The sequence below is a fragment of the Musa acuminata genome, chromosome BXJ1-7 (genome assembly GCF_036884655.1).
Source record: "Musa acuminata AAA Group cultivar baxijiao chromosome BXJ1-7, Cavendish_Baxijiao_AAA, whole genome shotgun sequence".
NCBI classification, from domain to species: Eukaryota; Viridiplantae; Streptophyta; class Magnoliopsida; order Zingiberales; family Musaceae; genus Musa; species Musa acuminata.
The window spans coordinates 34,098,615-34,170,703 of NC_088333.1; the positions used below are offsets into that span (position 1 = coordinate 34,098,615).

Here is a 72,089-nt window from a genome sequence, read left to right on the forward strand (position 1 = left end):
ATTTTTCTGAAATTCTTACATTTATGCTAATTAAATATGGTTTGAAACAGACACATATTTTTAGAAGCAACCCTGAAAAGAATAGGGAAAAAAATTATTGTCAATCGCTATTACGGGAAATGGGTAACAATATAAAGTGCATTGTAACTCTTTTCAAAATTGATACAATATACAGTCATTAGCAGTTCCTCTAAAATGCAGATGCTAATGAGGGCATGCGAGCAAAAATGCTGTTGAGATCATTACAGGCTTAGGATGTTAAGAAGAGAGACTCTATTTTTTATTAGTCTTCTAAATAAGCATTCTAATCCTGTTTCAATATCTTCGATGCTGTTTTGTAATGTCCGCAGCTGATTTTGTGCCCTCTGCATCTTCCCTTCATTATCTTCAATTTCCTCTTGGTCGCCCTCACAGGCCACTTTCCTCTTTTGCAATGCCTTTGAGATAAGAGACCATCTGCTAGCTTTGCCTTGCGGCGTCGGCATGGACAAGAATTTGAAGATGGACAGGAGAAGGGAAATGGTGATTGCTCTTGCTTCCCTCAGAATCTCGGTCACCATCCATGAGTCCTTGCCGTTGCTACAACATGAGACATCCTTGTCATACATCTGCTTCAGTAATTTGAAGATACTCTTGATACTCTTCTCTGCCTTCTTGTCAAAACGAATGTGAGTATACATCTTGCTCTCTGCAACTGTTACTCCTTGTCTTCTGAGGGCTATTTCAAGCGTTCTGATCTGGTCCTTTGTTGTCATCATGCTGTCTCTCATGATGCCCAGCAAGTCCAGCAGCCTGACAGATCCGTCCAACGCCACTTCCACACTTTCTTTTTCTTGTATGTTGGAATATTTGCTCAAAGGCAAATGGAGAAGCTCCTCGATGCACTCGTACAAACCTCCGAGCGCTCTCAATCCCTCGCATATAGTTTGGGCTGATAAACAGGATTGAGCCACCAAAGACTTGAGCTTCTGCATCTCTTCCTCTACTCTGAGCTTGAGAGGGTGATCTCTAGATGGCATGCTGATGGATCTGACATGGTAAGGCTGATTAGGTGTTGCAGGACAACCAGCCATATCCACCAGCATGTTGTTGGAAGGCCTTTGGAATGGATTGCCAAATTAAGAGTAGAGCAAAAACGATGGGAAGATGTGAACAAGCCTGGAACTTCCCCTACTTATAGTCCCTATTTCATAAAGCAGATGGGAGGCCAGTGAAATCTAACCAGCCGAGCTCAATATGATATGCCAATCTTGCAATTTTGATCTTGTAGCCCCATCTCTGATCAGGTCATATTCACATCTCAATTTTTAATTGCCACTGTGTTCCACATGCTTGTGTCAAGCTTGTGATGGTACACCTCACCTTCTTTATTTTTATACATTGGTGTCATCTGGATCTTGAACACTTTCGTTAAGCAGGTTGATTTCAATGTTTGTTAATGTCCTAGTTCTGAATTTGATGATTTGCACAAATCCAAGATGCACGAGTGTTATGTGTCTACTTGTTAGGTGACACCTTGATGCGAAGGTCAATGATCGAGCAATATCTAATTATTAATACAGGTCACAGACAAATTGGCAAACAATGCAATAACCAACAACCAGAGGAAAGATGATTAATATGTATATTAGTGGTGAGACAATAGCTACGTAATGACAGAACCCACGTGAGTGTTTTCTGAGTTCGTGTGTGTGATCATATTAGTTTCTAAAGTTACTAATACCGTCAGATCTCATTCATAATTCTCAGGCACGATATAAGAAAGGGCACAACTACAAAGAAACATGAAATGAAGTTATAAGGTTATTTTGACTGGTCTGTCATATCTTTGTTATTATGTCAAATTGTTGGCATTACAATGGTGCACAATGATTAGTTATAATGAAAATAGAGAAATAACGGTTTGCATTTGGCCAAAATCTGTTCATGCAATCATAAATCTTTTCGAAGTCAAATATTGATACTTTAGTTTTTCCAATACCATTTTGTAGTTGGTTATATAAATGAAGTCAATGGCCTTTCGTAGTTTATTCAGAAATTTTTCCTTATGTATTTAAACACAGGTCTTCTTTTTGGTCTGTTCGCACCTAAGACTCCTCTCACACTCCATATTGCATTATCTTTATTGATTTATTTATTTCTTTTTGCAAGCAATGATGCCTGTCTATAGTGATATAGTGATATCTCTCCTAACGGATATCAATTTGGTAGCTGCACAACTAATTTGACTCCTCCGTCATCTAATTCACTTGGTAAATCACTGATCATTCAAGCTCTATCTACATTCCACTGCACAACTTTTCAATTTGAAAAATATTTCAGAAGATATCTATGATTGACGGACCAATTCTTGCTTGTGTCATCCATTTTGAGTTGTTGAACAAGAAATCTTAGTTAACTGTGAAGTTAATAAAAAGATTTGAAGTATTGGAATTATTGTATCAGATATTTATATGAATATGGATTGCTATACAAAATGTTGGAGTATGGCTGATATGGTAATCTACTAAAATTGTCATGCTGATCATAGGGTGCATCGTCATGCCTTTCTGAAACCAGGTTCTTAAGCAGATGAACAATGCTCTGAATGATCTACGTGAACACTCGCAAACTTCAGTGCTATGCTCTAGCATTTGCATTCTATTATGGAACTCACTACCCTGTAATAATAATCATGATACTCTTTGCAGGATACATACTTGAAAGAAGCATGATATGTCCCTTTTCCATCCCTCTACTTCCTGTCGCGTGCCACATAACCTCTTTTTCCGTGCATTGAAGAGAAACGACCACCTGCAAGTCTTCATTCTCCCTGTCTGCATTGTCAAGAAAGATGACAGCAGATGAAGCAGAGGTAGTTGTGATTGGATTGAGATCCCCAGAGATTCTACCCACCATAGTTATGTCACAATCCTTATCAACACATTTGCCCTTAATCTGCTTCAGTGATCTAGAGAATAACATCACATTGTTGTCTGCCTTCTTAGCAAAGCGAATGTGAGCATTCACTTCTTCGAGCGCAGCATCATCTCATCTTGGATGTGTTTTTTTACTGTGGCCAGGCTGTCTTTCGAATTACCACATAAATCCGGCATCGACTCATCTTCCAGCCATTTCCACTGCATGTAAAAGTGAAGGCTTGGTTGCATGGCGACTGAACAAGCCCCTCATTGATTCGTGTGCAACTGCAAACTCTCTGAACCACTTGAATATATTGAAAGGCATATCAGCATAACAACTGAAGAAGCGGAAAGGAAATGAGCGTGGGGTTTCATTCTTTTGCTCGTCTGCTTTGAAGACATCAACATCCACATCTTTAGGTTGGTCTGATGGGAAACTACAAGAATAGCGGTATTTCTTTTCTTTACTCTCCCACTCTTTCGTGAGTTGCAAGGTGCTGCTATACCATGTGATGTCAAGCTGGTTCTTGGCTTGCAATGTATTTCTTTTACTAACATATTCCAAATAGGTCAGCGGTCATTTCTGTTTCTGTAATTCTTGAATAAATGGATGCCTGGCACTTTGTTCATCGCCCAACATGTCATGTCCCATCAATTAGCAGCAAGATGCAAGACCAGAGACTAACAACTATTACATGGTTCAACGTAGTCAGAAACACAAAGAATCTGATCAAGACATATGTTACGGCATTAGAATATATTAACTCCTCAACTAAAGTATTTGTTTATGATGCACAGGTGCAGTATGGCTGCTTGTCTGCCCAACAATCTACCACTCTCTATGGTGGTTTGCTGGATGTGCACATATATGTTTTAGGTGAAGTAGGAGTGTGCACATGTTTATAACGGCCCTTGAGTACATATGGTCAGCAACGCACATCTTGGAGTGATCTCAATGGCAAGATGTTCTGCAGAACAGAAAGATTCCAAAGTATTATATAGTTGGGTTTCCTTCAAGAAACACAAAGAAGTTGTGTATATGGTCAAGCTGTGGCCAACCTGGTATGTCTAATTCTTAGCTCTACTAACCTAGGATTCACCATGATGCGCAGGTCCTGCATGTGGTTGTCACTCTAATATCCGATTTGTCACATTTTAAATCAAAATACCATTTGATCAAACTGCCACAAATATGTTTCTTAGAATTTACTATTTGGGAGAACATAATGTGTCATGTCCTCTTTTTATTATGCTTATTTATGTCCTTGCGAGAGCTTATTCATGAGCTTATATCGCGGCTGCTCGCAAGTCTAAGTGAATTGAGGTTAGCCATATTCCAACATGGCTCTTTAAAAATTGAATTATGTAACAAATATCACGTTTAACCCCCAAAAAAAGTATGAGCTCAGGTGAGCCATAATGAATCAAAATATTGAGCTCAGGTTGTAGAAGTATTTTTTGCAAGTTATTAGAAGCATTTTTCCGAAATTCTTACATTTATGCTTATTAAAAATGGTTTGAAACCGATACATATTTTTAGAAGCAACAACGAAAAGAATAGGGAAATGAAATTATTGTCAATCACTATTACGGGAAACGGGAAACAGTATAGAGTGCATTGTATGTCTTTTCCAAAATTGATACAATATACAGTCATTAGCAGTTCCTCTAAAATGCAGATGCTAATGAGGGCATGCGAGCAAAAATGCTGTTGAGATCATTACAGGCTTAGGATGTTAAGAAGAGAGACTCTATTTTCGATTAGTCTTCTAAATAAGCATTCTAATCCTGTTTCAATATCTTCGATGCTGATTTGTAATGTCCGCAACTGATTTTGTGCCCTCTGTATCTTCCCATCATTATCTTCAATTTCCTCTTGGTCGCCCTCACTGGCCACTTTCCTCTTTTGCAATGCCTTTGAGATAAGAGACCATTTGCTAGCTTTGCCTTGCGGCGTCGGCATGGACAAGAATTTGAAGATGGACTGGAGAAGGGAAATGGTGATTGCTCTTGCTTCCCTCAGAATCTCGGTCACCATCCATGAGTCCTTGCCGTTGGTACAACATGAGCCATACTTGTCATCCATCTGCTTCAGTAATTTGAAGATACTCTTGATACCCTTCTCTGCCTTCTTGTCAAAACGAATGTGAGTATACATCTTGCTCTCTGCAACTGTTACTCCTTGCCTTCTGAGGGCTATTTCAAGCGTTCTGATCTGGTCCTTTGTTGTCATCATGCTGTCTCTCATGATGCCCAGCAAGTCAAGCAGCCTGACAGATCCGTCCAACTCCACTTCCACACTTTCTTTTTCTTGTATGTTGGAATATTTGCTCATAGGCAAGGGGAGAAGCTCCTCGATGCACTCGTAGAAACCTCCGAGCGCTCTCAATCCCTCGCATATAGTTTGGGCTGATAAACAGGATTGAGCCACCAAAGACTTGAGCTTCTGCTTCTCTTCCTCTATTCTGAGCTTGAGAGGGTGATCTCTAGATGGCATGCTGATGGATCTGACATGGTAAGGCTGATTAGGTGTTGCAGGACAACCAGCCATATCCACCAGTATGTTGTTGGAAGGCCTTTGGAATGGATTGCCAAATGAAGAGTAGAGCCAAAACGATGGGAAGATGTGAACAAGCCTGGAACTTCCCCTACTTATAGTCCCTATTTCATAAAGCAAATGGGAGGCAAGTGGATTATAACCAGCCGAGCTCAATATGATATGCCAATCTTGCAATTTGGATCTTGTAGCCTCATCTCTGATCAGGTCTTATTCACATCTCAATTTTTAAATGTCACTGTGTTCCACATGCTTGTGTCAAGCTTGTGATGGTACACCTCACCATCTTTATTTTTATACATTGGTGTCATCTGGATCTTTAACACTTTCTTTCAGCAGGTTGATTTCAATATTTGTTAATGTCCTAGTTCTGAATTTGATGATTGCACAAATCCAAGATGCACGAGTGTTATGTGTCTGCTTGTTAGGTGACACCTTGATGCGAAGGTCAATGATCGAGCAATATCTAATATTTAATACAGGTCACAGACAAATTGGCAAACAATGCAATAACCAACAACCATAGGAAAGATGATTAATATGTATACTAGTGGTGAGACAATAGCTAATTAATGACATAACCCACGTAAGCGTTTTCTGAGTTCGTGTGTGTGATCATTTTAGTTTCTGAAGTCAGATCTCATTCATAATTCTCAGGCACGATATAAGAAAGGGCACAACTACAAAGAAACATGAAATGCAGTTATAAGGTTATTATGACAGGTCTGTCATATCTTTGTTATTATGTCAAATTGTTGGCATTACAATGGTGCACAATGATTAGTTATAATGGAAAATAGAGAAATAACGGTTTGCATTTGGCCAAAATCTGTTCATGCAATCATAAATCTTTTCGAAGACAAATATTGATACTTTAGTTTTTCCAAAACCATTTTGTAGTTGGTTATCTAAATGAAGTCAATGGCCTTTCATAGTTTATTCAGAAATTTTTCCTTATGTATTTAAACACTGGTCATCTTTTTGGTCTGTCCGCAACTAAGACTCCTCTCACACTCCATATTGCATTATCTTTATTGATTTATTTATTTCTTTTTGCAAGCAATGATGCCTGTCTATAGTGATATAGTGATATCTCTCCTAACAGATATCAATTTGGTAGCTGCACAACTAATTCGACTCCTCCGTCATCTAATTCACATGGTAAATCACTGATCATTCAAGCTCTATCTACATTCCACTGCACAACTTTTCAATTTGAAAAATATTTCAGAAGATATCTATGATTGATGGACCAATTCTTGCTTGTGTCATCCATTTTGAGTTGTTGCACAAGAAATCTTAGTTAACTGTGAAGTTAATAAAAAGATTTGAAGTATTGGAATTATTGTATCAGATATTTATATGAATATGGATTGCTATACAAAATGTTGGAGTAAGGCTGATATGGTAATCTACTAAAATTGTCATGCTGATCATAGGGTGCATCGTCATGCCTTTCTGAAACCAGGTTCTTAAGCAGATGAACAATGCTCTGAATGATCTACGTGAACACTCACAAACTTCAGTGCTATGCTCTAGCATTTGCATTCTATTATGGAACTCACTACCCTGTAATAATAGTCATGATACTCTTTGCAGGATACGTACCTGAAAGAAGCATGATATGTCCCTTTTCCATCCCTCTACTTCCTGTCGCGTGCCACATAACCTCTTTTTCCGTGCATTGAAGAGAAACGACCACCTGCAAGTCTTCATTCTACCTGTCTGCATTGTCAAGAAAGATGACACCAAATGAAGCAGAGGCAGTTGTGATTGGAATCAGATCCCCAGAGATTCTACCCACCATAGGTATGTCACAATCCTTATCAACACATTTTCCCTTAATCTGCTTCAGTGATCTAGAGAATAACATCACATTGTTGTCTGCCTTCTTAGCAAAGCGAATGTGAGCATTCACTTCTTCTAGCGCAGCATCATCTCATCTTTGATGTGTTTTTTTACTGTGGCCAGGCTGTCTTTCGAATTACCACATAAATCCGGCATCGACTCATCTTCCAGCCATTTCCACTGCATGTAAAAGTGAAGGCTTGGTTGCATGGCGACTGAACAAGCCCCTCGTTGATTCGTGTGCAGCTGCAATCTCTCTCAACCACTTGAATATATTGAAAGGAATATCAGCATAACAACTGAAGAAGCGGAAAGGAAATGAGCGTGGGGTTTCATTCTTTTGCTCGTCTGCTTTTAAGACATCAACATCCACATCTTTAGGTTGGTCAGATGGGAAACGACAAGAATAGCGGTATTTCTTTTCTTTAGTCTCCCACTCTTTCGTGAGTTGCTAGGTGCTGCTATCCCATGTGATGTCAAGGTGGTTCTTGGCTTGCAATGTATTTCTTTTACTGACATCTTCCAAATAGGTCAGCGGTCATTTCTGTTTCTGTAATTCTTGAAGAAATGGATGCCTGGCACTTTGTTCATCGCCCAACATGTCATGTCCCATCAATTACCAGCAAGATGCAAGACCTGAGACTAACAACTTTTATATGGTTCAATGCAGTCAGAACCACACAATGAATCTGATCAAGACATATGTTACGGCATTAGAATATATTAACTCCTCAACTAAAGTATTTGTTTATGATGCACAGGTGCTGTATAGCAGCTTGTCTGCCCAACAATCTACCACTCTCTATGGTGGTTTGCTGGATCTGCACATATATGTTTTAGGTGAAGTAGGAGTGTGCAGATGTTGATTATGGCCCTTGAGTACATATAGTCAGCAACACACATCTTGGAGTGATCTCAATGGCAAGATGTTCTGCAGAACAGGAAGATTCCAAAGTATTATATAGTTGGGGTTCCTTCAAGGAACACAAAGAAGTTGTGTATATGGTCAAGCTGTGGCCAACCTGGTATGTCTCTGTCTTAGCTCTACTAACCTAAGATTCACCATTATGCGCAGGTCCTGCATGTGGTTGTCACTCGAATATCATATTTGTGACATTTTAAATCTAAATACCATTTGATCAAACCTCCACAAATATGTTTCTTAGAATTTAATATTTGGGAGAGCATAATGTGTCATGTTCTCTTTTTATTAAGCTTATTTATGTCCTTGAGTGAGGTTATTCGTGAGCTTACATCGCGGCTGCTCGCAAGTCTAAAAGAATTGAGGTTAGCCATATTCCAACATGTCTCTTAAAAAATTGAATTATGTAAGAAAGATCATGTTTAACACCCAAAAAAAGTATGAGCTCTGGTCAGCCATAAAGAACAAAAATTTTGAGCTCAGGTTGTAGAAGTATTTTTTGCAAGTTATTAGAAGCATTTTTTTGAAATTCTTACATTTATGCTTATTAAATATTGTTTGAAATAGACACATATTTTTAGAAGCAACAATGAAAAGAATAGGGAAAAGAAATTATTGTCAATCACAATTACGGGAAACGGGAAACAGTATAGAGTGCATTGTATTTCTTTTACAAAATTGATACAATATACAGTCATTAGCAGTTCCTCTAAAATGCAGATGCTAATGAGGGCATGCGAGCAAAAAGGCTGTTGAGATCATTACAGGCTTCGGATATTAAGAAGAGAGACTCTATTTTTTATTAGTCTTCTAAATAAGCATTCTAATCCTGTTTCAATATCTTCGATGCTGTTTTGTAATGTCCGCAACTGATTTTGTGCCCTCTGTATCTTCCCATCATTATCTTCAATTTCCTCTTGCTCGCCCTCACAGGCCACTTTCCTCTTTTGCAATGCCTTTGAGATCAGAGACCATCTGCTAGCTTTGCCTTGCGGCCTCGGCATGGACAAGAATTTGAAGATGGACTGGAGAAGGGAAATGGTGATTGCTCTTGCTTCCCTCAGAATCTCGGTCACCATCCATGAGTCCTTGCCGTTGGTACAACATGAGACATACTTGTCATCCATCTGCTTCAGTAATTTGAAGATACTCTTGATACCCTTCTCTGCCTTCTTGTCAAAACGAATGTGAGTATACATCTTGCTCTCTGCAACTGTTACTCCTTGTCTTCTGAGGGCTATTACAAGCGTTCTGATTTGGTCCTTTGTTGTCATCATGCTGTCTCTCATGATGCCCAGCAAGTCCAGTAGCCTGACAGATCCGTCCAACTCCACTTCCACACTTTCTTTTTCTTGTATGTTGGAATATTTGCTCATAGGCAAGTGGAGAAGCTCCTCGATGCACTCGTACAAACCTCCGAGCGCTCTCAATCCCTCGCATATAGTTTGGGCTGATAAACAGGATTGAGCCACCAAAGACTTGAGCTTCTGCATCTCGTCCTCTACTCCGAGCTTGAGAGGGTGATCTCTAGATGGCATGCTGATGGATCTGACATGGTAAGGCTGATTAGGTGTTGCAGGATAACCAGCCATATCCACCCGTATGTTGTTGGAAGGCCTTTGGAATGGATTGCCAAATGAAGAGTAGAGCAAAAACGATGGGAAGATGTGAACAAGCCTGGAACTTCCCCTACTTATAGTCCCTATTTCATAAAGCAGATGGGAGGCAAGTGGAATCTAACCAGCTGAGCTCAATATGATCTGCCAATCTTGCAATTTGGATCTTGTAGCCTCATCTCTGATCAGGTCATACTCACATCTCAATTTTTAAATGCCACTGTGTTCCACATGCTTGTGTCAAGCTTGTGATGGTACACATCACCATCTTTATTTTTATACATTGGTGTCATCTGGATCTTGAACACTTTCTTTAAGCAGCTTGATTTCAATATTTGTTAATGTCCTAGTTCTGAATTTGTTGATTTGCACAAATCCAAGATGCACGAGTGTTATGTGTTGGCTTGTTAGGTGACACCTTGATGCAAAGGTCAATGATCGAGCAATATCTAATCATTAATACAGGTCACAGACAAATTGGCATACAATGCAATAACCAACAACCAGAGGAAAGATGATTAATATGTATACTAGTAGCTAATTAATGACAGAACCCACGTGAGTGTTTTCTGAGTTCGTGTGTGTGATCATATTGGCTTCTGAAGTTACTAATACCGTCAGATCTCAGTCTTAATTCTCAGGCAAGATATAAGAAATGGCACAACTACAAAGAAACATGAAATGCAGTTATAAGGTTATTATGACAGGTCTGTCATATCTTTGTTATTATGACAAATTGTTGGCATTACAATGGTGCACAATGATTAGTTATAATGGAAAATAGAGAAATAACGGTTAGCATTTGGCCAAAATCTGTTCACGCTATCATAAATCTTTTCGAGGACAAATATTGATACTTTAGTTTGTCCAAAACCATTTTGTAGTTGGTTATCTAAATGAAGTCAATGGCCTTTCGTAGTTTATTCAGAAAGTTTTCCTCATGTATTTCAACACAGGTCATCTTTTTGGTCTGTCCACACCTAAGACTCCTCTCACACTCCATATTGCCTTATCTTTATTGATTTATTTATTTCTTTTTGCAAGCAATTATGCCTGCCTATAGTGATATAGTGATGTCTCTACTAACAGATTTCAATTTTCTAGCTGCACATATACTTTGACTCCTGCGTCATCTAATTCACATGGTAAATCACTGATCATTCAAAGCTCCACCTACATTCCACTACACAAACTTTTCAATTTGAAAAATATATCAGAAGATTTCTCTGATTGATGGACCAATTCTTGCTTGTGTCATCCATTTTGAGTTGTTCAACAAGAAATCTGAGTTAACTGTGAAGACAACAACATGATTTGAAGTATTGGAATTATTGTATCAGATATTTAATATGAAAACGGATTGCTATACAAAATGTTGAAGTGAGGCTGATATGGTAATCTACTAAAATTGTTATGCTGATCATAGTGTACATCGTCATGCCTTTCTGAACCCAGGTAGTTAAGCAGATGAACAATGCTCTGAATGATCTGCGTGAACACTCGCAAACTTCAGTTCTATGCTCTAGCAATTGCATTCTATTATGGAACTCACTACCCTGTAATATTAATCATGACACTCTTTGCCGGATACGTACTTTAAAGAAGCATGATATGTCCCATTTCCATCCCTCTTCTTCCTGTCGCGTGCCACGTAAAATCTTTTTCAGTGCACTGGAGAGAAACGACCACCAGCAAGTCTTCAATCTCCCTGTCTGCATTGTCAAGAAAGATGACACCAGATGAGCAGATGCAGTTGTGATTGGATTCATTTCCCCGGAGAATCTACCCACCATAGGTATGTCACAATCCTTATCAACACATTTTCCCTTAAACTGCTTCAGTGATCTCGAGAATTACATCACATTGTTGTCTGCCTTCTTAGCAAAGCGAAAGTGAGCATTCACTTCTTCTTCGAGCGCAGCATCATCTCATCTTGGATGTGTTTTTTGACTGTGGCCAGGCTGTCTTTCGAATTACCGCATAAATCCAGCATCAACTCATCTTCCAGCCATTTCCGCTGCATATAAAATTGAAGGCTTGGTTGCATGGTGACTGAACAAGCCCCTCATTGATTCTTGTGCAGCTGCAATCTCTCTCAACCACTTGAATATATTGAAAGGCATATCAGCATAATAACTGATGAAGAGGAAAGGAAATGTGTGTGGGGTTTCATTCTTTTACTCCCCTGCATATAAGCCAACAACATCCGCATCTTTAGGTTGGTCAGATGGGAAACGACAAGAATAGCGGTATTTCTTTTCTTTACTCTCCCACTCTTTTGTGAGTTGCAATGTAATTCTTTTACTGACATTTTCCAAATAGGTTAGCGATCATTTCTGTTTCTGTAATTCTTGAAGAAATGGATGCCTGGCACTTTGTTCATCACACAACATGTCATGTCCCATCAAGTAGCAGCAAGATGCAAGACCAGAGACTAACAACTATTACATGGTTCATCGTAGTCAGAAACACAAAGAATCTGATCAAGACATATGTTACGGCATTAGAATATATTAACTCCTCAACTAAAGTATTTGTTTATGATGCACAGGTGCAGTATGGCTGCTTGTCTGCCCAACAATCTACCACTCTCTATGGTGGTTTGCTGGATCTGCACATATATGTTTTAGGTGAAGTAGGAGTGTGCACATGTTGATAATGGCCCTTGAGTACATATGGTCAGCAACGCACATCTTGCAGTGATCTAAATGGCAAGATGTTCTGCAGAACAGAAAGATTCCAAAGTATTATATAGTTGGGTTTCCTTCAAGAAACACAAAGAAGTTGTGTATATGGTCAAGCTGTGGCCAACCTGGTATGTTTCATTCTTAGCTCTACTAACCTAGGATTCACCATGATGCGCCGGTCCTGCATGTGGTTGTCACTCTAATATCCGATTTGTCACATTTTAAATAAAAATACCATTTGATCAAACCGCCACAAATATGTTTCTTAGAATTTACTATTTGGGAGAACATAATGTGTCATGTGCTCTTTTTATTAAGCTTATTTATGTCCTTGCGAGAGCTTATTCATGAGCTTACATCGCGGCTGCTCGCAAGTTTAAGTGAATTGAGGTTAGCCATATTCCAACATGGCTCTTTAAAAATTGAATTATGTAACAAAGATCACGTTTAACACCCAAAAAAAGTATGAGCTCTGGCGAGCCATAATGAATCAAAATATTGAGCTCAGGTTGTAGAAGTATTTTTTGCAAGTTATTAGAAGCATTTTTCTGAAATTCTTACATTTGTGCTTATTAAAAATGGTTTGAAACAGATACATATTTTTAGAAGCAACACTGAAAACAATAGGGAAAAGAAATTATTGTCAATCACTATTACGGGAAACGGGAAACGGTATAGAGTGCATTGTATGTCTTTTCCAAAATTGATACAATATACAGTCATTAGCAGTTCCTCTAAAATGCAGATCCTAATGAGGGCATGCGAGCAAAAATGCTGTTGAGATCATTACAGGCTTAGGATGTTAAGAAGAGAGACTCTATTTTTTATTAGTCTTCTAAATAAGCATTCTAATCCTGTTTCAATATCTTCGATGCTGTTTTGTAATGTCCGCAACTGATTTTGTGCCCTCTGTATCTTCCCATCATTATCTTCAATTTCCTCTTGGTCGCCCTCACAGGCCACTTTCCTCTTTTGCAATGCCTTTGAGATAAGAGACCATCTGCTAGCTTTGCCTTGCGGCGTCGGCATGGACAAGAATTTGAAGATGGACTGGAGAAGGGAAATGGTGATTGCTCTTGCTTCCCTCAGAATCTCGGTCACCATCCATGAGTCCTTGCCGTTGGTACAACATGAGACATACTTGTCATCCATCTGCTTCAGTAATTTGAAGATACTCTTGATACCCTTCTCTGCCTTCTTGTCAAAACGAATGTGAGTATACATCTTGCTCTCTGCAACTGTTACTCCTTGTCTTCTGAGGGCTATTTCAAGCGTTCTGATCTGGTCCTTTGTTGTCATCATGCAGTCTCTCATGATGCCAAGCAAGTCCAGCAGCCTGACAGATCCGTCCAACTCCACTTCCACACTTTCTTTTTCTTGTATGTTGGAATATTTGCTCATAGGCAAGTGGAGAAGCTCCTCGATGCACTCGTACAAACCTCCGAGCGCTCTCAATCCCTCGCATATAGTTTGGGCTGATAAACAGGATTGAGCCACCAAAGACTTGAGCTTCTGCATCTCTTCCTCTACTCTGAGCTTGAGAGGGTGATCTCTAGATGGCATGCTGATGGATCTGACATGGTAAGGCTGATTAGGTGTTGCAGGACAACCAGCCATATCCACCAGTATGTTGTTGGAAGGCCTTTGGAATGGAATGCCAAATGAAGAGTAGATAAAAAACGATGGGAAGATGTGAACAAGCCTGGAACTTCCCCTACTTATAGTCCCTATTTCATAAAGCAGATGGGAGGCAAGTGGAATCTAACCAGCCGAGCTCAATATGATATGCCAATCTTGCAATTTGGATCTTGTAGCCTCATCTCTGATCAGGTCATACTCACATCTCAATTTTTAAATGCCACTGTGTTCCACATGCTTGTGTCAAGCTTGTGATGGTACACCTCACCTTCTTTATTTTTATACATTGGTGTCATCTGGATCTTGAACACTTTCTTTAATCAGGTTGATTTCAATATTTGTTAATGTCCTAGTTCTGAATTTGATGATTTGCACAAATCAAAGATGCACGAGTGTTATGTGTCTACTTGTTAGGTGACACCTTGATGCGAAGGTCAATGATCGAGCAATATCTAATCATTAATACATGTCACAGACAAATTGGCATACAATGCAATAACCAACAGCCAGAGGAAAGATGATTAATATGTATACTAGTGGTGAGACAATAGCTAATTAATGACAGAACCCACGTGAGTGTTTTCTGAGTTCGTGTGTGTGATCATATTAGTTTCTGAAGTTACTAATACTGTCAGATCTCATTCATAATTCTCAGGCAAGATGTAAGAAATGGCACAACTACAAATAAACATGAAATGCAGTTATAAGGTTATTATGACTGGTCTGTCATATCTTTGTTATTATGTCAAATTGTTGGCATTACAATGGTGCACAATGATTAGTTATAGTGGACAATAGAGAAATAACGGTTAGCATTTGGCCAAAATCTGTTCACGCAATCCTAAATCTTTTTGAAGACAAATATTGATACTTTAGTTTTTCCAATACCATTTTGTAGTTGGTTATCTAAATGAAGGCAATGACCTTTCGTAGTTTATTCGGAAATTTTTCCACATGTATTTCAACACAGGTCTTCTTTTTGGTCTGTCCACACCTAAGACTCTTCTCACACTCCATATTGCCTTATCTTTATTGATTTTTTATTTGTTTTTGCAAGCAATGATGCCTGCCTATATAGATATAGTGATGTCTCTACTAACAGATATCAATTTGGTAGCTGCACATATACTTCGACTCCTCCGTCATCTAAATCACATGGTAAATCACTGATCATTCAAAGCTCCATCTACATTCCACTACACAACTTTTCAATTTGAAAAATATTTCAGAAGATATCTATGATTGATGGACCAATTCTTGCTTTTGTCATCCATTTTGAGTTGTTCAACAAGAAACCTGAGTTAACTGTGAAGACAACAACAAGATTTGAAGTATTGAAATTATTGTATCAGATATTTATATGAATACGGATTGCTATACAAAATGTTGGAGTGAGGCTGATATGGTAATCTACTAAAATTGTCATGCTGATCATAGTGTACATCGTCATGCCTTTCTGAACCCAGGTAGTTAAGCAGATGAACAATGCTCTGAATGATCTGTGTGAACACGCAAACTTCAGTGCTATGCTCTAGCATTTGCATTCTATTATGGAACTCACTACCCTGTAATAATAATCATGATACTCTTTGCAGGATACGTACTTTAAAGAAGCATGATATGTCCCATTTCCATCCCTCTACTTCCTGTCGCGTGGCACGTAACATCTTTTTCAGTGCATTGAAGAGAAACGACCACTTGCAAGTCTTCAATCTCCCTGTCTGCATTGTCAAGAAAGATGACACCAGATGAAGCAGATGCAGTTGTGATTGGATTCAGTTCCCCAGAGAATCTACCCACCATAGGTGTGTCACAATCCTTATAAACACATTTGCCCTTAATCTGCTTCAGTGATCTCGAGAATTACATCACATTGTTGTCTGCCATCTTACCAAAGCGAATGTGAGCATTCACTTCTTCTTAGAGCGCAGCATCATCTCTTCTTGGATGTGTTTTTTGACTGTAGCCAGGCTGTCTTTCGAATTACCACATAAATCCAGCATCAACTCATCTTCCAGCCATTTCCACTGCATGTGAAAGTGAAGGCTTGGTTGCATGGCAACTGAACAAACCCCTCATTGATTCTTGTGCAGCTGCAATCTCTCTCAAAGGCATATCAGCATAATAACTGAAGAAGAGGAAAGGAAATGTGTGTGGGGTTTCATTCTTTTGCTCCCCTGCATATAAGCCAACAACATCCCCATCTTTAGGTTGGTAAGATGGGAAATGACAAGAATAGCTGTATTTCTTTTCTTTACTCTCCCACTCTTTCGTGAGTTGCTAGGTGCTGCTATCCCACGTGATGTCAAGGTGGTTCTTGGCTTGCAATGTAATTCTTTTACTGACATCTTCCAAATAGGTTAGTGATCATTTCTGTTTCCGTAATTCTTGAAGAAATGGATTCCTGGCACTTTGTTTATCACCCAACATGTCATGTCCGATCAATTACAAGCAAGGTGCAAGAGCAGAGACTAACAAGTATTACATGGTTCAACGCTGTCAGAAACACACAAAGAATCTGATCAAGACATATGTTACGGCATTAGAATATATTAACTCCTCAACTAAAGTATTTGTTTATGATGCACAGGTGCAGTATGGCTGCTTGTCTGCCCAACAATCTACCACTCTCTATGGTGGTTTGCTGGATCTGCACATATATGTTTTAGGTGAAGTAAGAGTGTGCACATGTTGATAATGGCCCTTGAGTACATATGGTCAGCAACGCACATCCAGGAGTGATCTCAATGGCAAGATGTTCTGCAGAACAGAAAGATTCCAAAGTATTATATAGTTGGGGTTCCATCAAGAAACACAAAGAAGTTGTGTATATGGTCATGCTGTGGCCAACCTGGTATGTCTCATTCTTAGCTCTACTAACCTAAGATTCACCATGATGTGCAGGTCCTGCATGTGGTTGTTACTCTAATATCATATTTGTCACATTTTAAATCTAAATACCATTTGATGAAACCTCCACAAATATGTTTCTTAGAATTTACTATTTGAGAGAACATAATGTGTCATGTCCTCTTTTTATTAAGCTTATTTATGTCCTTGAGAGAGCTTATTCATGAATTTACATCGCGGCTGCTCGCAGGTCTAAGTGAATTGAGGTTAGCCATATTCCAACATGGCTCTTTAAAAATTGAATTATGTAACAAAGATCACGTTTAACACCCAAAAAAAGTATGAGCTCTGGTGAGCCATGATGAATCCAAATTTGAGCTCAGGTTGTAGAAGTATTTTTTGCAAGTTATTAGAAGCGTTTTTCTGAAATTCTTACATTTATGCTTATTAAAAATGGTTTGAATCAGACACATATTTTTAGAAGCTACCCTGAAAAGAATAGGGAAAAAAATTATTGTCAATCACTACTACGGGAAATGGGAAACAATATAGAGTGCATTGTAACTCTTTTACAAAATTGATACAATATACAGTCATTAGCAGTTCCTCTAAAATGCAGATGCTAATGAGGGCATGCGAGCAAAAAGGCTGTTGAGATCATTACAGGCTTAGGATGTTAAGAAGAGAGACTCTATTTTTGATTAGTCTTCTAAATAAGCATTCTAATCCTGTTTCAATATCTTCGATGCTGTTTTGTAATGTCTGCAACTGATTTTGTGCCCTCTGTATCTTCCCATCATTATCTTCAATTTCCTCTTGCTCGCCCTCACAGGCCACTTTCCTCTTTTGCAATGCCTTTGAGATAAGAGACCATCTGCTAGCTTTGCCTTGCGGCCTCGGCAAGGACAAGAATTTGAAGATGGACTGGAGAAGGGAAATGGTGATTGTTCTTGCTTCCCTCAGAATCTCGGTCACCATCCATGAGTCCTTGCCGTTGGTACAACATGAGACATACTTGTCATCCATCTGCTTCAGTAATTTGAAGATACTCTTGATACCCTTCTCTGCCTTCTTGTCAAAACGAATGTGAGTATACATCTTGCTCTCTGCAACTGTTACTCCTTGTCTTCTGAGGGCTATTTCAAGCGTTCTGATCTGGTCCTTTGTTGTCATCATGCAGTCTCTCATGATGCCAAGCAAGTCCAGCAGCCTGACAGATCCGTCCAACTCCACTTCCACACTTTCTTTTTCTTGTATGTTGGAATATTTGCTCATAGGCAAGTGGAGAAGCTCCTCGATGCACTCGTACAAACCTCCGAGCGCTCTCAATCCCTCGCATATAGTTTGGGCTGATAAACAGGATTGAGCCACCATAGACTTGAGCTTCTGCATCTCTTCCTCTACTCCGAGCTTGAGAGGGTGATCTCTAGATGGCATGCTGATGGATCTGACATGGTAAGACTGATCAGGTGTTGCAGGACAACCAGCCATATCCACCAGTATGTTTTTGGAAGGCCTTTGGAATGGATTGCCAAATGAAGAGTAGAGCAAAAACGATGGGAAGATGTGAACAAGCCTGGAACTTCCCCTACTTATAGTCCCTATTTCATAAAGCAGATGGGAGGCAAGTGGAATCTAACCAGCCGAGCTCAATATGATATGCCAATCTTGCAATTTGGATTTTGTAGCATCATCTCTGATCAGGTCATACTCACATCTCAATTTTTAAATGCCACTGTGTTCCACATGCTTGTGTCAAGCTTGTGATGGTACACCTCACTATCTTTATTTTTATACATTGGTGTCATCTGGATCTTGAACACTTTCTTTAAGCTGGTTGATTTCAATATTTGTTAATGTCCTAGTTCTGAATTTGATGATTTGCACAAATCCAAGATGCACGAGTGTTATGTGTCTGCTTGTTAGGTGACACCTTGATGCGAAGGTCAATGATCGAGCAATATCTAATCATTAATACAGGTCACAGACAAATTGGCATACAATGCAATAACCAACAACCAGAAGAAAGATGATTAATATGTATACTAGTGGTGAGACTAGCTAATTAATGACAGAACCCACGTGAGTGTTTTCTGAGTTCTTGTGTGTGATCATATTAGTTTCTGAAGTTACTAATACCATCAGATCTCAGTCATAATTCTCAGGCAAGATATAAGAAATGGCACAACTACAAAGAAACATGAAATGCAGTTATAAGTTATGGAACTCACTACCCTGTAATAATAGTCATGATACTCTTTGCAGGATACGTACTTTAAAGAAGCATGATATGTCCCATTTCCATCCCTCTACTTCCTGTCGCGTGGCACGTAACATCTTTTTCAGTGCATTGAAGAGAAACGACCACTTGCAAGTCTTCAATCTCCCTGTCTGCATTGTCAAGAAAGATGACACCAGATGAAGCAGATGCAGTTGTGATTGGATTCAGTTCCCCAGAGAATCTACCCACCATAGGTGTGTCACAATCCTTATAAACACATTTGCCCTTAATCTGCTTCAGTGATCTCGAGAATTACATCACATTGTTGTCTGCCATCTTACCAAAGCGAATGTGAGCATTCACTTCTTCTCAGAGCGCAGCATCATCTCATCTTGGATGTGTTTTTTGACTGTGGCCACGCTGTCTTTCGAATTACCACATAAATCCGGCATCAACTCATCTTCCAGCCATTTCCACTGCATGTGAAAGTGAAGGCTTGGTTGCATGGCGACTGAACAAGCCCCTCATTGATTCTTGTGCAGCTGCAATCTCTCTCAACCGCTTGAATATATTGAAACGCATATCAGCATAACAACTGAAGAAGAGGAAAGGAAATGTGTGTGGGGTTTCAATCTTTTGCTCCCCTGCATATAAGCCAACAACATCCGCATCTTTAGGTTGGTCAGATGGGAAACGACAAGAATAGCGGTATTTCTTTTCTTTACTCTCCCACTCTTTCGTGAGTTGCAAGGTGCTGCTATCCCATGTGATGTGAAGGTGGTTCTTGGCTTGCACTGTAATTCTTTTGCTGACATCTTCCAAACAGGTCAGCGATCATTTCTGTTTCTGTAATTCTTATAGAAATGGATGCCCGGCACTTTGTTCATCACCCAACATGTCATGTCCCACCAATCAGCTGCAAGATGCAATCACATGGATCAATGCAGCCAAAAACACACACACACAATCTGTTCTAGACGTGTGACGGCATTAGAATATATTAACTCCTCAACTGAAGTATTTTTTTTATGATGCACGGGTTCAGTATGCCTGTTTGTCTGCCCAATAATCTACCCCTCTCTATGGCGGTCTTCTGGTTCTGCTGATATATGTTTTAGGTGAAGTAGGAGTGTGCACCTGTTGAGAATGGCCCTGCAGTACATCTAGTCTGCAGTGCACATCTTTGAGTGATCTCAACGCAAGATGGTCTCCAGATTCCAAAGTATTTTATGGTTGGGGTTTCTTCAAGGAACACAAAGTTGTGGATATGGTCAACCTGTGGCCAACCTGTCAAGTCTCATTCTTATCTCTACTAAACCTAAGATTCAAAAGTCCTTCATGTGGTTGTCACTAATATCATATCTATCACGAATTAAATCCAAGTAGCATTTGATCAAACCTCCATAAAATGGGTACTTAGAATTTACCATTTGGTGGTGCATAACTTCTCATTTCCTCTTTGCATTAAGCTTTTATTTATGTCCTTGAGAGAGCTTATTCACAAACTTACCTCGAGTGTGCTTGCAAGTTAAGTCTAAATTAACCGAGTTTGACTACATTCGGTGTCGGCTCTTTGAAGATTGAGTTAAGGAACTAAGCTCCCGTTTAACTCCCATAAGAAGTATGGTCTCTAGTGAGCCTTAACGAACCAAACATTGAGCCATCCTAACCAAATACATTATGAAATATTGGCAATCAATACAATGATAAGTTCCATGATATTTTTCAATTTTGGTAATCAAAGGGGGTTAAAAATTAAATAGAATCTTGCCTCCCAAAAATATAAAGTCAATTTATTCCCAGCAATAACTTCTATCCTAGTATCTTCACCTTGTGGAACATGATTTGACTTTGAAACTATGTAGAAAAAACATACATTATTAATTTCAGATTTGATTGTTTTGTCGAAATGTTGCAGAACCACCATGTTCGTTATAAGATTGGTGTCGGAAACAAATGAGAGTTGACTGTATGACTTGCAAGACTTTGATAATAGTATGCCCGATGTGATGCCTACAACACTCAAAGTTGGATATTTCGAACATATAAAGATAAAAGCGTTTGCTTAGAGATTATTTGCTCGAGAGATATAATGGATGTACTTGGGGAATCTTTTATAGTTGAGATTTATAATTGATATTTAGAAAGCAGTAATTTCACCATTTTGTTGACGTTATTTGAATATGAAGAGTAATCTGAATAGTCGATAATAACATTGTATAATGATTAAGCACCCTATTGAGGATTGCTGTCTAAGGCTGATTAGGTGTCCAACTTTGTACCCGACTAATACTAATCTTAATGTCCACATGCTATTTTTTTTCAATCATTTCCCTTGACATGTATATCTATTCTAACACACAAGCTACCCCTATGGACATGAACACCGCAAGGTATGTCTTCCTTTGCAACATGAATCTCCACTAGATTTTTCTATTCTTGTTTGTAAAGAGGTCAAGCCTCTTCGAACCCAGTTATTGAAATCTAGATGGTCTAGAAAATGGTCAGAACACTTTAACCAAATCTATCTCCTCCTTTCAAAGTTTGACATCAGTGAGAAGACTAATAGGTCGGCAGCTCATCAATTGCAGTGGGGGAGGGTGACAGACACATGACACCAGGGAGGAAGGAGGCACCACTGCTAGGTTTATGTAAAAGGAGAATGGGACAAGAAAACAATAGTCTCATGCATTGACAGACGGTGGATGGTGGATGGTGTGGATGGTGGATGGTGGATGGCGGACAATGGACGAAATATATATTAGATTATGTGATCTAAGATATATTATAATTAGATTATAATTATTGATTAATAAAAAATATTTAATTATAATAGATTTCTTAGGAGATAATTATGCTCTCCTCTTTAAACAGGGATAATCTCTAAGACCTTTTGTGTAGATACTTGACAAAGATTATAGATATTCTCTCGTCTGCCCTTAATCATAAATTTTCTCTCATCTCCCTCTTGTTGTTAATCCATTACTCATAGTGATTTTATGAAGGATAGAAAAAGAGGATAAATGAGTCTAGCTTTTCTTGCATATCAACATCATTGTGACTTTCGAATATGTTGATGACGATGTATATAAAATGAAAGCTTTCTAAGTAACATCAAAAGATAGCATTATATATTTAATATATCATTATTTAATTTAGTTTCTGACATTAAAGTTCTTTGCAAAACAATAGCATCTTATGATTTTTATACTTATAATTAATATTAGAGCTATGTTTTGAAATTAAATACTTTAGACCATAAAAGTATTTTAGATTTATTTTATATTTACATATATTTATTAGCACCTTTTGTTTATGAAAAGGTATTCTTCGATTTTTGATTTACGATGCTTAAACGATCTATTTGTATTATCGATTTACTTTTTTATCTCATCCGTCCTATTATTTGCTTGCACGTAATGCGAGGTTCTATATGTCTGATCGATGGACCATCGTCGATAGCTTATTGTTGGTGATATTATTGTTAAGGATGGTAACCTCCAATAGTCACGGGTAGCGACTATACGTAGTAGAAACACCATAAGGTGTGATAGTCGATGGCGACTACATGCATGACTGCCTATGTATAGTAACCTTATAGTGGTCAGCCTAACTTAGTCGCATTCGATTATAGCAATGGCACTACCTATGGCGGCTGCAACATTGTCATTGCCTACAATGACTGCAGCATGTGATAGTTGCAGTAATGCCATTGCCTATGGCATTTACTAGCTGCAATCGACATAAATTAGATACCGAAGGCTAGTGACTACTATGCCCCTGACGACTCTCACCATAGTTGTCAAACGACTCATATGCATAGCCGCACATGGGCATAACTGTAGAGTACCGCACGATAATCGGATAGGTTGTTGGTCAGTAGTGTAAAGATAGTCATTACCTAAAGCGATGGTTGTAGGTTGTGCGTAAGCAACGACCGTGCACCGTGGCAATCGCATGCATCGCACAACAATCGCGAAAAAAGAAGAAAGAATTATAGTTTTTCTTTTAAAATTATAGTTTTACACTTATAAATCCTTTTAATTCAAATTTACATCCTTTTTGATGGTTTTACTATTTAGAAATTATATAATTTTACTATATATCCTAAGAAAAAATATAGTTTTGCCCTAAAAAAATTAGAAATATCTGACTTACATCCTCAATTATAAAATTGACTAATTTAATTTATTTTAATTAAATATTTTGATAGGACTTGATCAAGATTATTTTTTTATTACTTGATTGGATTTAGATTCGATCAATCAAGTTTTGATTGAATTCAGAGAAAGTTAAAATTTAATCAATTTTTGTCTTAGATCAACTTTAATTTTAATAGGCTTAATTGGACAAATAGTTGGTCTAAATTAGGAGCCCAATTTGAGGCTAATTCTACGCCTACCCAATTACATATGATAAATAATCTAATTTCAAGTTCCAAGCGAAATTAAAAAATTATATATTATGATTTTCTTTTATAGTTTTATAAACTAATCACATGCATATAAATTATAAATTATTCACATGCATATAAATTATAATTTTTAAAAAATTAAAAAAATCTATAAATATAATTTCTTTTATAAATTATGATTTTATTTGATAAAATTTTTGCATGTGATAATTAAATCTTAAATATTATTCTCCGATATTTATTTGGTTATGTAGATGCATATGGTTGAAATTATAAAATAATATTTATTTTTACATAAGAACATAATTTATGATTATAATTATCATAATAAATTTTTTTTATGTTGATTAAGATTGATAATAATAATAATTGTTATTATTATATTATTATTAATTAAAGAATTGATTGAAATTTAATACAACAATATTTGAGAAATTTAAGATTATACCCCTAATATGCCTTACAAATTTGTAACCTTCCTTCTTATACAATTTATTCTTAATTATATTTCTTTCTAGTATGACTCATTTGAAATTTATATAATAAAATTAAGAACAAGTGAAAATTAAATGAGCTAACTAGTATATGTGTAAAGAAAGAATTAAATTTAGAGTAAGAATGACTCATAATATTTTTTGTACTGAATAAGAAACAATATAAGAAAGTTGAAATGTATATCATTTGAGTTTATAAATACTAGATAAAGTCATAAAAGAAAAGTCTTTATAATAAAGTGTAACTTTTATGGTAAAAAAGATCGACAAACTATAAGACGGTTCGAAAAGGAAAAAGTGTAAGTATAATCTTCATATATTTTGAATCAAATATTATAGAAGTCATTTTCTAATACTTGGTAAATTAATACTAATACTTCAACTTATCTTGCCAATAATAGATATTTATTTTAATATGAAAACTAAAAGCATATCAATTAATCATCCTTACAGGGGAATCATTTTAAAAGGAAAGTGATATTAGTTGGTACTTATTATCTATGCCTAGAGATGATTTATCAGATGTTATGTTTCTATAATTCTAGAAATTTAAGATTTTATCTGAAATTGTTAAGATATTATTTCTCTTTTGGTGGAAGTAAACTAATCATAATTTAATAAAAGTTAACTTTTAAATTATGTATAATAGTTTGTATAGAATTAACGTGAATCTTGAGTTTACAATAATCCTGTAACCAAATATTGGAATAAAACATAGTTTTATAAACTCATTGAGATTATATATACTTATACTTATGGGTTACTCCATGTTCTTTATTTTAGTGGAGAGAGCTATATTTATCAACTTTATAGATTACATATTGATAAATAACTATTTAAGATCTTAGGCTATTGATAGCTTTATGTGTATATAAATAAAGTCGAGAGATAATTAGATAAACAAGTTAAAAATTATCAGATCTAATAAGGGTGATAAATTTTATGATAGTTATGATGAACCCGATCATAATTCTATTTTTTTACTAGATTCCTAAAAGGTCAGGTATTTATGCTTAATATATTTTACTAGATGTGTACAGTAGCACACAATTGCTAAAAGACATTGTACTATTGTAGATATTATTAGGAGCATTATTGGTTATTCTTTGGCACCTAAATTAATGTGAGGAGAAACTTTACGGACAATTATATATATCTTGAATAGGAATCCTAGTAAGTTAATTTCATCATCTTATTTTGAGTTATAGATTTATAGGAAATTCAACTTGAAATATTTATATATTTATGATTATCCCACAAACATAAGGGTCTTCAATTCACATAAAAAGAAAATAAATTCAAAGACTATTTTTAAATATTTTATTATTGATTTAGAAAAAATTCAAAGGGATATAAATTTTATTACCCTAATCAGATAGTTGAATATGGTAATACATGATTCCTAAAAAATAATGAATAAGTGAGAGTAAAAATCTTAAAATTTAATCTGAGGAGATATAGGTTGATATTCCTTTATCATTTTCAAGGGATTGTTCCTCAAATCACTGAAAGAATTAATGAGGGTAACTAATACAATAACATTTATGAACTTCATATAATATTAATGTCATCACTAATAATTTTGTAGAACAACCATAATTGATAGTTTTGAGAATATTTCAAAGAAAAAGGAGATCTATCATTTATTATTATTATATAATATATCAAAAAGAATTATATTATAACATAGGAATAAAAAAGATCCCTCATTATTTTTATAAGTTATAAAAAATAGTGATTCTAAAAAATGATATGTTGCAATATATCACATCCCAGATTTATAAAATATAATAAATCATCATTTTATTATTCATAATTTATAAAATATACTCCTTTTCTTTTTTTTTCTTCATATTTGAATTCAAATCATTGTCTTTACAATAATAAATATTTTATTAACTAAAAAAGATCATATCTTCTTGGTAGGGTCATAAGTCTCTTCCGCCCAAGCTTCAGATTTATTACAAAATAGTAGATTATTCTAAAAATAAATATAAGATAAAACATATTAGCAACCATATGAAACATCATAAAATTAATATTCAATATTCATAAAACATATACAAATGTCAATAATTAATAGAAAATGATAATATATCAATTCATTATAAAACTTATGCATTAGAAAAATGATGATAATTTTTTACATAATAAACAAAATCATGTATCAACCACATGTAACATATACATAATAACTAGATAACAAAGATATATATTACACCCGATGATGCACTCTCCCAATAGTAGATGGAGAGGCATACTCCACGAGATGGATTCCTTCCAATAATTGATGGAGATAATCCATATTGCACTTTCAATACCGGATTGAGTGATATCTCTCACCCGCCCAAGTGGGGACATGTTCCTCTCAATAATAGATGGAGGAACTATCTAACCGTCATGTCTAATGACCCATTAATCCTTGAAGGGAATCTCTATAACTACCCTCGATAGGGATACATAAATATCCATGACCATTTATTTATATTCATCCATTCACTCACATATCCATTAAGAAATCAATATGATCAAATATGATGAGAAACCATAGTTGATGTATGATTTGCTAGACTATGTTCATTGGTGGCTCCGCATTGTGATGTCACAACTCCTTTCATAAGTTGCACTTCCAATGTGAACCTCTAGCCTAGTCACATCTACTATATGTTACCAATCATATATCATAAACTGTTGGGAAAAATCTGTTAAAGCGGAATATTCTTTTCCCTCTTTGTGTATCAAAATGGGTTCCTCATCAAAATACCAACTTGATATCCAAATGAAAATATCAACCAGCACAGCATAAATAATAGATCAAAAAATCAATCACACAGTGAGACCAAATCTTTTAACGTGGAAAACCCAATATGGGAAAAACCACGGACCGTAGTCCACCTCAAACTTCCACTATCAATAATAATGATAACATGTTTACAATAGGTCTTCTCTAGAATAACTAGAGGATCAGAATAACATCAAGAACATAGATCTTGGCTCAACAATAGCATATCTTCATCACGTAGGATGAATCTCCTCAAAAGAGAATTCTAGGTCTCACAGAGTGGATATCGTAGGAAAGTACATTAGAGAGGGTAAACTACATATCAACACTGTTAGGATTGTAGAATTTGCTGCAAGGATTCTCCACATAAAATTTGGACCGAAACTGACAATGTTTGGCCACCGATCGTCAAGCAGAAAACTCAGAAACCTAATCTTTCTCTCTCTATTTCTCTCTCCTCTTTTCTCTGCACGCCGCACGCTGCACGCTGCAATTTGATCTCTTTTTCTCACCTTCTCTCTCCTCTTTTTAATTTCTTTCATTTGTTGATTTGGGCTCAATATGCCCAATTGTCCAAGCCCACATATGGGCTGGACCCAACAATTCTCCCCCTCCAGCTCATATGGTGGGCTGTACCAAGCCCGCTCTTCGTCTACATGCTTCAAGCTTCTCCTTAGGCAAAGACTTTGTCAACATGTCTGAACCATTCTCATTGGTATGCACTTTTTCCAACTGTAATTCTTTCATCTTAAGCACATCACGAATCCAGTGATATCTCACATCAATATGCTTGGATCTAGAATAGTATGTTGAATTCTTGGAGAGGTGAATGGAGCTCTGACTATCACAGTAAACAGTATATCCTTCCTGTTTCAAGCCCAATTCCTGTAGAAACTTTTTCATCCATAAAGCTTCCTTGCAGGCTTCAGTAATTGCTATGTATTCTGCTTCTGTGGTTGATAGAGCAATACACTTCTATAACTTAGACTGCCAAGAGATTGCTCCTCCTGCAAATGTCATCAAGAATCCCGAAGTGGACTTCTTAGAATCAGTATCACCTGCCATGTCTGCATCTGTGTAACCTTCTAACACAGGTTCATCACTGCCAAAACATAAACATAACCTGGAAGTACCTCTTAGATATCTTAATATCCATTTCACTGCTGCCCAATGTTCCTTTCTAGGATCAGAGAGAAATCGGCTGACAACTCCAACTGCATGAGCTATATCTGGCCTAGTACAAACCATAGCATACATTAAACTACCTACTGCAGATGAGTAAGACACATTGGACATTTCTTCTTTTTCTTTCTCACTTGCAGGACATTGTTTCGAACTCAGCTTGAAATGACCTGCAAGTGGGGAACAAACTGATTTGGCTTTACTCATGTTGAATCTTTCAAGAACATTTTCAATATAAGTCTCATGAGATAACCAAATCTTCCTTTTCTTCCTATCACGAAGAATCTTCATGCCAAGTATTTGTTTCACCGATCCCAAGTCTTTCATGGCAAAAGACTTACTTAGCTCTCTTTTAAGCTTTCTAATTTTTTCAATATCATGGCCAACAATTAGCATATCATCAACATATAGCAGTAAAATAATAAAATCATAATCTAAATTTTTTTTAATAAACACACAATGATCAGATGTGGTTCTATCATACCCTTAGCTTATCATAAAGGAATCAAACTTCTTGTACCACTGTCTAGGTGCTTTGTTTGAGTCCATATAAGCTTTTCTTAAGCTTACATACCATATTTTCTTTTCCCTCGACTTTGAAACCTTCTGGTTGCTCCACGTAAATTTCTTCTTCTAAATCACCATGAAGAAATGCTGTTTTCACATCAAGTTGCTCAACTTCTAAATTCAAGCGGGCAGCCAAACCAAGAACAACTCGGATAGAGGACATTTTTACAACCGGAGAAAATATTTCTTCAAAGTCAATACCTTTCTTTTGACTGAATCCTTTCACAACTAGTCGTGCCTTGTATCTCTATTGTGAGCTATTGCTTTCAGTCTTCAATTTGTAAACCCACTTATTCTTGAGAGCTTTCTTCTCTTTAGGCAACTTTACCAAGTCATAGGTATGGTTCTCAAGCAAGGATCTCATCTCTTCTTGCATGGCTTTAACCCACTCACTTTTATTCTCATGTAGAATAGCTTCTTAGTAAGTTTCTGGCTCTCCCCCATCAGTAAGCATAACATACTCATGTGGAGGATATTTGGTAGAGGGTTGTCGCTCTCTAGTGGATCTTCTCAATAGAATCTCAACTGGTGATGGAGGTGCTTGTTCAATTGGTTCAGCATCATCAACTGCAGGTGTATCATCACTGGTATTCTCACCACAATCTTCTTGTTCATCTCCCCCATGATCATCATGAACTATAGGTGAAGGAACTGGACCCAAAATCCAAGGAATATAAACAGAGGTTTCTGGCTTCTCAATATTATCACCATCATCAAACAATTGGTCTTCAAGAAATACAACATCTCTGCTTCTAATAATCTTCTTGTTCACTGGATCCCATAATCTGTACCCAAACTCTTCATGACCATATCCCAAGAAGATACATGCTTCTGCTTTACTATCAAGCTTGGACCTATCATCTTTGGGAATATGAACAAATGCTTTACACCCAAAGACTCTCAAATGATTATAAGATATATCTTTTCCTCTCCATACTCTCTTTGGAACATCACCTTCTAGAGGAACTGATGGAGAAAGATTTATAAGGTCAATTGTAGTTCTCATAGCCTCCTCCCAAAATGACTTCGGTAACTTGGCGTGAGACAACATATACCTAATCCTTTCTTCAATGGTTCCGTTCATCCTTTCTGCCACACCGTTTTGCTGAGGAGTTTTAGGAACTATTTTCTCAAGCCTGATACCATGGAACCTGCAATAATTCTCAAAAGGACCCTTGTACTCGCCACCATTGTCTAATCGAATACACTTTAGTTTTTTGCCAGTTTCTCTTTCAACACTGACATGAAACTCCTTGAAAGCATCGAGTACCTGGTCTTTAGATTTCAAAGCAAAAGCCTACACTTTTCTAGAATGGTCATCAATAAAAGTAACAAAATAAAGAGCACATCTAGGAGTTCTAGTTTGCATAGTACAAACATCAGTATGAACTAAATCAATAACATCTAATCTTCTAGATGATGGATATGTCTGAAATAAACTCTATGTGTTTTTCCAACTAAGCAATGATCACAAGATTTAAGAGATGTACCTTGTAACTCTGGTAAGAACTGCTTTCTAGCAAGAGTTTGAAGTCCCTTCTCGCTGATATGTCCAAGCCTCTTATGCCAAAGATCCATACTTTCACCTTTTTGAATTGCATTAATCTCTCCTTTATGTAGCTTAGCTTCCATGACATAAAAAGAGTTAATCTTCTTTCCTTTCGCCACAATTAGAGAACCTTTAGTGAGTTTCCATTTACTTTCACCAAAATAGTGTGCAAAACCCTCGTCATCAAGTCTACTTGTAGATATCAAGTTAACACGAATATCTGGAACATGCCTTACATCTTTGAGTATCAATTTACTCCCAATACTGGTCTCTAAGCAAATATCTCCAATACTCACAATCTTAGATGTACCATTGTTTCCCATTCTGACATTACCAAAATCACCAATAGTGTAAGATCTAAAGAAATCACCATGAGAAGTAACATGAAATGAAGCACCAGAGTCAATTACCCAATTACTGTCCTGAGCTATAAGGCTAACACAACCTTCATCACAGACAATAGTGATATTACCTTCATCAGTAATTGTATTGGTCTCTTTCTCATTTTTCTTCATTGCATTCTGTTCTCGCTTCCAAAACCTACACTCTTTCTTCATGTGACCTAGCCTGTTACAGTGAAAACATTTGATATCTCTTCTAGACTTGGATCTTCCTCTATATCCATGTGGATTTCTGCTATGACTTCTTCCATGTCTTTCTTGTTTTTTAGTAACAAATGCACTAGAAGAAGATTCACCCTGTTCTTTCCTTCTAGCATCTTCATTTAGCAAACTATCTTTAACCATATCTATAGTTAGAGTTCCCTCTGGCGTGGAGTTACAAATAGTCACCACATACGTTTCCCAACTTTCTAGTAAAGAGCTGAGAAGTAATAATCCCTGCATCTCATCATCTATATTCATTTTCATAGCAACCAACTTGTTTGCAAGACTATGAAATAGGCTTATGTGTTCAACAATGTTACCACCATCTTTATACTTCAAATTTACAAGCCTTCTGAGGAGAGAAATTCTATTTCCCACTGTCTTTTTCGCAAAGAGGTTTTCTAACCTTTGACAAACAACATCAGCTCTGGTTTCATCAGAAATATGCTCATGCAAGTTTATATCCATCCATCTTCTAATATAGGCAATAGCTTTTATATGTTGAATTTCCCATTCTTCATCGTCCATAGTAGAAGGTTTATCTTTAACCTTGATAGGCTTATACAAATCTTTGCAATAGAGCAAATCTTCCATCAGACGCCTCCAAGTGGAATAATTTGATGAGTTCAATTTAATCATACCATCTGACTGCTCCATTTCAATCACACAAGAAAACTAGCACCAAACAACCTGATGCTCTGATACCACTTGTTGGGAAAAATATGTTAAAGCGGAATATTCTTTTCCCTCTTTGTGTATCAAAATGGGTTTCTCATCAAAATACTAACTTGATATCCAAATGAAAATATCAACCAGCACAGCATAAATAATAGAGCAAAAAATCAATCACACAGTGAGACCAAATCTTTTAACGTGGAAAACCCAATGTGGGAAAAACCACGAACCGTAGTCCACCTCAAACTTCCACTATCAATAATAATGATAATAGGTTTACAGTAGGTCTTCTCTAGAATAACTAGATGATCAGAATAACATCAAGAACATAGATCTTGGCTCAACAATAGCATATCTTCATCACGTAGGACGGATCTCCTCAAAAGAGAATTCTAGGTCTCATAGAGTGGATATCATAGGAAAGTACCTTAGAGAGGGTAAACTGTAGATCAACACCGTTAGGATTGTAGAATTTGCTGCAAGGATTCTCCACATAAAATTTGGACCGAAATTGACAATGTTTGGCCACCGATCGTCAAGTAGAAAACTCAAAAACTTAATATTTCTCTCTCTATTTCTCTGCACGCCGCACGCTGCAATCTGATCTCTTTTTCTCACCTTCTCTCTCCTCTTTTTAATTTCTTTCATTTGCTGATTTGGGCTCAATAGGCCCAATTGTCCAAGCCCACATATGGACTGCACCCAACATAAACTTAAGAAAAGTAAAAAAATTAATAATTATATTTAAATGACATCTTCATATAAAGCCTTTATATTCATTAAATTATAAAGACATGAAACATTAATCTCTCAATAGTCCTCAAGCAACCAAATCCCTAATTAGAATAGCTTAACTTAAACCAAACTTAATTCGATTACAATGTAATAGAATCAATCTTAAATCCTTATAGAACTGGTCAAGAATTACTCTAGACTGTTCTAATTTAGATTTGATTGATCTTGATTGGGTCAAATAGGTTTAAACTAGTCAAGTTGGTATAGAATCATCCTAAACCAGTTTTAACTGATCAAACCTATTTGATTTAGTCAATTAACGAGCTTAAACCAATAAAGAGAGAGGAAATTAGACTATGTCGTATAGTATTAGCCTAAACCGAGCCAACCCACTAGAGTCTTGGATGGGTCACATATTGAATCCCAGATTTTGATAATGAAATCAATTGATGAGTTTATGATTTAATTAGTATTTGAGAAAAGTGATGCAATACTAACTTCAATCATAAAAAGATAAATCGATTGAAGTAGAATAATCAAACGTTGGGCTGTAATAAGAGATCGGGCATCAGGCCAAAAGGAACAAGCATTGAGCTAAGATTGGATGTTGTGGGAGTCAATATACCGATAGATCGGGTAATACGCTAAATGAAAGTACGATGCATCAGGAGTTCGGATGAACCAATGACATACCGGACAACACAGGATTTATGTTGGATAAATATTTATGTCTTAATCGTCGTAGTTTAGATTTCAATTGAGTTAGGTTTAGGTGTAATGATGCTAACTCAATTAGGGACCCATTGGGCCTAAATCAAGGCTAATTTGGGTCTATTGGAAGGCATATTCAGTAACATATAGTTAGGTCAGGTGGTGGAACCACCTATGAGCTAGAACGCATGAAGCATACGTTTCTGGAAGACTCGATGGCGGTACCGTAGTGTCAAGCAATGGTACCACCCATACTAGTGGTGGTACTGCCCAGATTAGTGGTAGTACCATTAGAACACAATCTTCGAGATTATGTATGGCGGTGTTGTTAGGATCAAGAGCACTAAGAGGGGGGGGGGGGGGGGGGGGGTGAATTAGTGCAACGGAAAAACTTTCATCGATTTCAAACGATGTTCGTACGATGAAATCGTTTCTGACGTAAAACTGTTTTTGAAAACTTAACTTGAAAGTGAGTTCGTAAAGGAGTGCAGCAAAAGTAATGAGGAAGTAAAGCACATATGGAGGTTTGCAGTAAGGTAAACAGCAAGAATAAATACAAACCAGAGAGCACGACAATTTTAGAGTGGTTCGGTCAATCTTGACCTACATCCACTTTTGGCTTCCTCCTCCAACGAGGTCACCGATGTCCACTAGAGACCTTTCTTCAATAGGTGAAGGCTAATCACCTTTTACACTTTTTCTCCTTTTAACGGGCTTAGGAGACAACCCTTACAGATTTTCACTCCTCTCTTGAATGATCAAAACTTAGAAGAAGAGAGGGAGAAGAACTTTTAGCCTTTTACAACACTTTTAAGCTCTCAAATTCTTAGAATAAATGCAAGCATTCGATGCCTTTTCATGCAGGAAAGGGTGGGGTTTATATAGGCCCCAACTAGTTTAAATTTGGAGCTTAAAAGTGTCATCTCCTGGTTTTTCGGTGTCCTGACGGTACTACCGCCATAACTGGGCGGTACTACCGCCTGACACCACTCAGAGACCAAGCTTAGGTAGTACTATCGCGTGACTTCGCTCGGAGACCGATTTCAGGTGGTACCACCGCCCAAAATTCTAGGAGACCAAGTCTCCTGGGCGGTGCCACCCCCGGCCCTAGTGGTGCCATCGCCGACCAAGAATTCTGGGTCCAAATGGGCTAATCAATTCGGCCCAATTTGGGTCTGTCAAGGGCCCAATTGCCTCCAAATTAAGTTAATGGGATCACCTCTCATTCCTAACTTAATTTGCATGCTAACTATGATATTTAAGATATTAATACTGCAACTTGCTCCGGTGCGTCAATCGCTTCTTTCGACGAGCTTCCGACGAACTTCCGGCGAACATCCGATGAACCCTTGGCGATACTCCAGCGGACTTCCAGCAAACTCTTGGACTTGCGATGATCCACTTGGCGAGTTCCGACGAGCTTCTTTGGCAAGCTCCTGGACTTCTTGGATTTGTTCCCGTAGAACCTCCGATGATCGTTCGGACTTCCGTTGAACTCTCGAACCCCCAACGTGATCATGGTCTTGACTCCGGCGCAACTCCTGCTGCATGTCTTACTGCCATCGTAATTAATCCTGCACACTTATCTCAACATATAGATTAGATAACAAATGATAATTGACTTCATCATCAAAATCTGAGATTCAACAATCTCCCCATTTTTGATGATTATAATCAATTGATAACGGAGTTAACCTTAACTCCTCCTATCTATATGTCATACTTGAGATAAGTCATTCTTGAATTCAAAGCCTTTGAATTCAAGAGACATATTGATAAGTTAAGATTGTTTAACCTTATCAATACTCCCATCATGATTCCTATCATGATGTATCTCTCTGAAAATGATGTCAAGGCTTGACATCCATTTTTAGGTTTTACATTTCAAATGTGAAAGATAGCAATCGTAGTAATTCATCATATGGTAAGATATCAACATGTAAAATTGCGATGTAAGTTCTTGATATCTTAACATAATGCAAACATTTCAAGTGTTTAGCAATCATAGAATTTATCACATGACAAGATATCAATTTGTAGAATTGCGATGTAAGCTCTAGATATCTTAACATAGTGCAAATATGGCATAGTGTAAATATGACAATCATAGCAATTCTATCACTAATTTATCATATATTTTGATGCAAGCTTTTGATATTTTAACATAATTCAAATATGGCACTCATAGCAATTCTATCATCAATTTACCATGTATTTCTCCCCCTTTGTCATCAACAAAAAGGAGAACTATTTAAGCAAATTTTAAGCATAAGTACAGTAATGATTCATGTCATTTTTCAACAATGAGTGATAGGATATCAATTATACAAACATCTTAAGGAAAACATGACATGGAGATAGCTTTTACTACTTCTTCCTTTTTATTTGTCATTATCTTTTTGCATGAAAGAGGAAAGCCATATGTGAGCTTACTTGAATGAAGTTAAAATCGATAAGAGATTAAATCATGCTTCATTTTTGCAAGAATCAAGATATGTATGTGAATCAAATCCTTGCAAGTGTTAAAAAAGATCTTCCTTTTTCAAGAAAGAATTCATAAGAAGGAATCATTTCATCAAATTCATTTCTTAAAAAAATATTTTTCACATGATAAGTCTACGAGAGATGCATTTGTTAATTGATTCCATATGTAAATGATATGAAACAAACTCGATATGACATATGCTTATGAAAGCTACATTAAGTCCAGAAGAGAAATACTAAATCATGTTAGGATCAAGAAAATCCAAAAATGAAATTTAACACTTTCATGCATTCGAACATGATTTTGCTATATATTTTCAAACATAATCATGAAGATAAAACATGCTTATCATCATGGAAATTTTTGTATCCAAAACACATAATTTCCAACATGTTATTAAGACATGTAATCGTATAAGCTTATCATCATAGCATTAAGTGATTGAATCAAGAAATTTCAAAAAATAATTTTAATAAGTTCATGCATTCAGACAAATCAACATTCCTAATTCTCTTTTAATGAAATCAAATTGTTCTTCACTTAAAGGCGTTGTAAAAAAATCAGCTAGTTGATGTTTGGTATCAATGAACTCTATAATTACATCATGATTAGTGACATGATCTCGTATAAAATGATGTCTAATATTAATATGCTTTGTTCTTGATTATTGAATGAGATTCTTTGTTAAGCATATTACACTTGTGTTATCACATTTAATGGGAATATTTTTAAGATAAACTTTATAATCTTCTAAGGTGTTTTTCATCTACACAACTTGTGCACAACATGCACTAGCTGTAATATACATAGCTTCGATTGTTGATAGTGCAACCAAGTTTTGTTTCTTAGATAACCAAGAAACAAGGGCATGTCCTAAAAATTGACATGTTCATTATGTTCTTTTTCTATCTAGTCTACACCCAGCAAAATCTGCATCAGTATAAGCAATTAGCTCAAAATTCTCATATTTTGGATACCATAATCCTATATTTATGGTACCTTTAAGATATCTAAGTATTCTTTTAACAGCTTTGAGATGAGATATCTTAGGATTCGATTGAAACCTAGCATAAAGTCCTACACTGAACATGATATCTGGTCTAGTTGCAGTGAGGTAAAGTAAACTTCCTATCATACCCCTATAAGTTTTTTTATCAAAGTTTTCTCCACTCTCATCCATTTCTAACTTAGTGGAGGTGCTGATAGGAGTGTTGATAGCTTTTGAGCTATCCATGTTAAATCTTTTTAGCAAATCTAATGCATATTTAGTTTGATTAATAAAGATGTCATTGCTTAGTTGCTTAATTTGTAAGCCTAAGAAGAAGGTTAATTCTCCCATCAAACTTATTTCAAATTCGAGATTCATAGTTTTAACAAAAGATTCACAAAGAGATTCATTCGTAGAACCGAAGATAATATCATCAACATAAATCTGAACAATGAGAAAATTATTTTCAAAATTCTTGATAAACAATGTAGTATCGACCTTGCCTTTTGTGAAATTTTTTTCAATAAGAAAAGAACTAAGTCTCTCATACCAAGCCCTTGGGACTTATTTTAAACTATAAAGAGCTTTAGTTAATTTAAACACATAATTAGGGAGGCTATTATTTTCAAATTCGGGAGGTTGTTCAACATAAACTTCTTCTGAAATAAAGCTATTAAGAAAAGCGCTTTTAACATCCATTTGAAACAACTTAAAATTGTTATTACTAGCATAGGCAAGGAGCATCCTTATGGTTTCTAATCGAGCCACAAGAGCGAAGGTTTCTTCGTAATCGATACCTTCTTCTTACTTGAAACTTTTGGCCACTAATCTAACCTTGTTTCTAACCACGATACCATTTTCATCTTGCTTGTTTCTAAAGACCCATTTAGTACCAATAACTAAATGGTCATTTGGCCTAGGAACAAGCTTCCACACCTCATTTCTCTCAAATTGATTTAACTCATCTTGTATTGTGATAATCCATGAATTATCTTTCATGGCTTCATCAATATATTTAGGTTCAATTTGGGAGAGAAAAACGACGTTGGCACAAAAAGTTTTAAGAGAAGAATGTGTTTGAACCCCCTTAGATGTGTCTTCTAAGATTAGCTCCTTAGGATGAGCATCTATATACTTCCAATCGTTGGGTAAGGATGTTTCAGAAGTGGATGCATCCAAGTTGCTAGTTGGAGAAGGGGTTTCATTTAAATTCAAAGAATCGAGATTAACATCATTATTAAAATCATTTTTCTTGATTTCGGAAATCTCATTGAAAACAACATGAATGAATTCTTCTATAATTAAAGTTCTTTTATTGAAGATACAAAAAGCTTTAGAAACCGAAGAATAACTAAGAAAAATTTCTTCATCGGATTTAGCATCAAATTTTCCTAAGACATCTTTTTCATTTAAGATAAAACACTTACACCCAAAAACTTTAAAATATGAAACATTAGGTTTTTTATTGTTCCACAATTCATAGGGAGTTTTGGTGAGTAGGGGTCTTACTAGAACTCTATTTAAAATATAGCATGTAGTGTTTACGGCTTCGGCCCAAAAATATTTGGGTAGGCTATGTTCATTTAACATGGTTCTCGTCATTTCTTGTAAATTTCTATTTTTTCTTTCTACTACTCCATTTTGTTGAAGATTTCTTGATGTAGAGAAGTTATGATTGTATCAATTAAATTCACAAAATTCTTGGAATCATGGTTTTGAAATTCACCACCATGATCACTTCTAATTGATGAAATCATAGAACCCTTTTCATTTTGAACAAGTTTACAAAACTTGGTGAAATATCTAAAGCATTCATTTTTGTGTTTCAAGAAATAAGTCCATGTGTATCTACTATAGTCATCTACAATAACAAAAGCGTATTTGCTACCTCCTAGGCTTGATGTAGAGATTGGTCCGAACAAGTCCATATGGATCAATTGCAAGGGCCTAGAGTTGCTTATTTGATTCTTAGATTTGAAACTATTCTTAATTTGTTTTCCTAATTGACAAGCATCACACACATTATCTTTGATGAACTTGATATGAGGAATTCCTCTTACAAGTTCTTTGGATGATATTTGAGTGATTAGTTTCATGCTAGCATGACCTAATCTCCTATGCCAAAGCCAAGCATCCTCATTCAAAATTGAGAAACACATTTCATTACAAAGATCATTGATGTCAATGGTGTATATGTTATTTTGTTTTAATGTAATCATAGATGTATTTTTGTGTGGTTTTTCAATGATGCAAGCATTAGATTCGAATTTGACAATATATCATTTATCACACAGTTAACTAATGCTCAAGAGATTATGTTTTAAACCATCAACTAACAAAACATCTTCAATAAAAAAGTTGGATTTGTTACCTATGGTTCCTTTATCAATAATTTTACCCTTGTTGTTGTCTCCGAAGGTGACATAGCCTTCGTCTATATTAGTGAGGTTAGAGAATTGAGATGGATCTCCAGTTATATGCCTTGAGTATCCACTATCGAGGTACCATCTCTTACTCCTAGCTTGTGATGGTGTATGTTTCTATAAGAAAGGATGATTTTTAGGTACCCATTTACTTTTGGGTGCCTCAAAAACTGATCTAAATTGTTTATCATGTTGCATAGAATTTATCATGGTTCCTTTAGGAACCCAAATCAGTTTGTTCGGACTAACTTTCTTGAATGGACAATGATAAGTTCTATGTCCATGTTTGCAACAAAAGTTGCATTTGCTTTGGTACCGAATATGTAAGATAGGGCCTTTAATGAAGGTGGTTAGATTTTGGTAAGGAGTTCTCACAAATCCAATTCCACTTCTTTTAGGAACGTGACCCTTATTTGTAAGGATCATATTTAAAGACTTACTACCAACCTCGAATTTCTTCAAGGTGTCCTTAAGTAGCAAGTTTTCCTTTTGGAGAGTTTCTAAATCATGACATTTTATATATGGAGCTAAACTATCATGATATTCAGTTTTTAATTTACCAAAATTACTAATAAGACTTATGCTCCTTTTTTAATAATTTATATTTTCTACTAATTGTTTTGCATTCATCAAATAAGTCATGGAAAGTATTTAATAATTCATCAAATGATAAATCTGCATCAATTAAATTCGTTACCTCCTCTCCGATGGCCATTAGGGCGTAGTGAGCAACTTGCTCGGTGTTGAACTCCTCTTCTTCGGGCGCGCTTGAGTCATCCCACGTTGCTTTGAGTGCCTTCTTCTTTGATGTTCTCTTCTTGGCTTGGGGACAATCACTTTTGTAGTGTCCTAGCTTCTTGCATTCGTAGCAAATAACTTGGCCCTTCTTGGGTTCAAATTTATTTTTTGTGTTATTTTTAAACTTGTTTCTTTTAATAATTTTTTTAAATTTCCTTGTTAGAAGTGTCAAGTCATCGTCATAGTCCTCATCACTTGAGTTTTCACTCAAGTGGTCTTCTAAAGTTCTAAGTGTCATATCCTTCCTGTTCTTTGAAAGGATGTCTTCTTACTCTTCACGAGCTTTGCAAGTCATTTCGTAGGTCATTAATGACTCTATTAATTCTTTAAAAGGAAAGTTGTTTAAATCTTTAGCCTCTTGAATAGTAGTGACTTTAGGGTCCCAACTCTTTGGAAGGGATCTTAGAATCTTATTCACGAGCTCAAAATCCGAAAAACTTTTACCGAGTCCTTTTAAACCATTGACGACATTCGTGAAACGGATGTACATGTCGCCTATAGTCTCACTCGGTTTCATTCGAAAAAGTTCAAAAAAATATATTAAAAGATTAATTTTTGACTCTTTCACTCTACTCGTGCCTTCGTGAGTCACTTCGAGTGTGTGCCAAATATCAAATGTAGTTTCACAAACTGAAACACGATTGAACTCGTTTTTATCAAGCGTACAAAATAAGACATTCATAGCCTTTGCATTAATAGCAAAAGTCTTCTTCTCGAATTCATTCCAATCGATCATTGGAAGAGAAGACTTTGCAAATCCATTTTCAACAATATTCCAAAGTTCAAAATCCATGGAAATAAGGAAGATCCTCATTCGGGTCTTCCAATAGGTGTAGTCCATCCCATTGAACATGGGCGGACGTGTAATAGAGTGGCCCTCTTGGTTTCTGGCATATGCCATCTCTCTTGGGTTTTAATCCGATTGAGAGTTAACCTGGCTCTAATACCAATTATTAGGATCAAGAGCACTAAGAGGGGGGGGGGGGTGAATTAGTGCAGCGGAAAAACTTTCGTCGATTTCAAACGACGTTCGTACGATGAAATCATTTTCGACGTAAAACCATTTTCAGAAACTTAACTTGAAAGCGAGTTCGTAAAGGAGTGCAGCAAAAGTAATGAGGAAGTAAAGCACATATGGAGGTTTGCAGTAAGGTAAATAGCAAGAATAAATGCAAACTAGAGAGCACGACAATTTTAGATTAGTTCGGTCAATCTTGACCTACATCCACTTTTGGCTTCCTCCTCCGACGAGGTCACCGACGTCCACTAGAGGCCTTCCTTCAATAGGCGAAGGTCAATCACCTTTTACACCTTTTCTCCTTTTGACGGGCTTAGGAGACAACCCTTACAGATTTTCACTCCTCTCTTGAATGATCAAAACTTAGAAGAAAAGAGAGAGAAGAACTTCTAGCCTTTTACAACACTTTTAAGCTCTCAAATTCTCAAAATAAATGCAAGCTTTCGGTGCCCTTTCGAAAGGGTGGGGTTTATATAGGCCCCAACTAGTTTGAATTTGGAGCTAAAAAGTGTTATCTCTCGGTTTTTCGTGGTCCTGGCAGTACTACCGCTATAACTGGGTGGTACTATCGCCTGACACCACTCGGAGACCGAGCTCAGGCGGTACCACCACTTGACAGGGGGGGTACCGCCGCCCAGAATTCTAGGAGACCAAGTCTCCTGGGCGGTGCCACCGTCGGCCAGGAATTCTGGGTCCGAATGGGCTGATCCATTCGGCCCAATTTGGGTCTGTCAAGGGCCCAATTGCCCCTAAATTAAGTTAATGGGATCACCTCTCATTCCTAACTTAATCTATATGCTAACTGCGATATTTAAGACATTAATACTGCAACTTGCTCTGGTACGTCAATCGCTTCTTCTGGCGAGCTTCCAGCGAACATCCGACGAACCCTCGGCGATGCTCTGGCAGACTTCCGCCAAACTCTTGGACTTGTGATGATCCACTTGGCAAGTTCCGATTAGCTTCTTTGGCAAGCTTCTGGACTTCTCAGATTTTTTCCCGTAGAACCTCCGACGACCGTTTGGACTTCCGTCGAACTCTCGAACCCCCAATGTGATCATGGTCTTGACTTCAGCGCAACTCCTGCTGCATGTCTTACTACCATAGTAGTTAATCCTACACACTTATCTCAACATATGGATTAGATAACAAATGCTAATTGACTTCATCATCAAAATCCGAGATTCAACAAGTGGTACTACTTAGACTTCCGGTGGTACCGCCAGTGCTTAGAGCTGTAGGAGATGGTATCACCTAGCACTAGCGGTAGTATCGCTTGTTGAATATCATATGTTGATGATGAAATCAATTAATGAATTAATGATATAATTCATATGTTGAGATAAGTGATGTAGGACTAACTATGATCATAAGATAGGTAAAACGATTAAAGAAGAATCTAATGTTGGACCGAAATCAATGATTGGGCATCGAGCCGAATGAATCAGATGATATACCGAAGGATAGGATGATGCAGTGAAAGCTCGCCAGAAGTTCATCGGGAGTTCTTCGAAAGCTCATCGAAAGTTCACCGAAAGCTCGCCAAAAGATCGTCGGGAGTTTGTCGGAAGTTCATCGAGAGTTTCGGTTGAACAATTGACATGTCAGACAACTTAGATTCCTTATATCATAAATTGTTTTCGCCTTAACTATTGTAGTTAGGACTTTAATTTGAGTTAGTTTTGGGAGAAATCCTACCAACTCAATTAGGGGCCAATTGGGCCCTAAACAAGGCTGAATTAGGCTGGTTGGATGGCCCATCCAACCACTTGGAGCCACGTTAGGTGATGGCATCGCCTAGACTGGGCGATGGAATTGCTTGAGGCTTAGCCTCCCAGGTGGACGGGCGATGGTACCGCCTAAACTGACGTTGGTACCACCGATAGTTAATGCTGTCAAGTGGTGGTACTGCTAGACCCCGATCTCCAAAGCTCTGTTAGGCGGTGGTACTGCCTAGACTGGGCAATGGTACCGCCCAGTGTCAGTCTATAGGCCCTACTCTTTCTTGTATGAAAGAGCATGAAAAGTGTGAATAAAAGTCTTGAGATTTTGGTTGTAGAAGTATTAAAAAAGTGCTAAGTGTCCTCCTCCTTCTTTACCTTTGTGATCAATCTAAGAGAGGTGTGAGGCTTGTAAAAGATTATCTCTTAAACCTATAAAAAGGAGAAAGAATTGTAAAAGGATAGTTAGTCTTTGCCCATTGAAGGAAGACCATTAGTAGACACCAGTAGTCTCAACGGAGGAGGAATTGGGAGTAGATGTAGGTAACGACGACCAAACCACTATAAATTTAGCGTGCGTTCTCTTTTTACTCTTCATTACTATTGTTCTCTATTTTTAATTGCTTATTACATTTACTTCAAGTAAAACACACTTTCGATATCAATTTCGATACGGTTTCATCGAATTAAGCTTTTCAAAATCATTGAAGTTTTTCAAATCGATGAAATTTTTATCATAAGCACTAATTTACCCCCTCTCTTAGTGCCAACTTGATCCTAACAATTGATATCAGAGTAAGGTTACCCTCTATTTGATTTAAAACCCAAGAGAGCTGACTTTTGCTAGTAATCAAGAAGGTCTTTCTATTACTCGTCCTCCTATGTTCAATTGAACGAACTACATGTATTGGAAAATTAGAATAAGAATTTTCTTGCTTTCTATGGATTTCGAATTGTGGATCATTATTGAAAGCGATTTTGAGAAGTTTTTGAAACCAATGAATGAATGGATGACATTTGGCTCTTGATAAAAATAAGAATTTTCTTGATAAAAATAAATTTAATTAGATTTCTAATTACGAAACTGCACATGACATTTGGCAATACTCGAAGTTAGCACAAGAAAGGTTAAAGAGTCAAAAATTAATCTTTTAGTTTATAGCTATGAGTTATTTTGTTTGAAACCAAGCGAGACCATTGGAGATATATACACCCATTTTACGGATGCCATCAATAGTCTAAAAGTACTTGGTAAAAGTTTTTCTTATTTTGAACTTGTTAACAATATATTAAGATTCATTCTAAAAAGTTGGGATCCTAAAGTAATGGCAATACAAGAAGCAAATGATCTAAATAACTTTCCGCTTGAAGAACTTATTGGATCCTTGATGACCTCTGAAATAACATGTATAGCACATGAAGAACTTGAGAGAATAACTTTTTAAAGAATAAGAAGGATATGACACTTAAAATCAAAGAAGGCCACTTGGGTGAAAACTCATGTATGATGATGATGATGATGATGACGATGGCTTGACACTCCTTACAAGAAAGTTTAAAAAATTCTTAAGAAGGAACAAAATAAAATAAGACATTAAGAACAAAAGTGAACTCAAGAAGGACCAAATAATATGCTATGAATGTAAGAAGCTAGGGCACTTCAAAAATGAATGTCCCTAAGTAAAGGAGAAGCTACCAAAAAAAAAAGAAAGCACTCAAAGTAACTTGGGACAATTCGAGTACATCTAAAGATGATGAGCCAATCAACAAAGACAAATTTATAAATTACGCTCTAACGACGCTTAATGATAAGGTAAATAACTTAATCAAATCTCATTTAGCTTATGATGATTTACTTATTGCTTTTAATGATCTATATAATGAATGTAAGCTAGTTGGTAAAAAATATAAGTTTTTAAAAAAGGAGTATGCTTCTCTTGTTAATGAATATGATAAATTTAAAAATGAGCATGATAATAGTATGTTAGCTTCTTGCACTAAGTGTGATGAGATAGATTCACTTAAGAATGAAAATGTTTTACTACAAGAAATATTAGAAAATTTTAAAATAGATAATAAATATCTAAACATGATCTTTGCTAATAAGGGTCATGTCCATATAAAGGAATGAATTGGCTTTGTGAGTCACACTCAACAAAGGCGAATAATCTTCGTTAAAGGATCTACATTGTACGTCTCACCTAGAGATAAATATAATTTTTATAAAAAATATGGATATTATGCCTATAGATGTTCTTTTAAAAGGTATAGTTCACACAAATTAGTTTGGGTTTTTAAAGGAACCATAAATAACTCAATGACATTAATCAAAATAGATAGACCTTTTCACGACGGACCCAAAGCTAAATGGGTACCTAAAGTGAACCCCCTTTTCTTATAAATATGTCTCTAATCATAAGTTAGGAGCAAGAGATGATATCTTGATAGTGGATGCTCAAGGCACATGATTAGAGATCCAACATACTTCTCTAAGCTCACTAGCCAAGATGAATGATCTGTCACATTCAGAGACAACAATAGAGGGAAAATTATTGGCAAATGAACCATAGGTAACAAGTCAAACCTTTTATTTGAAGATATGTTATTAGTAGATAGTTTAAAACATAATATACTAAGCATTAGTCAATTGTGTGACGAAGGATATATCATCAAATTTGAATCTAATGCTTGTATAACTAAAATACTATACAAAAATAGATCTATGATTGCCTTAAAAAATAATAATATATATACTAATATTGATGATTTTTACGATAAAACAAGTTTTTCGGCTTTAGACAATGATGCATGGCTTTGGCATAGGAGATTAGGTTATGCTAGTATGAAACTATTCTTTTAAATTTCAACTAGAGAACTTGTAGGAGGTATACCTAAATTAAATTTATAAAAGATAAAGTTTGTGATGCATGCCAACTAGGAAAACAAATAAAAAGTAGTTTCAAATCAAAGAATCAAATAAGCACATCTAGACCACTATAATTGATCTATATGAATTTATTTGGACTAATTAATACAACAAGCTTAGGAGGTAGTAAATATACCTTTGTAATTGTTAATGATTATAGTAGATATACTTGGACATACTTCTTGGTATATAAAAATAATTGCTTTAAATATTTTTAAATATTTTTTAAATTAGTTCAAAATAAAAAGAGTTTTATGATTGCCTCTATTCAAAGTAATTATAGACGTGAATTTCAAAACCATGATTTTAAAAAAATTTACGATTTAAATAGATATAACTATAACTTCTCTACTCCAAGAAACCCTCGAAGCCATTAACACAATAAGCTATATCATGAACAGGGTTCTCGTAAGACCATTACTTTTCAAAACTCTATATGAATTGTGGAACAACAAAAGACTAATATTTCATATTTTTAAAGTTTTCGGTTGTAAATATTTTATTTTTAATAAAAAAGATGTCTTAGGAAAATTTGATGTAAAATCCGATGAAGGCATTTTTTTTTGTTACTCCTCTATATCTAAAGTATTTTGTGTCTTTAATAAAATAACTTTAGTTATAGAGGAATCTATTCATGTTGTTTTTAATGAACTTCCTGAATTTAAGAAAAAATAATTTTGATGATAATGTTAATTTTGATGATTTAAATTTGAATAAAAATTCTCCTTCCCTAAGCAACTTGGATGCATCTTCTTCCAAAGAATCCTTATCTAAGGATTGGAAGTATGTAGATGCTCATCCTAAGAAGTTAATCATTAGAGATACATCAAAATGTGTTCAAACTCATTCTTCTTTTAAAAATTTTTGTGCGAATACAGCATTTTTATCTCAAATTGAACCAAAATGCATTGACAAAGCCCTAAAAGATGATTCATGGGTTATTGCAATACAAGAGGAGTTAAATCATTTTGAGAGAAATGAGGTGTGGAAGCTTATTCCTCGACCTAGTGACCATTTAGTAATTGGTATTAAATGAGTCTTTAGAAAAAAGTAAGATGAACTTGGTATCATGGTTAGAAACAAAGCTATATTAGTGACCAAATGTTTCAACTAAGAAGAAGGTATCAATTATGAAGAAATCTTCACTCCTGTGGCTAGACTTGAAGCCATAAGGATTCTCCTACTTATACTAGTTGTGATAATTTTAGGTTATTTCAAATAGATGTTAAAAGTACTTTTCTTAATGGTTTCATTTCTGAAGAAGTTTATGTTGAACAACCACCCGGATTTGGAAATACCATTTTTCCTAATCATATTTTTAAGTTATCTAAGGCTTTTTATGGTTTGAAATAAGCCCCAAGGGCTCGGTATGAGAGACTTAGTTCCTTTCTAATTAAGAATAATTTTATAAATGGTAAAGTTGATACCATATTGTTTATTAAATATTTTAAAAATAATTTTCTTATTGTACAAATTTATGTTGATAATATCATTTTTGGATCTTCAAATGAGTCTTTATGTGAATCTTTTATCAATAGTATGAGTTATGAATTCGAAATTAGTGTAACGGGGGAATTAACCTTTTTCCTAGGTCTACAGATCAAACAACTTAGTGTTAGAACTTTTGTTACTCAAACTAAGTATGCATTAGATCTATTAAAATAATTTAATATGGATAGTGCTAAGGCTATGAATACACCAATAAGCACTTCTACAAAATTACATATAGACATTAATGGAGAATGTTTTGATCAAAAGACTTATAAGGGTATGATAGGTAGTTTATTATACCTTATAGCAACTAGACCTAATATTATATTTAGTGTTGGACTATGTGCTAGATTTCAGTCAAATCTCAAGCAATCTCACTTAAAAGCTGTTAAAGAGATTTTTAGATACCTAAAAGGAACTCCTAATATAGGATTATTGTATCCAAAAACTAAAATTCTTGAATTGATTGCTTATACCGATGCTGATTTTGCTAATTGTCAAATAGATAGAAAAAGCACATCCGAAACATATTAACTCTTAGGTTATGTACTTGTCTCTTGGTCTTCCAAGAAATAAAACTCAATTGTATTATCTACAACCGAAGCTAAGTATATAGCAACAAGTACATATTGTGCACAAGTCATGTAGATGAAAAACACATTGGAAGATTATGGAATTTACTAGAAAAACATAACTATAAAATGTAATAACACTAGTACAATATGTTTAACAAAAAATCACATTCAACATTATAGAACTAAACATATTGACATTAGACATCATTTTATTAGATATCATGTTAATAACCATGATATATCTTTAGAATTTATTAATATAAAATATCAATTAGCTGATGTTTTTATAAAACCTTTAAATAAGGAATAATTTGATTTTATTAGAAGAGAATTAGACATGTTAAATCTTCCAAATGCATGAATTCCTCTATATATTTTTTGGATTTCTTGATTTTTCGTAACTTAACTTTTCTTTTTAAATCAAGATCATTTCCTTCATTCCTTCTTCTTGCAATTCACTAAAGAAGAGATTCGATTCATGGATTTTTGGCCAACTTGATCTTTTATGAATCCTTCTTAATTCTATTTACAAGAATAGGGATTTGATTCATAAATTTTTAGTATGCAATCCTTTATAGGGATTTGATACAAGAATATAGATTTTGATCTTTTATGATGAATCCTTTCTCTTTGCGATAGTAGAAGCTTGATTCAATGAACTTATTTTTCTTGGATTTGATTTGGTTCAAATCCTTTTATGGCTTTGGTTCTTATAACTTGATTTTTCTTGTGATGAATGAATTCTTCCCTTATTCTTCTTCCTCTTCTTCTTATTTTTATGACAAAAGAAAAAAAAATTGCACATCTCAAGAAGAACCAAAAAGTACTTACACTCAAAAATGCTACCTTTCCCATTTCAAGAAATAAAAATAGTTATTTTGTAAAGTTTTTGCTTTAACTTCTCATTTTACAAATTTGCTAGCTTGCATGTAAAACTTACTTGCATAATTTAAAATACTTGCACAAATTGTTGAATGATTCTCTTGATGAAAAAAGGAGACAAAAGATGAATATTTTAGAATCATGCCGAAAATAATGTTAATTCTGTTATTGAGGAGAAATGATGAATGTTTTGGAATCATGCCCAAAATAATGTTAATTCTATTATCATGCATGAGGCGATGAAATCATGCATGTTATACTTTGATGACTTGAAATTATGATAATGCACAATGTATAAAATTTTGGTATGATATATTACATTTGATCACTATGATCGAAATTATTTCATTTAAATTCAAATGTTATGATTCCTTTTGAATTCAAGTTTGTCTTATCTCAATATGACATATAGATAGGGGGAGTTAAGGTTAACTCTATCATCAATTTGTTATCATCATAAAAAATGGAGAGATTATTGAATCTTGATGAAATCAATTGATGAATTAATGATCTAATCCATGTGTTGATATAAGTAATGCAGGATTAACTACAATTGTGAGATAGGCAAACCGATTGAAGAAGAATCTAATGTTGGGTCAGAGTTAATGATCGGGCATCGGGCCAGATGAATCGGGTGATACACCGAAGGATCATACGATGTAGTGAAAGCTCGCTAGAAGTTTACCAGGAGTTTGTTGAAAGCTCATGAAGTTCACTGGGAGTTCGCCGAAAGCTCGAAGGAAGATTGCTAGAAGTTCACCGAGAATTTAGAACAATTGACATGTCGAACAACTTAGATTCCTTGTATCATAAATTATTTTAGCCTTAACTATCATAGTTAGGACTTTAATTTAAGTAAGTTTTGGGAGAAATCCTACTAACTCAATTAGGGGCCAATTGAGCCATAAATAGGGCTAAATTGAGCCAATTGGATGGCTCATTTAGCCAATTGGATGGCTCATTTAGCCACTTGGAGCCACGTCAAGCAATGGCACCACCCGAACTGGGTGGCGGAACCGCTTGAGGCTCAGCCTCCTAGGTGGTTTAGGCGATGGTACCACCCAGACTGGACAGTGATATTATTGGCAGTTAATGCTGTCAGGTGGTGGTATCACCAGAGCCTAATCTCCGTGGCTCTATTAAGCGGTGGTACTGCCCAATGTCAATTTGTAAGCGGTGGTACAGCCTAGTACTAGCAGTGGTACTGCCAATACTTGGAGAAACCCGAGATGAGATACTTTTTTGCTCTAATTTTGAAGCCATTAGGGTCTATAAATACCCTACTCTTTTCTGCATAAAAGAGTATGAAAAGTATGAACAAAAGTCTTGAGATTTTGGTTGTAAAAGTGTTAAAAAAGTGCTAACTTGCCTCCTCCTCCTTTAGCTTTATGATCAATATAAGAGAGATGTGAGACTTGTAAAGAGTTGTCTTATAAACCTATAAAAAGGAAAAATAGTTGTAAGAGGGTAGTTGATCTTTGCCCATTGAAGGAAGACTGTTAGTGGATGCCGGTGGCCTCAACGAAGGAGGAATCGGGAGTGGATATAGGCCATGACGATCGAACTACTATAAATTTGGTGTGCACTCTCTTTTTGCTCTTCATTACTGTTATTCTCTATTTTTAATTGCTTATTACATTTAATTCAAGTAAAACACACTTTCGATATCAATTCTGATACAAGTTTCGTCAAATCAAGCTTTTCAAAATCATTGAAGTTTTTTGAATCGACGATATTTTTATCGTAAGTACTAATTCACCCCCCCTCTTAGTGCTAATTTGATCCTAACACTGCCAGTGCCTCGAAAACCCGGGGATGAAACTTTTTGACTCTATTTTTTGAAGTCATTTGAGGTCTGTAAATACCTTACTCATTCTTGCTTGAGATAGTAAGAAAAGAGCTTGAAAACTTGTGATTCTAAGTATGCAATCTTTTTTGAAAGTGTTGAGTCCTTCCTCTGCAATCTTTGTTGAAAACTTGTGATTCTTTGTTGAAAGTCAATCTAAGAGAGTTGTGAGGACTACTTATAAAAAAAGAGTTATAAAGGTTCTCTCCTAAATTTTTAAAAAGGAGAAAAGAGTTGTAATAAGGGTGGTGCTAGTCATAGGTGCCTTACAAGCCAATCATGTGAGTGATAGCACGTATGACATGATACACATTTTTTTTTGCTTATTATTATTTAAAATTTTATTAATTTATCTTGCATGCTGCATATACTGTGATGTCCATGGATCTGTGCAATGAGAATTCGATCATGATGAGATTATGATAATGAGACTTATTCATCTTTAAACATAGACCTCAAATAATCTCAATCATAGGTCACTCGAGGGAGACATCGAGATGATCATATAGACTAGTGTGCTATACATCAATCCATATGATGGAGGCAGCTAGTCTCATAGCTGCTCATGTGGGGATATTAGGGATATAGTGTCGGTGCTCATTGGAGAATGAGTTTCTTATTGATTCACTCACAAAATGTTGGATGATTGATGATACCTCATTGTCAAATAGTAATTATGTCGTCCTAGTGGTATATCTCGTCCTTAGATTTAAGACACCAAGGATATCCTGTATGAGTACTCCACTCTTTGATATTAGACTTATAGACTTAGAAGTTTCAAATCTAGCACAACCGGTCATCGGGAGTGGTAGCAAACCTTATGTGGGCTATTGAGTGTCAATAGAGGATCATCCACTCTTAACGTCATGAGAGGAATATCCCATGTATTCTTGCTCAGACAAATCATTGGCCAGGGTCATTTAGATTGAGAGAGAAAAAGTTCTCCAAGAGAATCCGATTAGGGAGAGACTCGAGCAGAAACCAATGGACTTTACAGTACCATGCCCAGTATACAGTCTACAAGATATTAGATAGATGAGGGATTATAGATACATAACAATTGAGGATAGATAGGTCCAAAGTATTGAATTCCCTTATACCGTTTGGGGACTACAACGTAGTGGCCTAATACATCCATAGTCGATGAGTCAAGTGAATTATTATGGAAATAATAATTCACTTAGCCAGAAGGAGTTCTGATAGGTATTACTCATGACTAACTTGATATTGGGCTTAGAGGGTCATACACATATAGTAGGTGTTGCGATGGGTAGAGGTTCGGGTATGAGATATCCGTTGGAGCCCCTATCTTATTGGATATCCAATAAGTCCATAAATTATTAGATCCTATAGATGAGTGCTAGTCATAGGTGCCTTAAAAGCTAATCACATGAGTGATGACACATATGACATGATACATATTCTTTTTACTTATTATATTATTTTATATTTTATCATTTTATTTTGCATACTGCATATATTATGATGTTCATAAATATGTGTAATAGGAATCAGATCATGATGAGATTATAATAATAAGACCGATTCGCCTTTAAACACATACCCGAAATAATTTTGATCATATGTTACTCGAGAGGGATATCGAGATAATAGGACAGACTGGTATACCGTATACCCTTCCATATGATGGAGGCGATTAGTCTCATAACTACTCATATGGGGACATTAGGGATACAATGCAAGTGCTCATTAAAGAATGAGTTTATTGATTCATCCGCTCACAGAATGCTAAATGGTTGATGATGCATTATTATTAGATAGTGATTTCGTCATCCCAATAGTGTGTCTAGTCCTGTATGAGTATTTCACTCTTTGATGCCAAACTTATAAGTTTGGAAGTTCCAAGTCTAACATAACTAGTTATTGGGAGTGACAGCCAATCTTAGGAGGGCTATCGAGTGTCAATAGAGGATCATTCTCTCTCAGTGTCATGAGAGGAATATTTCATATGTTCTTACTCAGGTAAATCTCTAGCTACGATCATTCAGATTGAGAGAGAAAGAGTCTTTCGGGAGAATCCGATTAGAGCGAAATTCGAGTAGAAGCCATATAGGCCTGATGACACCGTGCCTGATATACGATCTTTAGGATATTAGATAGATGAGGGGCTATAGATACATGATAACTAAGGACAGACATGTCCAATAGATTGAATTTTCCTATATCGTAGTGGCCTAGTACATCCGCAGTCAATAAGTCGAGCGAATTATTATAGAGATAATAATTCACTGATCTAGAAGGAGTTCTAATAGGTATGACTCATGACCAGCTCGATATTAATCCTAGAGGGTCACACACATATAATAGGTGTTACGATGAGTACAGGTTCGGATATGAGATATCCGTTGGAGCCCCTATCTTATTGGATATCTAATAAGCCCTTGAATTATTGAATCCTATGAATGAGATATAATAAGAGCCAATATGAGATTATTGGGTCGAGACCCACTAATATAAGAGCTTGCGTAGTTAGATAGAGATCCAATATCCAATATGGTATGATCCTTTAGGGTTAAGTTAACAGGGTGCTTCTATAAATAGGAGGGAACTAAAGGGTCATGGGTTCGAGCATCGGACTAAGAAGAGCAAAAATTATGCCAAGTAAATCGGAGTTGCGAAGGTCAACTAGCCGATTGAGCAATATGCTGCAAGAGAGGACGATGCGCCAAAGATTCGGACGAAGCGCCGATGAACCAATGACATGTCGGACAATATTTGATTTGCTTTATAATAATTGTCTAGATTAAAGTAGGTTTTAAATATGCAGGATTAATTATGATAGCGATCAAGGCATAAAGCAAAATGAAGTCTCGGAGTCAAGAACAAGATTTCATTAGGAATTCGAGAGTTCATCAGAAGTTCTATCGGAATTGACCGAGAAGTCCAGGATCTTGCCAAAGAAGCTCGTCGGAACTCACCAAGAAGATCATCATGAAGTCCAGGAGCTTGTTAGGAGTTTGTTGGAATATTGTCGAGAGATTGTCGGAAGTTTGCCGGAAGATCACAAGAAGAAACCTAGACTTACGGACTTATTTAGCTTAGTGAATGTCTTAAAATTCATAGTTAGCATATAATTGGGTTAGAATTAGGCCAACTCAATTAGAGGCCAATTGGGCCTAAATTGGAAGTGATTTGGGCTCATTGAGAGGCCCATTCAATGACCCAAATGTTGGGCCAAGCGGTGGCACCACCAGAATAGGCGGTAGAACCACTTGTGAGTTGGAAAACTTGAAAAACACGATCTCCGAGGCTGTCAGACGGTGGTACCACTAGATTGGGCGGTGTTACCGCCCAATGATAGTGTGTCAGGCGATAGTACTACCCAATGTTAGGCTACAGGTGGTGGTACCGCCCATACCCGAAAGACCTGGAAGTTTAAATTTTTTGTTCCATTTTTGAAACCATTTGGGGCCTATAAATACCCCACTTGGGTAGCAAGAAACAAGTAAGAATTCTAGAGAAAAAAATGAGTAAACTCTGCCAAAACTTTGAGTTCCCTCCTCCTAGTACTTAGAGTTAGTCCTAAGGGAGGTGTGTGAGGGAATACTTATAAAAGAGTGACTTGTAAAGGTTATCTCCTAAACCTGTAAAAAGGAGAAAGTATTGTAAGAGGGTAGTTGGTCTTCATCCATTGAAGGAAGACTGATAGTGGATACCGTGGCATCAACGAAGGAGGAATCAGGGGTAGATGTAGGTCACGATGATTGAACTATTATAAACTCGATTTGCATTTCTGTTTTGCTCTTTACTTTAATTGCAAATTGCCATACTTCTGTTAGGATCGGAGCGGCACTAAGAGGGGGGGGGGTGAATTAGTGCAGCGGATTAAAACTTCGATTTTAGAAAATCTTTCGTACGATAAAAATAACGTTTCGTTTGAAACCGTTTCAATTGCATTGAAAGCGTACGTAATAAGATGAGGGCAGTGAACTTAGCAAAGTAAAGGTTTGTAGAAAGATAAATGCATAAACATAAACGCAAACCGGAGATTATGCCGATTTTAAAGTGGTTCGGTCAAATGACCTACATCCACTTGCGAGGCCCCTCTTCGATGAGGCTCCCACCTTCCACTAGCAAATCTCTTGAAAGGGAAGGGTAAATACCCCTCTTACAACTCTTTACAAGCGGTTCACTCTCTGACAAATTTTCAGCAAGAAAGAAGGAGGTGAACACTAGCAAAATGAAAACAAGATTAGCTAGGACTTTTCTAAGACCTTTCTCTCAAACACTTGCTGCTCAAAAAGTTGTCTTCTCAGCTGAGACTTGAGGGGTATTTATAGGCCTCAAGAGGATTCAAATTTGGGCTCCAAATTTGAATTCTCATATGTTCCCGATGTTGGCGGTGCCACCGCCCAGCGCTCGGGTGCTGGGCGGTGCAACCGCCCAACCCAGGAGGTGTCACCGCCCAGCTCTCGGGTGCTGGGCGGTGCCACCACCTAGCCTAGGCGGTGCCACTGCCTAGGCCAAATCAGCTCACTGGTTGGGCTCCAAATTTGGCCCAAACCAGTCCGAACTCGGGCCCAATTAGCCCCTACTTGGGTTATAGGATTAACACCTAATCATAACCCTAATTAACATGCTAACTACGAATTTAAAGACATTTTATAAGCTATTACAAAGTCCGTAAGTCAAGACTTCTTCCAGCGAGCTTCCGGCGAACTTCCGACGGTCTTCCGATAAACTCTCGGAAACCATTCTGCGGACTCCCGACAAGCTCCTAGACTTCACGATTTGATCTTGGCGAGTTCCAACGAGCTTCTTCGGCAAGCTCCAATCTTTCTCGGCAAGCTCCGCGAACTTCCAACGAACCTTCCGGCGAGCTTCCGAAAAACCCTTCGGCAAGCTCCCTACTCATTCTCGGCTAGTTCCGACAGCATTCCCGACGAACCTTCAGACTTTCGTCGAACTCTCGAACTCGCAACAAATCCTTCGCGCTTGACTCCAGCACTTTGTTTCGCTTTATGACTTCATTGTTATCGTAGTTAATCCTGCACACACAAACCAAAACTCAACTCCGATCTAGACAATTATTACAACGCGAATTGACATTCTGTTGCCCGACACGTCATTGGTTGGCACTTCGTCTGATTCTTCGGTGCATCGTCCTCTCTTGCGGCTTGTTGCCCAATCGGTAGTTGACCTCCGCAAGCCCGATATCCTTGGCGCAATTTCGCTCTCCTTGGCCCGATGCCCGACGTTCGAAGCATTCAGCCATCCAATATCCTAACGTGATCTCTTCCGGCGCAACGTCAATTCCTCCTGCGTCAACTGTCTAAACCTGATCGAGTAGACCTGTATCGCTCAAAATGCAGTTTAAATTATAAACACATATCAAGTGGTTTCATCATCAAAATACGAGATTCAATAATCTCCCCCTTTTTGATGATGACAACCACTTGATGACGGAGTTAACCTTAACTTCGGGAGTTTAAACAAACTCCCCCTATCAATATGCCATATTGATAGAACCTTGAATTCAAACTGAATTCAAGTCATTGCAATATTCATCATGAATACTTGCAACACATCATCATGAACATATGCATAAACTTATGCATATCATGTCATCAACATACTTCTCCCCCTTTGTCATCAACAAAAAGGAGAAGTACAACTATTCTTTGTGTTTTTAATATAAGTTCAACTCATTGAATGAAAAATATAATATCAAGTTTTATCATCATGCAGTTTTGAAGCTAGAAAATTTAGTAAGTATTGCATCATGCTTAGGACATTCAAGCTATCAAGTTTTAGATATACAAGTTTTATAGCATACAAGATAGCACTTTTGGTAATGTTCAAGATAGCAAGTTCTACATCATGCAAGCTAGCAAAATGTTTGAAAAGTGATCAAGTTTTGCAACATACAAGCTAGCAAAAATGTCAAACTAGCAAGAGATAATGTTTTACATGAGGCAAGCAAACAATTTGGCAAATGTTACATTTGCATCTTCTCTTTTGAGAAGTGCAATTTTTGCTTTCATCTTGAATTGTGCAAGCTAGTTAGTTTGCCTCTTTTCATGATGTCCACGCTAGAAATTCTTGCTCCCCTTTGTCATTGTCAAAAAGAAGGGAAGACCCTTATATCAATTTTCATATTATGACAAAGGTAAGTATCATTCTTATTTGTGCATCATTATATATTCAAATTAAAACATACACAATTTCAATAACCTTATTTTTCATGCACGATACCGAAAAATAAATCAATCATCATTAATAAGCATATCATACATGATACTCAAACATTAAAATTTTCAAGCATTTATCAACATGTTGATCATGATACCAAACATTCATCATTTAAAGCATTCATGATACACATCATATGCAATACATCACATAAAAAGCATAAGTGTTGCATGCATCATTTTAGCAACAATTTGTAGCATTTCATCATATGACAAGATATCAGCAAGTAAAATTACAATGCTAGTTCTTGATATCTTAATATGATGCAAACATGGCATATGGCAATCATAGCATTTCGATTATCAATTTACCATATATTTCAATGCAAGCTTCTTTTGATATCTCAACATAATTCAAATTTAAATATGGCACTTATTAATTCATATATTTATCATTCAAATATGGCACTCATAGTATCAATTCATATATTTCTCCCCCTTTGTCATTACCGAAAAGAAGGGAGAAATTGATGGCCAAAAGATTTTAATCATTATACAAGCCAACTTACAAAATCATGTCATGATATCAAGAAAATTCAAGAAGGACATGATTCATTCAATAAATCCTTTTAATAGAGCAAAAGGATTATACAACCAAGGATCATGATTAAAATATATCAATATCATAGATCAAGTCATGATTCGTGATTCATCATAAAGCAAATTAATTTTCAATCATCTCATAAGGCTTTTAAGGAATTTTTGAAACATAGGAGAATGATTAATTTAAGCATGCAATGTTTCAATTAAATTCAAGTCATGAATACCAATACTTTCATATTGTGAGTATCAATTCATGAATACCAAAAGATTTTATTTGTGATTCCAATTTTACAAGATCAAGATTATGATTTAAATAAAACTTATTCAAATCAAATCGGTAACTTGAAACTCATAATCAAGTCATCAAAATCAATTTCGAGATTCATAAAATATCATGAAATCATTAATCTTGATCCAATGGGAAAAGCATTTTTGAAGTGATTCTTTTTCATCTAAGCATGCCTTAGTCATTATATGCCAAATCAAGATAAGCATGAAAGTTCAAGACATAAAGGCAAAATCTTATAAAACAACTAATCAAGCAAGATTTTAAACATCTATTTTCAAGCTAGAGTAAGTCAATGATTCAATTATCTTATGTCATGAATTCCAATAGGCATCTCAAATTATCAACATCACATTAAAAAGATATTTCAAAAAGATATATCGATAAGTGATTCATTTGCATCATTTTATTTTTGGAAGATTCTCCTCTTTCATAAATAAATCTAGGAGAACAAAATGAATTAAGGGAGATATAATATGATTGAAGCATTGAACATGATTCATATTTAAAATGTGTCTCATGTCATAAGTATGAATCAAGCATTTGTGAAATCCGAAATCATCCTCAAAATCACATTCAATAAATTCATACATGACAAGCATAGATTTATTGAAAAATCGATAAGATAGAGGATCATATTTCGTTTTTATAAATTTCTATTCATGTGATTTGCTTCTTATAAGCATTCCTTTACCTTTAATAAAACAAGTGTCAATATTTAAGACGGAAAGGTAAATTTCATAGAACAAATCATCAAGTATGATTCCATGATAACATCCTTTTAATATCTTGATATTCATCATCAAGTATGATTTCAAAAAAATATGTTTAAGAGAAATCATAAAGACCAAATACATGATACACTCATTTATTTTTAAAATATTCATCATGTTTATTTTCATGAGATTCACAAGATTGGTAAACTAAATTCATTAATCTCAATAGGATATAAAATTTATTTCCATTTCATATAATTGATTTCATGTGAGGGTGTTCAAATCTTTTTGTGAAAACATGTATCATCATTTAAAATCAAAACAAAAGTTTCGTCATAAAACCATCAAGACCAAACACACCAAAAATAAAACATCATGATATCACATCTATCATCAAAAGACTATCAAGAAATTCATACATAGATGTATATACACTTTGTCATCTTAATATGTCATGAGAATGTCATCTTAATTCATCATAAAAATGATTAAACCAAAAACATGTTAATCCAAAATGAGAGTATCAAATCAATATTCACTTCAAAAACTCATGCATGACATAAAATCATCAAAATACACATGCATGAATTAATCCTAAGCATTATATATAACTATCATCCATAATGTTGCATACATCATTCAACATTTCAAAACATAACATGTATGAAACCTTAGCAATATACTTTTCATGATCAAATTTTTAATTTTTTCAAAGATGCTAAAAAGAAAAACATGATATAATTTTTGAAAAACAATTTTTTTTTATTTCCTATTCCTACTATCTAAATTAAGAACTCATTAAAAACTTTAAGTAATTTCAAAATAATTCAAGAGAGTTGAGTTACTTACCTTTTAGTTGAAGCTCGTCAAAGCCCTAGTCGTTTCACCTTTGGAAGTTCTTGATTCATCCTTGGTTGCCTTCCTCTTCTTTGGCCTCTTCCTCCGTTCAAGTTCATTATTTATTTTAGATTTTTGTTTAATGAACTTATTAAGAGTTAGTATTCGAAGTTCAAGTTTATCATTGTCCTCATCACTTGAGTCATCGCTCAAGTGATATTTATTTGTCCGGAGTTCCAAATCCTTCCTGTTCTTTGGAAGGTGGTCCAAGTGTTCATTGTGTTCATCATGTGCATTGCGCACCATTTCATATGTCATCAATGAGCCGATAAGTTCTTCAAGTGGAAAAATATTTAAATCTTTTGTTTCTTGTATTGCCGTTACTTTTGATTCCCAAGCTTTAGAAAGTGATCGTAAAACTTTACTAACAAGTTCAAAATTCGAGAAACATTTGCCAAGAGCTTGTAAACCATTGACGACATCCGTAAAACGGGTGTACATGTCAACAATGGTTTCGCTTGGCTTCATTCGAAAAAGATCGAAATCATGTATTGAAATGTTAACTTTCGAGTCTTTGACTCTACTAGTTCCCTCGTGCGTGATTTCAAGTGTTCGCCAAATATCAAAAGCCGTTTCGCACGTTGAAATCCGATTGAACTCATTTTTGTCCAAAGCACAAAACAAGGCATTCATAGCCTTTTCGTTTAAGGCAAAAACCTTCTTCTCTGATTCATTCCATTCGTTCATCGGAAGAGAAGATTTTTGAAATCCATTTTCGACAATAGTCCAAAGCTCGAAATCCATAGAAATGAGGAAGATCCTCATACGGGTCTTCCAATACGTGTAATCCGACCCATTAAACATAGGTGGATGTGTGATAGAGTGTCCCTCTTGCATTCCGGAATAAGCCATCTCTCTTGGGTATTAAACCAAATATGAGAGTGAGCCTTGCTCTGATACCAATTGTTAGGATCGGAGCGGCACTAAGAGGGGGGGGTGAATTAGTGCAGCAGATTAAAACTTCGGTTTTAGAAAATCTTTCGTACGATAAAAATAATGTTTCGTTTGAAACCGTTTCAATTGCGTTGAAGGCGTACGTAATAAGATGAGGGCAGTGAACTTAGCAAAGTAAAGGTTTGCAGAAAGATAAATGCCTAAACATAAACGCAAACCGGAGATTACGTTGATTTTAAAGTGGTTCGGTCAAATGACGTACATCCACTTGCGAGGCCCTTCTTTGATGAGGCTCCCACCTTCCACTAGCAAATCTCTTGAAAGGGAAGGGTAAATACCCCTCTTACAACTCTTTACAAGCGGTTCACTCTCTTACAAATTTTCAGCAAGAAAGAAGGAGGTGAACACTAGCAAAATGAAAACAAGATTAGCTAGGACTTTTCTAAGACCTTTCTCTCAAACACTTGCTACTCAAAAAGTTGTCTTCTCAGTTGAGACTTGAGGGGTATTTATAGGCCTCAAGAGGATTCAAATTTGGGCTCCAAATTTGAATTCTCGTATGTTCCCGATGCTAGCGGTGCCACTGCCCAGCGCTCGGGTGCTGGGCGGTGCAACCGCCCAGCCCAGGAGGTGTCACCGCCCAGCTCTCGAGTGCTGGGTGGTGCCACCGCCCAGCCTAGGCAGTGCCACTGCCTAGGCCAAATCAGCTCACTGGTTGGGCTCCAAACTTGGCCCAAACCAGTCTGAACTCGGGCCTAATTGGCCCCTACTTGGGTTATAAAATTAACATCTAATCCTAACCCTAATTAACATGCTAACTAAGAATTTAAAGACATTTTATAAGCTATTATAAAGTCCGTAAGTCAAGACTTCTTCCAGTTAGCTTCCGGCGAACTTCCGACGGTCTTCCGATAAACTCTCGGAAACCATTCTGCGGACTCCCGACAAGCTCCTAGACTTCACGATTTGATCTTGGCGAGTTCCAACGAGCTTCTTTGGCAAGCTCCGATCTTTCTCGGAAAGCTCTACGAACTTCCAACGAACCTTCCGGCGAGCTTCCGAAAAACCCTTCGGCAAGCTCCCTACTCATTCTCGGCTAGTTCCGACAGCATTCCCGACTAACCTTCGGACTTCCGTCGAACTCTCGAACTCGCAACAAATCCTTCGCGCTTGACTCCAGCACTTTGTTTCGCTTTATGTCTTCATCGTTATCGTAGTTAATCCTGCACACACAAACCAAAACTCAACTCCGATCTAGACAATTATTACAACGCGAATTGACATTCTGTTGCCCGACACGTCATTGGTTGGCGCTTCATCTGATTCTTCGGTGCATCGTCCTCTCTTGCGGCTTGTTGCCCAATCGGCAGTTGACCTCCACAACCCCGATATCCTTGGCGCAATTTCGCTCTCCTTGGCCCGATGCCCGACGTTCGAATCATTCAGCCATCCAATATCCTGACGTGATCTCTTCCGGCGCAACGTCAATTCCTCCTGCGTCAACTGTCTAAACCTGATCGAGTAGACCTCCATCGCTCAAAATGCAGTTTAAATTATAAACACATATCAAGTGGTTTCATCATGAAAATACGAGATTCAACAACTTCCTCATTAATTTAGCTACACACTCTTAGGAATATGTTTCAAGTTAATATCTTTCTGAAACGGGTTTAATCGAAACAAAAGATTTTTCAAACCGACGTAATTTTTATCTGCTGCACTAATTCACCCCCCCTCTTATTGCCGACTTGTTCCTAATAGCTTTGTTAGGTGGTAGTACCACCAGACTAGGTGGTGGTATCGCCTAATATTAGTCTATAGGTGATGGTACCGCTAGTAACTCAAAATCCCAAGATGAGACATTTTATGACTCAATTTTTGAAGCCATTGGGGCCTATAAATACCCCACTCTTTCCTGCATAAAAGAGCACGAAAAGTGTAAAAAAAAAGTCTTCAGATTTTGGTTGTAAAAGTATTGAAAAAGCGTTAAGTATTCTCCGCCTCCTAAACTTGTAAAAAGAAGAAAGAGTTGTGAGAGGGTAGTTGGTCTTCACCCATTGAAGGAAGATCGATAGTGGATCCCAGTGGCCTCAACGGAGGAGGAATCGAGAGTGTACGTAGGTCACGACGATCGAACCACTATAAAATTGGTGTGAGGCTTATAAAAGGTAATCTCCTAAACTTGTAAAAGGAAAAAAGAGTTATAAGAGGGTAGTTGGTCTTCGCCCATTAAAGGAAGACCAATAGTGGACGTCGGTGGCATTAAGGGTGGAGGAATCGAGAGTGGACGTAGGTCACGACGACCGAATCACTATAAATTGGTGTGCCTTCTCTTCTTTGCTATTTACTTACTTTGCAACTACTTTATATCTTCATCACTCTCCTACGAATATCTTTAAGCTTAAATGCCTTTCCAATATAGTTTTATCATACAAATTTTCACTATCGGCATAATTCTCCAAAAGCACTAATTCATCCCCCCTCTTAGTGCCAACTTGATCCTAACAATTGGTATCGGAGCAAGGTTACTCTCTATTTAGTTTAAAACCCAAGAGAGATGACTTTTGCCGTTAATCAAAAGGTTTTTTCTATCACTCGTCCTCTTATATTCAATGGGACATACTACACGCATTGGAAAACGAGAATGAGAATTTTTTGCCTTCTATAAATTTCGAATTATGGAACATTGTTGAAAGTGATTTTGTGAAGTCTTCCAAACCAATGAACGAATGGAATGATTTGGAAAAGAAGACTTTATCTTTGAATGCTAAAGCGATGAACGCTTTGTTTTGTGCTCTTAATAAAAATGAATTTAATTGGGTTTCTATATGCGAAACTACCCATGATATTTGACACAAACTCAAAGTCACACATGAAGGCATAAGTAGGGTTAAAGAGTCAAAAATTAATCTTTTGGTTTTTAGCTATGAGTTATTTCGTATGAAACCAAGCGAGACCATTAGAGACATGTATACCTATTTTACAAATGTCTTCAATGGTCTAAAAGCATTTGGTAAAAGTTTTTCTGATTTTGAACTTGTTAATAAGATATTAAGATCTCTTCCAAAAAGTTGGGATCCTAAAGTAACGACAATTTAAGAAGCAAAAGACCTTAATAATTTTTTTCTTGAAGAATTTATTGGGTCCTTGATGACCTATGAAATAATGTGTATAACACATGATGAACTTAAGAACAATATTCCAAAGAACAAAAAGGACATGACATTTAGAACCAAAAAATATCACTTGGTTGAAAATTCAAGTGACGATGATGAAGTTGATGATGACTTGACACTCCTTACAAGAAAGTTTAAAAAATTCTTAAGAAGGAACAAAACAAAACAAGATATTAAGAATAAAAGTAAACTAAAAAAGGATCAAATAATATACTATGAATGCAAGAAGCTGGTGCTAGTCATAGGTGCCCTACAAACCAATCACGTGAGTGATGACATGTGTGACTTGACACACAATCTTTTTGCTTATTATTATTATTTGATATTTTATCACTTTATATTGCCTGTTGCATGAATATATTTTGATGTCCATGGATCTATACAATGGTAATCAGATAGTGATAAGATCACGATAATTGTTAGGATCGGAGTGGCAGTAAGAGGTGGGGGTGAATTAGTGCAGCGGTAAAGTACGATAAACTTTTAACGATTTAAACACTTTCGGAAACTTCGTACGATAAAAGCAACGTTTCGTTTGAAACCGTTTCGATTGCATTTTAACTTGAAGGGATACGTAAGAAGGAGACAAAGAAGTAGAGCATCATAGTGAAGATGGTTTGCAGTAATATAAATGACAATAAGATAAACGCAAACCGATTTATAGTGGTTCGGTCATGCGACCTACATCCACTTGCGAAGCCTTCTTTGATGAGGCTCCCAACTTCTACTAGCAAATCACTTTGAAGGGGAAGGACAAATACCCCTCTTACAAACTTTTACAAGTGGTTCACACTATTACAAATTTTCAAAGAGAAAGTGGGAGGTGAACACTCAAGCTATTGAAAACAAAAACTTGCTAAAGGCTTTGCTAAGACTTTTATCTCAATCTCTTGCTTCTCAAAGGTTATAATCTCAGCTAAGAATTGAGGGGTATTTATAGGCCTCAAGAGAATTCAAATTTGGGCTCTAAAATTTGAATTCTCTTTGGTTCCCGATGCTGGCGGTGCCATCGCCTGTCAGTGGCGGTGCCACCGCCTGTCAGTGTTTGACACTGACAGTGTACTAGCGATACCACCGCCCAGCCAAGTAGTGCCACCGCCTGGCTCTCGGGTGCTGGGCGGTGCCATCGCCAGACACTTCGGTTCACTGGTTGGGCTTTAAGTCCAGCCCAAACCAAGTCTAATTTTGGGCCCAATTGGCCCCTACTTGGGTTATAGGATTAACACCTAATTCTAACCTTAATTAACGTGCTAACTACGAATTTAAAGACATTTCCTAAACTATTATAAAGTCCGCAAGTCAAGACTTCTTCCGGTGAGCTTCCGGCGAACTTTCGGCGGTCTTCCGATAAACTCTCGGAAACCATTCTGCGGACTCCCGGCAAGCTCCTAGACTTCACGATTTGATCTTGGCAAGTTCCAATGAGCTTCTTTGGCAAGCTCCAATCTTTCTTGGTAAGCTTCGCGAACTTCCAACGAACCTTCCAGCGAGCTTCCGAAAATCCCTTCGGCAAGCTCCCTACTCATTCTCGGCTAGTTCCGGCAGCATTCCCGACGAACCTTCAGACTTCCGTCGAACTCCGAACTTGCAACAAATCCTTTGCGCTTGACTCCGACACTTTGTTTCGCTTTATGTCTTCATCGTTATCGTAGTTAATCCTGCACACACAAGCCAAAACTCTACTCCGATCTAGACAATTATTACAATGTGAATTGACATTCTGTTGCCCGACACGTCATTGGTTGGCGCTTCGTCCGATTCTTCAGTGCATCGTCCTCTCTTGTGGCTTGTTGCCCAATTGGCGGTTGACCTCCGTAACCCCGATATCCTTGGCGCAATTCCGCTCTTGGCCCGATGCCCGACGTCCGAAGCCTTCTGCCATCCAATATCCTAACGTGATCTCCTCCGGCGCAACGTCAATTCCTCCTGCGTTAACTATCTAATCCTGATCGAGTAGACCTGCATTACTCAAAATGCAGTTAAACATCTAAACACAATCAATTAGTTTCATCATCAAAATCCGAGATTCAACAATCTCCCCCTTTTTTATGATGACAACTAATTGATGACTAACGGAGTTAACCTTAACTCCCCGGAGTTCAACCAAATTCCCCCTATCAATATGCCTTATTAATAGAAACTCTTGGATTCAAGAATCCAAACAACATGTCATCATAAACTTATGCATAACATGTCATGTCATCATACTTCTCCCTCTTTGTCATCAACAAAAAAGAGAAGTTCCTACTCTTATGTGTGTAGAGATAAAAAGTTTAAATCATTGCATGATAAACATAGTATCAAATTTTATCATCATGCAACCTAGCAATTAAAGATGTGCAAGTTTTAGCATGTTTGCTTTTCTTGAGATAGCAACTGTTTGTTTCTCTTTAGACTACAAGCTAGCAATTTTTACGATATGCAAGTTTTACTAGATACAAGCTAGCTTTTCATCACAACATATAAGCACAAAAGCATAGTAAGATTCTTAAGTTCAATCATGGCAGTTCAACACTTGCTTCTTGTGCAAGATTGCACTTTGCTTTTCTTTGCATGTTCTAACCAGCAAAAGCTTTCTCCCCTTTGTTTTTGTCGAAAAGAAGGGAAGAGTACAAGCTAGCTAGCATTTGCATCGAGCTAGCAATCTTTCTCCCCTTATGTCATTGCCGAAAAGAAGGAGAGGAACCAATGATTTAAACTTTTACATAAACTATGAATTTGCATTAATCAATATTTCAATCATCACATGATACATACAAGACAATAATGCAAAGAAATCATGTCATGAAAGACATCAATTGTTAAACATGATATGATAATAGTCTCAAAAATTTTACTTTGCGATACATGTGATACATTTCAATACACTAAAAAATTTAATGTGATGCTTTTAAGGATATCAACCTATTTTTTATATAAAGCATGGCAAGAGCAATTATATTGCAAGTTTTCTAAGTTCTGCATTTTTTTTGCTTCTTTCGAGATAGCAAATCTTTGCTTCTCTTTATATATTGCAAGATTTGCAATTCATTGGTAGTGTTCATGATAGCAAGTTCTTTCAATGAAATGATCGAGCTAGCAAATTTTCCTTCCTTTGAAATATGCAAGCTAGTAAACTAACTCCCCCTTTATGATTATCGAAAAGAAGAGAGAAATCAATGGCTAAAAAATTTAATCATTATACAAGCCATATTACAAAATCATGTCATGATATCAAGAAAATTCCAGAAGGACATGATTCATTTGACAAATCTTTTTAATAGAGCAAAAGAATAATACAACCAAGGATCATGATTAAAATATAGTAATATCATAGATCAAGTCATGATTCATGATTCATCATTAAGCAAATTAATTTTCAATCATCACATAAGGTATTTAAAGAATTTTTGAAACATAGGAGAATGATTAATTTAAGCATGTAATGTTTCGATCAAATTCAAGTCATGAATACCAATACTTTCATATTGTGAGTATCAATTCATGAATAACAAAAGATATTATTTGTGATTCCAATTTTGCAAGATCAAGATTATGATTTAGATAAAACTCATTCAAGTCAAATCGTTAACTTGAAACTCATAATCAAGTCATCAAAATCAATTTCGAGATTCACAAAATATCATGAAATCATTAATCTCGATCAGATAGGAAAGGTATTTTTTAAGTGATTCTTTTTCATCTAAGCATGCCTTAGTCTTTATATGCCAAATCAAAACAAGCATGAAAGTTCAAGACGTAAAGGCAAAATCTTATAAAACAACTCATCAAGCAAGATTTTAAACATCTATTTTCAAGCCATATAAAGAGTAAGTCAAGGATTCAATTATCTCATGTCATGAATTCCAACAGGCATCTTAAATTATCAACATCACATTAAAAAGATATTTCAAAAAGATATATCGATAAATGATTCATTTGTATCATTTCATTCATTCGGAAGATTCTCCTCTTTGGTAAATAAATCTAGGAGAACAAAATGAATTAAGGAAGATGTAACATTCAATAAATTCATACATGACAAGCATAGATTTATTGAAAAGGTGATAAGATAGAGGATCACATTTCATTTTTATAAATTTCTATTCATGTGATTTGCTTCTTATAAGCATGCCTTTACCTTTAATAAAACAAGTGTCAACATTTAAGACGGAAAGGTAAAACACAAATCATCAAGCATGATTCCATGATAACATCCTTTTAATATCTTGATATTCATCATCAAGTATGATTTCAAAAAGTATGTTCAAGAAAAATCATTAAGAACAAATGCATGATACACTCATTTATTTTCAAAATATTCATCATGTTTATTTTCATGAGATTCACAAGTTGTATTCAAGATAAAAATCATCATTTATTTTCAACTCATTAAATTTATCAAATCAACATTTCTTAGATATGCATGATACCAAAATATGGTTTCAAATGTTTAACATATAACATGCATAAATTCAAAAATTGAAAGGAGAAGGGATAATTCAAAGGTACAAAGATTTCAACCATCTCATAAACAAATGTAAGACCAAGTCATGAATCCAAAATTTCATGAAACATAATAATCAAAATGATCATCAAAGGTAATCTCATGTTATTCCAAGAAATCAATATCATGATTTTGATAAAACTCATTTCAAATTCAAATCATCAAAATCACTTTTATGGTTCACAAAATTCATAACATAAGTAGATTCATGATTTCATTGATAATATATTTTTCTCTTTTTTTTAAGTATTTCATTTTAAGTGATTGATTTCATGTTAGCATGCTTTTCCATTTATGTTAAATAAAAGCATGCATCAACGTTTAGGATCGAAAAATGAATTTCGATCAAGAGAATCCGAAAATGAAATTTAATACTTTCATGCATTCGGATATAGTTTTGCCATATGTTTTTCAAATACACTCATGAAAATAACACATGCTTATCATCATGTATATTTTCATGAGATTCATAAGATTGGTAAAATAAATTTATTAATCTCAATAGGATAGAAAATTTATTTCCATTTCATACAATTTATTTCATGTGAGGGTATTCAAGTCTTTTGTGAAAACATGTATCATCATTTAAAATCGAAACATAAGTTTCGTCATGAAACCGTCAAGACCAAACACATCATGATATCACATCTATCATCAAAAGACTATCAAGAAATTCATACATAGATGTACATGCACTATGTCATCTTAATATGTCATGGGAATATCATCTTAATTCGTCATAAAAACGATTAGACCAAAAACATGTTAATCTAAAATGAGAGTTTCAAATGAACATTTACTTCAAAAACTCATGCATGACATAAAATCATCAAGATACACATGCATGGATTAATCCTAAGCATTATCACATATCATATAATTATCATCCCTAATATTGCATACATCATTCAACATTTCAAAACATAACATGCATGAAATCTTACCAATATGCTTTTCATGATCAAATTTTTAATTTTTTAAAGATGCTAAAAAGAAAAACATGATATAATTTTTGAAAAATAATTTTTTATTTCCTATTCCTACTATCTAGATTAAGCACTCATGAAAAACTTCAAGTAATTTGAAAATAATTCAAGAGAGTTGAGTTACTTACCTTGTAGTCGAAGCCCGTTAAAGCCCAATTCGTCGTTTCACCTTTGGAAGTTCTTGATTCATCCTTGTTTGCCTTCCTCTTCTTTGGCCTCTTCCTCCGTTCAAGTTCATTGTTTATTTTAGATTTTTGTTTAATGAACTTATTAAGATTTAGTGTTCGAAGTTTAAGTTCATCATTATCCTCATCACATGAGTCATTGCTCAAGTGGTATTCATTTGTCCGTAGTTCCAAATCCTTCCTATTCTTTGGAAGGTGATTTCGTTCATCATGTTCATCATGTGCATTGTGCACCATTTCATATGTCATCAACGAACCAATTAGTTCTTCAAGTGGAAAAATATTGAAATCTTTTGTTTCTTGTATTGCGGTTATTTTAGGATCCCACCTTTTTTGAAGGGATCTTAAGATCTTGCTTACGAGATCAAAATTCGAAAAAGATTTACCAAGAACTCTTAGATTATTGACGACATCCATGAAACAGGTGTACATGTCACCTATAGTCTCGCTTGGTTGCATTCGAAAAAGCTCAAAATCATGCAATAAAATGTTAACTTTCGAGTCTTTGACTCTACTAGTTCCCTTGTGCGTGATTTCAAGTGTTCGCCAAATATCAAAAGCCGTTTCGCACGTTGAAATCCGATTGAACTCATTTTTGTCCAAAGCGTAAAATAAGGCATTCATAGCCTTTGCGTTTAAAGAAAAATACTTTTTCTCCAAATCCGACCATTCGTTCATTGATTTAGAGGGAAGTTGAAAACCGTTTTCAACGATATTCCATAAATCCAAATTCATAGAAATTAAGAAAACTCTCATTTGAGTTTTCCAATATGTGTAATCCAATCCGTTAAACAATGGTGGACGAATAACCGATAAGCCCTCTTGAAAGCCATGAAGAGCCATTTCTCTCGGGTGTAAATCCGAAATGAGAAATACCAAGCTCTGATACCAATTGTTAGGATCTAAGTGGCACTAAGAGGGGGGGGGTGAATTAGTGCAGCGGTAAAGTACGATAAACTTTTGACGATTTAAACACTTACGGAAACTTCGTACGATAAAAGCAACGTTTCGTTTGAAACCATTTCGATTATATTTTAACTTAAAGGGATATGTAAGAAGGAGACAAAAAAGTAGAGCATCAAAGTGAAGATGATTTGCAGTAATATAAATGAAAATAAGATAAACGCAAACCGATTTTTAGTGGTTCGGTCATGCAACCTACATCCACTTGCGAAGCCTTCTTCGATGAGGCTCCCAACTTCCACTAACAAATCACTTTGAAGGGGAAGGACAAATACCCCTCTTACAAACTTTTACAAGTGGTTCACACTCTTACAAATTTTCAAAGAGAAAGTGGGAGGTGAACACTCAAGCTATTGAAAAAAAAAACTTGCTAAAGGCTTTGCTAAGACTTTTATCTCAATCTCTTGCTTCTCAAACATTGTAATCTCAGTTGAGAATTGAGGGGTATTTATAGGCCTCAAGCTGATTCAAATTTGGGCTCCAAAATTTGAATTCTCTTTGGTTCCCGATGTTGGCGGTGCCACCGCTTGTCAGTGTCTGACACTGACAATGTACTGGCGGTACCACCGCCCAGTCAAGCGGTGCCACCGCCTGGCTCTCAGGTGCTGGGCGGTGCCACCACCCAGCACCACCAGACACTTCGGTTCACTAGTTGGGCTTTAAGTCCAGCCGAAACCAAGTCTAATTTTGGGCCCAATTGGCCCCTACTTGGGTTATAGGATTAACACCTAATCCTAACCTTAATTAACATGCTAACTACGAATTTAAAAACATTTCCTAAGCTATTACAAATTCCGCAAGTCAAGACTTCTTCCGGTGAGCTTCCGGCGAACTTTCGACGGTCTTCCGATAAACTCTCGGAAACCATTATGCGGACTCCCGGCAAGCTCCTAGACTTCACGATTTGATCTTGGCGAGTTCCAACGAGCTTCTTTGGCAAGCTCCAATCTTTCTTGGTGAGCTCCGCGAACTTCCAAATTTACCTTCCGGTGAGCTTCCGAAAAACCCTTCGACAAGCTCCCTACTCATTCTTGGCTAGTTCCGGCAGCATTCCCGACGAACCTTCAGACTTTTGTCGAACTCTCGAACTCGCAACAAATCCTTCGCGCTTTACTCCGACACTTTGTTTCGCTTTATGTCTTCATCGTTATCGTAGTTAATCCTGCACACACAAGCCAAAACTCTACTCCGATCTAGACAATTATTACAACGCGAATTGACATTCTGTTGCCCGGCACGTCATTGGTTACCGCTTCGTCCGATTCTTCAGTGCATCGTCCTCTCTTGCGGCTTATTGCCCAATTGGTGGTTGACCTCCATAACCTCGATATCCTTGGAGCAATTTCGCTCTTGGCCCGATGCCCGACGTCCGAAGCCTTCTGCCATCCAATATCCTAACGTGATCTCCTCCGGCATAATGTCAATTCCTCCTGTGTTAACTATCTAATCCTGATCGAGTAGACCTGCATTACTCAAAATGCAGTTAAACATCTAAACACAATCAATTAGTTTCATCATCAAAATCCAAGATTCAACAATAATGAGACCGATTCACTTTTAAACACATATCCTAAATAATCCCAGTCATAGGTTACTCAAAAGGGACATCGAGATAACTAGACATACTGGTATATTGTATACTCGTCCTTATGATGGGTTCAGCTGGTCTCATAGCTAGTCATGTGATTACACTAAGGATACAATGCAAGTGCTCATTGGAGAATGAGTTCACTGATTGATCCACTCATGAAATGCTAGATAGTTAATGATACCTCGTTTTCAGACAACGATTCTGTTGTCCTAGTGGTGTACCTAGTCCTTATACTTGAGATACCAAGGATGTCCTGTATGAGTGCTCCACTCTTTGATATCGGACTTATAGGTTTGGATGTTCCAGATCTAGCATAGCTAGTCATCGGGAGTGGTAGTCAACCCTCGGTGTCATTGAGTGTCGATAGAAGATCATCCACTCTTGGTGTCATAGGAGGAATATCTCATTTGTTCTTACTCAAAAAAATCCCTAATCAAATCCCTAGTTAGTGTCATTCAGATTAAGAGAGAAAGAGTCTCCGAAAGAATCCGATTAGAGCGAGACTCGAGTAGAAACCATATAGGTCTAACAGCACCATACTAGGTATACAGTCTCTAAGATATTAGATGGATGAGGGACTATAGGTTTATGATAATTAAGAACAAATATATCCAATGGATTGGATTCCCTTATATCTGTTAGGAACGAGTCGACACTAAGAGGGGGGTGAATTAATACAACGGCAGAAATTATGTCGGTTCAAAATCTCGTTGCGATTTAATCCATTTCGGAAGATGTTAACTTGAAAGCATACAGAAGAGTGTAGTGGATGTAAAGAAAGTAAAGAAGGGCAACTTGTAGTAAATGTAAATTGCAAGAAGTAAATGCAAACCAAGTTATAGTGGTTCAGGCGTTGTGACCTACATCCACTCCATCGATTTCTCTTCCGTCGAGGCCATCGGCATCCACTAATGATTTTCTTTTAATAGTGAAGATCACCCTCCTTCTGATAACTCTATTCTCCTTTTGCAGGCTTAGGAGAGAACCTTTATACACCCTTTTTACAAAGCTTCCCTCACACTCTCCCTTAGAATGGTCTCTAAACTTT

At 36.3% G+C, this 72,089-nt stretch overlaps 1 protein-coding gene and 1 long non-coding RNA gene across 3 annotated transcripts; one reads left to right on the top strand and one right to left on the bottom strand.

The window, feature by feature from the left end:
- The first annotated feature begins 209 nt into the window (after positions 1-209).
- On the top strand, positions 210-18,867 carry LOC108951907 (uncharacterized). 2 transcript variants are annotated; one of them, XR_010515160.1, is made up of 16 exons: positions 210-668; positions 780-1,286; positions 2,691-2,899; positions 3,063-3,962; positions 6,563-6,618; positions 7,057-7,266; positions 7,429-8,330; positions 9,161-10,032; positions 11,299-11,638; positions 11,804-12,092; positions 12,395-12,658; positions 13,489-13,742; positions 13,837-14,360; positions 15,764-15,973; positions 16,262-17,022; positions 17,851-18,867. It is a non-coding gene; the product is annotated as an uncharacterized LOC108951907 (long non-coding RNA). The 2 variants fall into 2 exon arrangements; XR_010515161.1 differs by lacking the exon at positions 6,563-6,618 and having other exon boundaries at positions 211-668.
- On the bottom strand, positions 4,428-5,502 carry LOC135679080 (uncharacterized). Its single transcript, XM_065192483.1, has one exon. It carries the CDS (start codon positions 5,449-5,451, stop codon positions 4,621-4,623), a length of 831 nt encoding a protein of 276 aa, XP_065048555.1. The 5' UTR covers positions 5,452-5,502; the 3' UTR covers positions 4,428-4,620.
- Positions 18,868-72,089: the final 53,222 nt, after the last annotated feature.

Bases quoted from the DNA above. Each gene is read 5' to 3' on its own strand.
- LOC135679080 (XM_065192483.1), bottom strand. From the start codon at position 5,451: ATGGCTGGTTGTCCTGCAACACCTAATCAGCCTTACCATGTCAGATCC.